General features: G+C 41.6%; 2 protein-coding genes across 4 annotated transcripts; both read right to left on the reverse strand.

Annotated features, from left to right (window-relative positions):
- Window positions 1-8208: 8208 nt before the first annotated feature.
- CPLX4 (complexin 4) lies at window positions 8209-27171 on the reverse strand. Its single transcript, XM_087717074.1, has 3 exons — window positions 26872-27171; window positions 22976-23063; window positions 8209-9095 (listed from the first exon to the last, which is right to left on the reverse strand). Exons 1-3 carry the CDS (start codon window positions 27036-27038, stop codon window positions 8868-8870), a joined length of 483 nt encoding a protein of 160 aa, XP_087573200.1. The 5' UTR covers window positions 27039-27171; the 3' UTR covers window positions 8209-8867.
- Window positions 27172-33034: 5863 nt separating this feature from the next.
- LMAN1 (lectin, mannose binding 1) lies at window positions 33035-60048 on the reverse strand. 3 transcript variants are annotated; one of them, XR_015696647.1, is made up of 14 exons: window positions 59767-60048; window positions 52840-52994; window positions 52410-52517; window positions 52220-52281; window positions 49197-49296; window positions 48096-48219; window positions 45911-45969; window positions 44573-44705; window positions 40524-40717; window positions 40337-40407; window positions 38281-38437; window positions 35898-36019; window positions 34478-34778; window positions 33035-33465 (listed from the first exon to the last, which is right to left on the reverse strand). XR_015696647.1 is itself a non-coding variant. In XM_087715374.1 (13 exons), exons 1-13 carry the CDS (start codon window positions 60008-60010, stop codon window positions 34742-34744), a joined length of 1563 nt encoding a protein of 520 aa, XP_087571500.1. In that variant the 5' UTR covers window positions 60011-60048; the 3' UTR covers window positions 33822-34741. The 3 variants fall into 3 exon arrangements, 2 of the variants coding, with proteins under 2 accessions (XP_087571500.1, XP_087571499.1); XM_087715374.1 differs by lacking the exon at window positions 33035-33465 and having other exon boundaries at window positions 33822-34778; window positions 40524-40714; XM_087715373.1 differs by lacking the exon at window positions 33035-33465 and having other exon boundaries at window positions 33822-34778.
- Between the last annotated feature and the right edge of the window lie 12041 nt (window positions 60049-72089).

Here is a 72089-nt window from a genome sequence, read left to right on the forward strand (position 1 = left end):
ACTGTAAGAAGAATGAAAATCCCCAATTGTGCAGCTGCTTTTTTGGCCAATGAGAGAGGAGCAGGTCCACATGATGGGATTCAATGAGCTAATTTAACTCTGAGCCCTGATCACACTTAAGTCTGTACTGGCATACCTACAGTAACACTGCAAACATGTTTGTCATGGGAAGTCTGTGTGCTTGGCATGTAAATGTGTGTGCTGAAGTTAGGGCTTCGTGGATTTGAGAATGCCATTATTTTTAGTAGAAGGGACATGGTGGCTCAGTGGCTAAGATTCTGAGCTTGTCAATCAGAAAGGTTGGCAGTTCAGTGGTTTGAATCCCTAGCGCCATATAACGGAGTGAGCTCCCATTACTTGTCCCAGCTTCTGCCAACCTAACTGTTCGAAAGCATGTAAAAATGCAAGTAGAAAAAATAGGGACCACCTTTGGTGGGAAGGTAACAGCGTTCCGTGCGCCTTTGGCGTTTATTCATGCTGGCCACATGACCATGGAGACGTCTTCGGACAGTGCTGGCTTTTCAGCTTTGCAACGGAGATGAGCACCGCCCCCTAGAGTTGGGAACGACTAGCACATATGTGCGAGGGGAACCTTTACCTTACCTTACTTTTACTATCGTATGTTCATTACTTAAGATCAGAGTTGGTTCTGTGAATTTCACTACAATATCATCAACAATATAATCAATCACTGACCTCGTGGAATAGAGATAATGAGATACGGAGCAACAAAATAGACCAGCTCTAACCTATCCTGGTTTCCAACCATTGTCTAGATAATTATATTTTGAACCTGTTAACTCCACTCGGTCTTTCAGTTTAGGGGAATCTTGTTAGTTACTTGTTTGATGATTTTGCTTATATTCCCCACTTTGACCTTTTAAACCACAAAAATGTTTATCCTATCTATGCTGACAAATTTAATTAGCTCATCTGAACCTCCACATGTTTTCATTCAGAGTTTCAAGATGTTCCTGTCACATTTTAATTCAAGGGTCAAGAGTTTGGGGCTGGTTTTATGCAGTGGTTTTTGCTCTGTAAAATAATGGAAAGATGTGCAACCAGTTAAGATGCTAAAGCAGTGCTTCCCAAACTTGGCCACTTTAAGACTTGTGGACTTCAACTCCCAGAATTCTCTAGCCAGCAGAACTCTGCTGGCTGGAGAATTCTGGGAGTTGAAGTCCACAAGTCTTAAAGTGGCCAAGTTTGGGAACCACTGATCTAGTCCAACCTCCGCTCAAACCGGAGATCTGCCTACACCATTTCTGACAGATGGCAGTCCAATCTCTTCTTGAAAGCCTCAAGTAATGAAGCTCCCACAACTTCCAAAGGCAACTTCTGTTCCATTGGTGGATTGTTATCACTGTCAGAAAGTTCTGCTGGCTGGAGAATTCTGGGAGTTGAAGTCCACAAGTCTTAAAGTGGCCAAGTTTGGGAACCACTGTGCTAAAGGCAAAGAAGAAGGTGAAACTATTGTGAGTTTTACAGATGTTTGAGTAGATTCATTTCTACGTTTATACTAAGGGAGACCTATGCTTTCTTGAATTAGCAGCTTGTTAACTTTTTTTATTTTGTTCAACTTATTTTCCAAAGCACAAGAAGGCAAAATAAGAAACAATGAATGGAAACTAATCAAGGAGAGAAGCAGCCTGGGATTAAAGAGAAACGTTCTAACAATGAGAACAATTAACCAGTGGAACAGCTTTGCCTTCAGAAGTTGTGGGTGCTTCATCACTGGAGATTTTTTAAGAAGAAACTGGACAGCCACTTATCTCAAATTGCATAGGGTCTTCTGCCTGGGCAGGGGGTTGGACTAGAAGATCTCCAAAGTCCCTTCCAGCTCTATTATGATAGATTGTTCATTAATTTGGATGCATTTATTTAAATGTAACTCTTCAAGGGTGGTACTTGAAAAATGACAACATTGCAAGATTCAATTTGAGTTGGTCATTCTGACAGTGAGAACAATCAACCAATGGAACAGAAGTTGCCCTGGAAGCTTTCAAGAGGAGACTGGACTGCCATTTGTCAGAAATGGTGTAGGGCCATGATGGCAAATCTATGACACGCATGCCACATGTGGCACACAGAGCCATATCTGCTGGCACATGAGCCAGCTGATTTTTGGCCTTCCAAAGGGCTGAGGGAGGCTGTTTTCACCCCCCCCCCCCAGGCTTCAGGAAAGCCTCCGGAGCCTGGGCAGGGCAAAAAACGGGTCCAACAGACAACCGGAAGATCGCAAACGATCCATTTCCAGCTTCTGGAAGGCCTTTGGGGGAGGCTCTTTTCACCCCCCCCCCCAGGCTTCAGGAAAGCCTCCGGAGCCTGGGCAGGGCAAAAAACGGGTCCAACAGACAACCGGAAGATCGCAAACGATCCATTTCCAGCTTCTGGAAGGCCTTTGGGGGAGGCTCTTTTCAGGAAAACCTCCGGAGCCCGGGGGGGGGGTGAAAACTCCCCACCCTGCACGTGTAAATGTGTGTGTGTGTGCGCACGTGCGTGCGTGCGTGCGTGTGTGCACATATGGATGGTGGGTGGGGAGCATTGCATTTTGGGTGTGGGCACGTGCCAGTGGTGACTTCAAAATTTTGTAGAACTTCTTCTGTAGTGTGGCCTGCTTTGTGAGAGTGGCTTGCCGGTCATGTGACCGGGTGGGAGTGGCTTGCTGGCCATGTGACTGGATGGGAGTGGCTTGGCAGTCATGTGACTGGGTGGGCATGGCCATCTTGTAAAATGTGGTGAAACTCACTTAACAACGCTCTTGCTTAGCAACCAAAATGTTGGCTCAGAAACTCTGGCATATGAAGCATGCAATTCTTAAAGCTGTCAAGTTAAAAGACTCTTGCACTCCTAACCCTTAGAAAAAAAAAACCCAGGGGTGTTCAAACTTGACAGCTTTAAGACTTGTGGACTTCAACTCCCAGAATTCCTCCTCTCACTCTTCATCTTGATGATGTGCGGACGGGTGGGGGGAGGGAGCTGGAACCGGTTCTAAACGGCACTGTAGTTTTGTGAACTGGCAGGAACACACCCCTGGCACATGCACACAATTTTGGCACACGTTTACAAAAAGGTTTGACATCACTGGTGTAGGGTTACTGCTTGATCAGGGGGTTGGATTAGATGACCTCCAAGGTCCCTTCCAACTCTGTTTTTCTGTTCTGAAGATGCTGAGACATCTTTTGGGCTCATATTAGAGCCCATCATCAGGGAACTTCTCCTGATGATGGGTTCCAGGAAAAGCCCAAAAGCTTGGAAGAATAAACTTTTGGTCCCAGTAACTAACTCAGATTGGATCCAGCAACATTATTCTGGAACACATATGTTTGCCTTCATTTGCAACCTCCAAGGTTCCTTCCAACTCTGGTATTCTAGTCTAGTCTAAATCTGTAGGGCTTTAACAAAGAGAGAAATTTCTTACTTACTGCATATATGTTTTTCTTTCTGTTTGTTTTGTATTCAAGAATAAAAGGCACTGAAGGAAACCAAACTAGCAAATTGGTCCATTCTGTTGGGCAATAAAAAGCGAAAGCAGTAAACAGGAATGTTCTGAACAGGGCGGTTGATTTGGGATTCCTCCCATGCAAAAGATCCCACCAACCATTTGATTGTCCTGGGAAAACTGTGTCCAGCATTACCATGAGGTGACTGCTGCAGTCCTTAAGAGATTAGGAGGGATTAGTCAATAATCAGAAATTCTTTTAGGCACCTTGGAAATTAACAGTTCTGCCTCTCAGTTGCGGGGATAATTATAGCAAGATGCAGCTTATAATAAACCAACTTGGCTTTCGGCCCTAGAAAAGCAAATGCAGGAAAGTACAGGTAGACCTCAAATTACAACGATTCGTTTAGTGACTGTTCAAAATTCCAATGTCGCTGAAAAAGTGACCTATGACCATTTTTCACGTGACCCTTGCAGCAATGGCGGGATTCAGAATTTCTACTAACAGTTCTGTGGGCGTGACAGGGGAAGGATACTGCAAAATCCCCATTCCCTCCCCACCCCACTAACCCAGGGGTGGGTTCCAGATACTTTTACTGCTGCTTCGCTCAGGGACGCATTTCATGTGTGTGTGTGCCCTTGTGATACGCGCTCAGTGTGCATGCACAGTAGTGAAAAAATGGCTCCCGCACATGCGCAGAAGCCAGAAACAAGATGGCGCAGCCATAGGCACCGCTGATAGAACCGGTTCGGATGCGTGGGCGGCCGAGTTACTACCTAGTTGGCCGAACCAGTCTGAACCAGTAAGAACCCACTTCTGCACTAACCTGTTTTCCAGCTCCGTTCTCCTATTCAAGGCAACAAAAGAAGATCAGGTGGGAGGCTGGGAGGCAGCGGGGGCGTGGCCAGCCTATTTGCCGGTCCTCCGAACTACTCAAAGTTTCCGCTACCGGTTCTCCAGAACCTGTCAAAACTGATTGAATACCACCTCTGCCTTGCAGCCTCCCTGTGATCATGGGATCAAATTTGGATGCTTGACAGCTGGTTCATATTTATGACATATGGTACTATGTTATATAATTATCTGTTATGTAATTATAACTATAGGAATGCTATTTTATTCTAAGACTAATAAGTTATATGGATGATAAATATGCAATACACCATAAGGCTATAAAGTTGAGACACCCCCCCCCCCCAATTGAGACCAAATGGATGAAATCCTGGGGCTGGAGAGAATGTTTATTCAAGATGGGAAAATAAATGGAATCAGTTTTCAAATGTGTAAATACTGATGGTTATATTCATTAGGGTCATCAAAACAGTTGTCATGTGAGCATGATCCCATGATGAAAGCTCCTTTTTTTTTACATCAGTTGCCCCTGCAACTCACATCAAGAGGGACAAGGATTCTACTACATGGCTACCATCACCAATAACTTTATTTTTTAAAACTCCTTTTCATTTCTGCTTGAGCAATGAAAGTTGTTTAACTTAAGTGAAAATGGCTGTGCATAGCAAGGGACTATCATTTCCCGTATTTATGTTGTCTTCCTTAATGTGTGCTTAATCCATCTTCCATCCAGTGTTTGAGTTAAATTAACATTTTTTTTAAAAAAAAAATACAATCACATAATGAAAATAGAAATGTAACTAATGATGTTTTAAAATACATCTACTCTGTAAGTACTGTATTTTTAGAGTATAGGACGCACCTTTTTTCCCCACAAAAAAGAGGGTGAAAATCTGGGTGCATCTTATACACTGAATACAGCTTTTTTGGCTTCCCAAAACCCCGCCCCCTTTGCAAAAATGGACCTTCAGAGGGTTTGGGAGGCCTGCAAAGTGCTCCTGGGGGCTGGGAAGGGCAAAAACAAGAGAAAAATAGGCCCATTTCCAAGCCTCCTAAAGGCTATGCATGCCCTTTTTTTGCACAAAAAATGGGCCCATTTTCGAGAAAAAGCATCATTCTTTGCTGCCCCTCCCCATCCAGCCTTCAGGAGCACTTTGCAGGCCTCTCAAACTCTCTGGATGCCCCGTTTTTCACAAAAAAATGAGGTGTGCAGAAGGTTTGGGAGGTCTGCAGAGTGCAAATATATATATATATATATATATATATTTTAATTTACCTCTTCACAATTTTGATGCGTCTTATACTCCGGTGCATCTTATACTCTGAAAAATATGGTAATAGCATTCATTCAAGTCTTTGTTTTATGGAGTGCTTTAAAAGAATGTGAAGAGAACAACAATTGAATTGCAGTCTTTAAAAGAATGTGAAGAGAACAACAATTGAATTGCAGTCTTTAAAAGAATGTGAAGAGAACAACAATTGAATTGTGACCAACCAAGGAACTCTGGGTAACCAACAGTTCGCATCGGTTTGGGCGAACCGGTTGTTAAATTGCACCACCACCACCTCCGGCACAAGTGAAGGAGGAGGAGCAGGGAGAAGAAAGAGGGAAAGCGGCCTTCTCCTTCCCTCGTGCTGGCTACTCCAATGCCCATTTCTCCATTGCAGCGCAGTAACCAGGATCCCCTTTGATAGCCTGGTGGGTGGCATAACTGAACAACTGGTTTGCCCAGGGTCAGGTTGGCCATCGCAGGAGGCTCATCTCGCATGTGTTGGAGGACAGGGATGGGCCACGCCTCCCACAACAGCCATCCTGACCTTGGGCGAACCGGTTGTTAAATTATTTGAATCACACCACTGATCTCATCCACTTAAGTATCATGAAGAAAGAAAGAAAGAAAGAAAGAAAGAAAGAAGGAAGGAAGGAAAGAAAGAAAGAAAGAAAGAAGGAAGGAAAGAAAGAAAGAAAGAAAGAAAGAAAGAAAGAAAAAAGAAAGGCAAACTGCTAGACTTTCCACCATTTTTACTGACTCATATAAGAAGAAGGAGGAGGAAGAGGAGGAGGAGGAGGAGGAGGAGAAAGAAAGAAAGAAAAGAAGAAGAAAGCAGAAGAAGAAGAAGAAGAAGAGGGAGGAGGAGGAGAAGAAGAAGAAGAAAGAAAGAAAGAAAGAAAGAAAGAAAGGCAAACTGCTAGACTTTCCACCATTTTTACTGACTCGTATAAGCCCCTGCAGATATTCTCAAAAGATTAAAACAGTGAATTGTTGCAACTCAGCCTGATTTGGAAGAGCCTTTACCTTTCCAGAAAACATTACATAACAAAGGTAAGCTTGATCCTAGCAGAGATCAGTGAGTCTAGGAAGGTGGCAAGGTTATATTCTACTAAATGAATGGCTGCATCCACCGAGTCTACTATTTTGTCACAGCACTCAAGATGTAGTTCAAAAGCCTAGTGATGCCCATCAGCCTAAAATGTTGCCTATTTTTCAACTTCTGGTGAGAGCTATGGAGAGCTGAGGTAGTAGGACAGTGCTTATGATGAAAACCTCAACTGGATGCTTGATCTGTACTGGAGAAAAAAATTCAGAGGAAGGAGAGATCATTGAGATAACCCATATGACTTTGGGCAGCTGCTCCTTGTGAGTAGATTACAGGAATCATTGTTTTGTGATTATAAGAGCCATGGTGACACAGTGGTTAGAATGTAGCATTGCAGGCTAATTCTGCCGACTGCTAGCAATTTGATCCTGACTGGTTCAAGGTTGACTCAGCCTCCCATCCTTCTGAGGTTGGTAAAATGAGGACCCAGATGGTTGGAGGCAATATGCTGATGTAAACTACTTAGAGAAAGTTGAAAAGCACTTCGAAGTGGTAGATAAGTCTAAGTACTATTGCTATTTGTGATCGGTTTATAAATTGAATGGCTGGGAGCTAAGGGACACCATCAAGCTCACAGTTGTAATGTAGCCTTTTAAAGACATAAACCTCAACCAAGTCCAATTTCTTAATCACTTTTTGAGTATTTCTTTTACTGAACAGGAAATATTAGGACCCTTCAGACTGGCAAATTCTTACTGCATACATTGGGTAGGTTGTTTTCTCCTTGGAGAAAGAGTTTTAAATATAATTTTAAAAGTTCTGAAAAATATTTTTATTAAATAGAAAAGGGGTGCTTAGAATATGGATTTTTTTAGAAAGTTAACTATGGATTAAGTTTAGATGGATTTGGAATTATAGTTTTGAGTTAAGTAGAAGAATTCCTCCGGTGGGAAATGGTGTTAGTTTGGGCTTGTTTTTAAAGAGGAAACATGATAATGTAACTTTGAGCGATTGACACTAGAGGGAGATAGAGGACAATAAACTCATCTCATTAAGAAAAAATGGAGCAAATGTTTTTGATGGAAGTTGCTGCATTTTGAGGTTCAAAATTGCTTGAAATGAGAGATAGAACCTGTGTCAATGAAGTTACAGAAAAAGAAGTCTAATATGTTGCATATTTTTATCATTTATAACATTTCCTCCCATTACTAAAACAGAATTTATATATGAATTTAATTTTTTCAAGTGCCCACTTGTGAAAGGGGTGTGTGTGTTTCCTTAACATGGATTAAAACAACAATATAAGCCATTTAAAATAATACAGAGACTGAGATCCTGAAGAAAAGGGGGAACACACAACAATTAATCTGTTAATGTATGGGTAGCAAAATTCTGTCCCAAAGAACATTCTACAGAATATATTACCAGGATGCTTGAAATAAAAATATGTATGCTTTTTTGTTTTTGTTTTTAAGGGATAAACAATTGTAGCAACAGCTGCAAATATGAATTACCTGGGAACGAACCCTATAAATTCAGGCATAAGGATCTTTAAAAAGTGTGAAGACAGTATACAATCAGATAATCAAGTTCATTAATAGAAGAAACAATGTTTTTATTACAGTACTTGTCAATATAGTAATTTTCACTGTCTATTCCCTCTTCATTTTAATTAAGTTCACTTTCACTGCTTTTAGTTCCTAGCTACAAATGGATGCATAGATACAGGATGCATAGATACACACAAAGCCACACACAGACATGCACACACATCTATAAATATGTGCGTCAGCAGAAACACACACAGACACAACACACCCCTCAGAAAAAAAACAGTTCTTGCATCTTATAAGTAAAATGCAAAAAAAAATTTTTGAGTGCTTGTAGAAGAATATTTTGTTCATTGTGATACTGGTTTAGCTGCATCAAAGTAACAAAAGTACTTTCTGGATTTGGTACTTCGACTGCTACATATTAGTGCAAAGTATTTGCAAATGGTACTAGACACCGTATAAGTATGTGAGCAAAGGGGATATAAAAAGGATAATAATGATCTACAAAATTGGAATCACCATCATGACTTCTCTCAATGGCCGTTTTTAATGTTATCTGGGAAAAACAAAACAAAACACCACTCCTCATAAAGAGGGAAGGTGTGATGAGTAAGCAGCACCACCAATTGTTGCTGTGGTCCCACTAACCGTCCACTTCTATGGACGTTTGTACCTATGTAGGTCTTGTGAAACGTCTTCACTACATTACAGAACATTTTTGTTCAGCCGACTGCTTAATATCAGTGAAAGTCGCCTGGACCTTCTCTTTGATAGCATCCACATCCATATTCTGGATGTTCTGAAGCTGTCCCAAAAGAGTATCTTTGTCTTCTTCTTCTTCTTGATCCTCTGCTACCATCTTCTGGAGGTCGTCGGGCAAGTCCACGTCATCTCCAGCCATCTGAATCTGATTATCATCTAATTCACTCTAACAAAAGGAAGCAAATAAAAATAAAAATCCATATATATGAAGGGGAAATTTCTTGCTCCATTGCTAACTACATTTAAAAAAAAATAGTGTTAAAAGTGTTAAAATTCTAAGAGAAGAAATAATAAGCTCTCTGTAGGTCAAAATAAGATATATGAGACTGGGCTAACAGTTCTTGAAGCAGAAATTATTTGCAAGCTTACTAAGGAGTTCTATTATGTTTTAACAGCCTTTGTGTTTTAATTAGCATGTGTAGAAATTAATAGTGAATGTGAATTTGTAGGGGAACCCTAAACTAGACTAGACTGGACTGGGCTGGACTAGACTAGTAACAGAGTAGAGTAGGGCAGGACAGGGTATGGTAGTAAAGTAGAATAAAATATGGATTAAAAATATAAGAATGAAGACGTGGCATGAAAAGGATAGTTAGAAGCTTGCTTAAAGGGACAGAGAGATGTCATCAGCCTCTAACCACAAGATGTTCTAGCCAACGTCCCTGTGTCAAAAGTCCAAACCACAAGGTTCAGATAAAGTTCGTTAATGACACGTAGTCCAAACCTGTAACAAAAGGAGAAGTAAGACCCCGTCTCCTTATAAGGCTTTCTCCTCAAGGTAACCAATAAGAAATGAGTTAAATGTTTCTGTGTTACACTCCTTTGAGAATGTATAACAACGCGTGCTTGGATAATGAAGGTTGTTCAGAACTTGCAATGCTAAGCCATGGGCTAGCTTTCTGAACCTGGCTGCCAAATAAACTTTTCCTGTATCCTGAGAAGTCTAAAGCCTGTTATTTTCTGCAACAGTAGGATAGGGTAGGGTAGGGTAGGGTAGAGTAGAGTAGAGTAGAGTAGAGTAGAATAGAATAGAATAGAATAGAATAGAATAGAATAGAATAGAAAGGTCTCTGAGTCTATTTGTTTTGGTATGCAGTGCTCTATAGTGATGTCCTCAGGGGAGGAATAGAAACAGTTTATGTCCAGGATGTGAGAGGTTTTGTAGAAATCTTTTCAATCCTCTTTCTCACCCATGTCATGCAGTATACAGGTCCTCAATGGAGGGCAGGCTGGTTGCAATAGTTTTTCCTTCAGTGCTAACTATTTGTTGAATTCTGTACCTGTCCCATTTGGTTGCTGTACCAAACCAGGCAGTAACAAGTAGTACAAATGACAGACTCAATAATTCCTCTGTAGAATTAACTGGAATTATGCATTTGTATCAAATTTGTATTTTACAATGCAAAGGCATTGTAAAATATTGAAGCTTAGTAATTGGTGTTTGTATTTTTCCAGATTCTGAAATGTGACGTTGCAAACAAGAAAATGTAGTAGAAAATGTGAAACAAAATGTATAAATTATTAGAATACTTTATAGAACATAGCAAGGATGTCAAACTCGTGGCCCATGGGCCGAATGCATCAAGCACTATCACACCCACCCTTGATTTAGCAAATAGGGGGAAAGTTGCAATACGTCACATGACAAAAATGTAATAACATGAGTTTGACACTCCTGGAATATAACATCGGAACATTTTAATAGACCGTTTGTGCGTTAATTGAGACTTTGAAATCATGTTTTATTTTAAGATTTCGTTGGCCTTCTTACTCTCCACAGTTCCCAGGCCTTGAAAGTAGCTTACTTTCAAGGAAGTGAGATAAGATGTATATTCTGAAACTACCTTCTCTGTAGATAAGGGGTATCCAACCTTGACAACTTTAAGACTTGTGAACTTCAACTCCCAGAATTCCCCAGCAGGAAGGACTAGCTGGAGAATTCTGGGAACTGAAGTCCACAGGTTTTTAAGTTGTCAAGGTTGGACACCCCTACTTTAGATAATGGTATTCTCGGAAAAGTTAGAGGCCTTGGTAAGGAAGGAAGTTCCATATATGAAATGATGCTGAGATGGGAAATTGCTGACTGTATAAGAGAGTGATAGTCTATAGGACAGTGATGGTGAATCTTTTCGGAAGGTTTCATGTCGAAAAGGGAGTGCCTGCGCTCATTTGGGACGTGACCCGGAAGAGGAGCTGCTCAGGGGCCATGCGCCCACTGGAAAATGCACTTCCGTTTTCCAATGGGACCATGCGTACCGGCCAGCTAGACTTCCGGTTACTGGCCAGCGTCCATGCTCATGCTGGAAAATGGAAGACTAGCTCTTCCAGGTTCAGGCACGGCTGCATGTGCAAAGTCCAGGTGATCATTGTGTGCACATGTGCACCCACAATCTGGAAGAGGAACAGGCGATGCCGTGCGTGCCAGGAGGCATGGCTCCGTGTGCCACTTTGGGTATGCGTGCCATAGATTCGCCATCATGGCTATAGGAAGTCCAATTGCAATGTATATAATCTGTGGTGGGTGGTGGGGGGTCTTTGTGACCATTCACCTAATAGCTTGTCATTGCCCTTGGGTGAAAATTAAAGAACTTAATTCATGCAACTGCCTGTTTTGCTGATCCCAGCTGAGAAACAAACTTGGTGAAGTTTTAAAATGCCAACACATTGGTGAACAAATATGCAAAAATATTTTACATAAGTAAAATATTTTGTTATATATATGTGTGTGTGTGCATGTGTGTGTTGCAATTGTGGAACAAATAAATAAAGGGTGACTAGTATAGATCTATTTCAAGCTATTTAGCTCTCATCAGCTAGCCATACCCTTACTGGGAATTGAACCTGGGCTGTATTACATATTAGGCAGTTATATTAGCCACTAAGCCACAGGCTCTCCTCCTTTATCTCATATATATATATATATATATATATATATATATATATATATATATATATATATATATATATATATATATATATATATATATATATATATATATATATATATATATATATATATATATGTAATGTTTTTATTTATTAGATATATTTATATGGCTGCCCATGTCATGAATGTAGAACAACATATTAGAACAATAAAAACAATATTAGCAAAGAATGAAAAACCAACAATGGTCATCAGAAACCAAGCCCAATAAAACAATTAAGAGGGACCTCTCAATGGGCAATCAAACCTCTTGTACAACAACACCCCCCCCCCAAAAAAAATCTGGGTTTTCAACACTTTACAAAAGACCTCCCCCCCGCCATGCTCCATTTTTGGCTTGGAAGGCTGTATCAATGTGGAAGCCAAAACTGGGCTCGCAAGTCCCCAAAATGCAATGCGCGTTCCTGCGTGCATGCACCCTGCTTCCTGTGCATGGGTCCTTCCCCCTGCACATAAGTGCATGTCCCCTGCATGCACCCTGCCCTGCGCATCAGATACCTCTGTGGCATGGGTGCCTTAGGATCTCCATTACGGTTCTATAACAATATAAAATGTGGGAATGAAAGGATTCCCTTAAAGTAATCAAGGTAACTTTCCGTTTTATTTGATCCACCTGCTCAGTTGGAACATATTTCTATACCATGTAAAGGATATTATTTTTTCATAAAAAGATAATAATTTTATTGAGTTGATCTCAACATCCTGAGATTAAGTGATATTCAAATGTAGTTTTTACCGGCAGCCAAAGATCTGACACAACCTGTTTGCCTTTGCAGTTATTTCAAAGGCGAAATTGCGAAAAATACCACAAACCTCCTAATGTAACCTCACTACCCCAATACAGGCAATCCTCAACTTACAACAATTAATTTAGTGACCATTCAAAGTTTCAATAGCACTGAAAAAAGTAACATGATCGTTTTCCATTATCATTTATGATCATGCACTATTGTACCATCCCCGTGGTCAGGTGATCAAAATTTAGTCACTTGGTAATGACTCATATTAATGACGGTTGCAATATGTCAGGGTCATATGAGCCCCTTTTGCAACCTTCTAACAAGCAAAGTCAATGGGGAAGGTAGATTCACTTAACAACCATGTTACTAACTTAACAACTGCAGTGATTCACAACCACTGTAGCAAGAAAGGTTGTAGAAAACATGACTTAACAAATGTATCACTTAGCAACAGAAATTTTGGGCTCAGTTGCGATTGTAAGTTGAGGACTACCTGTAATAATGTCACCAATGTGATTTAGATGGGAAGGGAAAAATGTCAAGATTCCAGCTTGGTCCAACTGGATCAGTCCGGAGGATGCCAATCTTGAAAGCCTACATCTTCTCATTACCTCCTTAGATGACCCATCTTTAGAGGGAAGTCATCTACAGAAATAATGACTGCATGTAGAACCTCATCTTTGGAGAGAAGGATGAGTTTGAAGAAGAGTCCAAAGAATCTCATTGTCATCATCATCTGACTGCAGGAGTCAGAAGAAAGAAAAAGCCAATGCAGTTATAGGTTGCATCAACAGAGGGATAGTATCAAGTTCATGTGAAGTATTAATACCACCATATACTGTCGTTGGGACCTGGAATACTGCATCCAGTTTTGGTCACTACAATGCAAAAAGATGCCCAGATTATAAAAGAGTGCTGAGAAGATCAACAAACATGATTAAAGGACTGGAGGCTAAAACATATGATGAACAGTTGCAGGAATTATATCCAATCTAACAAAGAGACGGATTAGGGGTGACAATAGTTGAGGAACCATCACAGAAAAGAGGGGGTCAACCTATTCTCCAAAACACCTGGAGGCAGGAGAAGAAGCAATGGGTGGAAATAATAAAGGAAAGAACTAACCTAGAACTAAGGAGAAATTTCCTGATAGAACAATTAATCAGTGGAATGACTTGCCTCCAGAAGTTGTGAATGCTCCAACACTGGAAATTCTGGAGCAGGGTGCATGGATTTACTCAAAATGGCAGTGACTCACTTAACAATCACACCTCTTAGCAAGAGAAACTCTGGTCTCAGTTGTGCTCATAAGTTGAGGACTATGTGTAGTTAAGGAGTTAGCCAAGCTATCCAACTCTTGAAGGGCATTGTACAGTGATCATGGCCTCTCCCTCCCTCCCTCCCTCCCTCCCTCCCTCCCTCCCTCTTTCTCTTCCTCATTCTCACTTTCTCTGATCTACTTTATTGAGGTCCAATTATACCTTCTTCTACTAATTATTTTAGTATAGAATTTAGGAATACAATCTCTAGCAATTAAAGCCATGTGACTAGTTGGGGATAACCATGACTTTTGGACAGAATCCTCTCATATTTCACCAGATGCAAAAGCTGCTCCATCATTAAAGCTGTTGCATCATTGTCCAGGCAGGTTCCCCACTCTGCAAAAAGTTGCAGTTGCTTTAAAGAGCTGCTACATTCCTGTTTTTTGCATGTCAAAGCATATTTTTTTCTGAATCGTTTTTGAAGCATGCACAGCTCAGTCGGATAGCAGATATAGAATAGAATAACAGAGTTGGAAGAGACCTGGGAGGTTTTCTAATCCAACCCCCATCAGATAAATGGTTATCCAACATCTTCTTAAAAACGTCCAGTGTTGGAGCATTCACAACTTCTGGAGGCAAGCTGTTCCATTGGTTAATTGTTCTATTTTTGTTCTATGTTTCCCACCTTTCCCAATCAAAGGGTGGAGGAAGCAATTTGATCAACATGGTAACCTTCCCTTAGGAACAAGCTACACAATTCATGGATGAAAACATCTTTCCAACGACAAATCTGTCCTGACAATCCCGTTAATAGGATTTAATGGGCTCATTAAGGACATGTTTTGCCATGTAAGCCTGCCCTTAATACCCTTAAGCATTACGTCTTGCACTTTTCAATGGCTTCATATTATGGACACGTAAGTATCTCTTAAAACATCTGTGCAAAATGTTTCACAGGCATTGTTGTAACCGCAGCACGCTGTCTCCGTTTTTATGAGTTAGCAAAATAGATTTATTATTATATTCTACCAGGAAATTCAAGATGGAATTATGGGAACAAATTTGTTTTATCTCCATGATAATTCCGAGAGGCTAGGTTAAGCTGAGGAACCTAACCTCAGGTATCCCCGGTTGAAGATCTACTCACTACAGGACAGAGGTGGGTTCCTATTGGTTCAGAACGGTTCAGCCGAATAGGTAGTAACTCGGCTGGACACGTGGCCATGCCGGTTCTATCCTGGGCACCTCCATATTTATTTTCTGTTCTGCACATGTGCAGAACAATCTTCATTGAATTTGAATTTGAATTTGAATTTACTTTATTTATATGCCGCCCTTTCCCCTGAGGGGACTCAGGGCGGCTCACAATTCAAGGGAATGGAACAAAACAAACAAAATTACAAAACATAAAGACCATACACAGCTAAAAAAACACAACAATCATACCATTCGGAGCGGGGCTGCAAGTCTTTAGCCCCAGGCCTGTCGGAACAGCCAGGTTTTAAGGGCTATGCGGAAGGCCTGGAGGGTGGTGAGGGTACGAATCTCCACGGGGAGTTCGTTCCAGAGGGTCGGAGCAGCCACAGAGAAGGCTCTCCTCCGGGTAGTCGCCAGTCGACACTGGCCGGCGGATGGAATTTGGAGGAGGCCTAGTCTATGGGATCTAATTGGTCTAATGGAGGTAATTGGCAGCAGGCGGTCTCTCAAGTACCCAGGTCCAGTACCATGAAGGGCTTTGTAGGTGACATTGAAAAAATGTATCCCCCCCCTTTTTTTAATGAGAATTTTGAAAAAAAAACTTTTACAAATATTTACTTCCCTCCCCCCCTCCCCCCCAACCCCCCCCAACCTCCCCCCCCGACTTCCCAGAACCAATACAGGGTATAAATCTTTAACAAAAACGTTCTAAAATAAACTTTAAAAAATTAATATCAATTTATCGATATTAATATTTTCCCCCTTTTTTAATGGTCTGTGTATGCCAGTCCCCGAGAGGTCCCAGAGATGGGCTGTTTGGGGGAAAACTGAGGCGTTTTTGCCTTCCCCCAGCCTCCAGAAGTAATCTTCAGGCTTCAGCAGAGCTGGGGGATGGGGAAAATGCCCCAATTTTCGCAAAAATGGGCCGTTTTTCATAAAAAAACAGTGGCGTTTCCCCCTTCCTCCAGCCCTGCTGAAGCCTGCAGAGTGTTCCTGGGGGCTGGGGAGGAGAAAAACATTTTTTCTTACTGGGTAGTTTGCAGACGCTCCCTTAGTTCTGGCGAGGCTGGAGGGCCCCCCCCCCATCCCCATCAAAACTTTTCACCACCCTTTCAGTGGGCGTGGCTTGATGAGTGGGTCATGTGACTGAGTGTGTGCGAGTGATGTCAACCCACTCAGTCACATGCCCCCCCCCATCTAGCCACACCCACCGAACCGTTAGTAAAAAAAATGTGAAATCCACCCCTGCTACAGGACAAAGGTGGTATTCTACTGGTTCTCCCCATTTCGAGTGAGCTGGTAGTGGCCGGGGTGGAAGCCTCCGCCCACCCACTCAGACATCATCACTCTGCACATGCGCAGAAGCACTGAGAGTAAAGATTACAGCATTTCATACCTGCTACAGGAAGTCCTCAATTTACAACAGTTTGTTTAGTGACTAAGAGCCACACAGTGGTTAGAATGAAGTACTGCAAGCTACCTCTGCTGACTGCTGGCTGACTGCAATTCGGCAGTTCCAATCTCACCAAGTTCAAGGTGAACTCTGCCTTCCATCCTTCCGAGGTGGGTAAAATGAGGAGCCAGATTGTTGGGGGCAATGTGCTGACTCTGTAAACCGCTTAGACTATTACCAGAAAAAAAGTTGTTGTAGTGGTTAAGGTGCTGGCTTAGAAACTAGGAGACTGTGAGTTCTAGGCCTGCTTTATGCACCAAGACCAGTTGGATGATCCAACTCAGCCCAATCCATCTTTGCAGGGTGATTGTTGAGGGGGAAATAGGAGACAGGAGTATTAGGTATGCTCACTGCCTTGAGTGTTATACACACACACACATCATATATCATATATGAGCTACAGTGGTGCAGTGGTTAGAATGCAGTACTGCAGGCTACTTCTGCTGCCTGCCGGCTGCCTGCAATTTGGCAGATCAAATCTCACCAGGCTGAAAGTTGACTCATCCTTCCAGCCTTCAGAGGTGTGTAAAATGAGGACCCAGGTTGTTGGGGGCAATATGCTGACTCTGTAAACTGCTTAGACCAGTGTTTCTCAATCTTGTCAACTTGAAGATGTCTGGACTTCAACTCCCAGAATTCCCCAGCCAGCAAATGCGGGGAATTCTGGGAGTTGAAGTCCAGACATCTTCAAGTTGACAAGGTTGAGAAACACTGGCTTAGACCATTATCAGAAGCCATTTGTTGTAGTGATTAAGCTGCTGGTTTAGGAGATTGTGAATTCTAGGCCTGCCTTATGCACGAAGACCAGTTGGATGCTCCAACTCAGCCCAATCCATCTTTCCAGGGTGGTTGTTGTGGGGAAAATAGGAGCAGAAGTGTTAGTGCTCACTGCCTTGAGTGTCACACAGACACACACACATATCATATATCATATATGAGCTACAGTGATGCAGTGGTTAGAGTGCGGTACTGCAGGCTACTACTGTTGCCTGCCAGCTGCCTGCAATTTGGCAGTTCGAATCCCACCAGGCTCAAGGTTGACTCAGCCTTCCATCCTTCCAAGGTGGGGAAAAGGAGGACCCAGATTGTTGGGGGAAATAGGCTGACCCTGTAAAACTGCTTAGAGAGGACTATAAAAACACTAGGAAATAGTATACAAGTCTAAGTACTCTTGCTATTTGGAGTTATCACACTGAAAAAAAGTGACTTTCAACCATTTTTCACCCCTAGGACCATTACAGCATCCCCATGGTCAAGTGATCAAAATTCATTCATTCATGACGGTTACAGTGTCCCAGGGTGCTGTGATCCCCTGTTGTGATCTTCTGATTAGCAAAGTCAATGGGGGAAGCCAGATTCAGTTCACAACTGTGTTACTTAGCCACTGTAGTGATTCACTTAACAACGGTGCCAAGAAAGGTTTTAAAATGGGGCAAAACTCACTTAACAAATGTCCCACTTAACAACAGACATTTTTGGACTCAATGGTGGTCATAACCTGAGGACTTCCCTTATTCATTATGCCCCTTTGTTCAAGCCAGACTGTTTGCGTCTTCCATTTAAATCATTCTCTCCTGATTCCTGCACTATTTATATTAAAGGACCTCTGGTTTTTTTTTCCTCTTGAGAAAAAAAAAAGCAACAACTTAATTTTCAAAGGCACCATAAGTGCTTTTAGCATGTAGATGATTCCAATAATATATGGAGCAGGTGAAATCCAGAAATTTTGAGTAGTTTGGAGAACCGGCAAATGCCACCTCTGACTGGCCCCAGAGTAGGGTGGGAATGGAGATTTTGCAGTATCCTTCCCCTGCCACGCCCACCAAGCCACGCCCACCAAGCCACACCCACAGAACCTGTAGTAAAAAAAAAATGAATTTCACCACTGATCTGGAGCTCTGAAAAATCATCTGCCAAATTCCCACAGAGGGAGAATCTCAATAGTTGTACCAATAACGTATCTGAAGGGCACAAGATTAATAAAGGACAGCCCAGGTCAGGTTCCCCCCCGCCCCCAATCTTAGCAACTTTAAGATGTATGGACTTCGATTCCCAGAATCCACATCCAAATTGGCTGGCTGAGGACTTCTGGGAATTGAAGTCCACACATTTTAGTTGCCAAAGTTAAGAAACACTAAGTCAAGTAGATCAGCAACTACAGGTGATCCTTGACGTATAAGAGTTCATTTAATAATTGTTCAAAGTTACAACAGCACTCAAAAAAGTGACTTATGACCAGTGGTGGGTTTCAACTTTTTTTAGAACCTCTTCTGTAGGTCTGGCCTGCTTTGTGGGAGTGGCTTGCCAGCCATGTGACCAGGTGGGAGTGGCTTGCCAGCCATGCGACTGGTGGGCGTGACCAACTTGTAAAATTTGGTGAAATTCACTTAACAACGCTCTTGCTTAGCAACCAAAATGTTGGCTCAGAAACTCTGGCATTTGAAGCACGCAAGTCTTAAAGCTGTCAAGTTACAAGACCCTTGCACCCCTAACCCTTTAGAAAAAAAACCCACAGGGGTGTTCAAACTTGACAGCTTTAAGACTTGTGGACTTCAACTCCCAGAATTCCTCCTCCAGTCATGTTGGCTCAGGAACTCTGGCATTGAAGTGTGCAAGTCTTAAAGCTGTCAAGTTACAAGACCCTTGCACCCCTAACCCTTTAGAAAAAAAAACCCAGGGGTGTTCAAACTTGACAGCTTTAAGACTTGTAGACTTCAACTCCCAGAATTCCTCCTCTCGCTCTTCATCTTGATGATGTGCGGACAGGCAGGGGGAGGGAGCTGGAACCGGTTCTAAACGGCACTGTAGATTTGTGGAACCTCTTCTATAGAAGAGGTTAGAACTGGCAGGAACCCACCCCTGCTTATGACCGTTTTATGCAGTTACAACCTTTGCACCATCTCCATGATCATGTGATCCAAATTCAGATGCTTGTGCAACTGGTTCATACTTATGACCACTGCAGTGTCCCGGGGTCATGTGATCTTTTTTTTTTGCAACTTTCCGACAAGCAAAGACTATGAGGGAGCCACATTCACTGAACAAGCAACTTACTAACTTATCAACTGCAGTGATTCACTTAACAAAGGTGGCAAGAAATGTTGTAAAATGGGGCAAAATTCACTCAACAAATTCTTGCTTAACAACATAAATTTTGGGCTCCATCATGATCGTAAGTCGAGGTTCGTAGACCACTGGTGGTCCATTAGAAAATTCTGGTGGTCTGCAGAAAAATTATTTGCACTAAATACTGTTTATCTTTTTTTAAAAAAAAATCATATTAATGGTCCGCGAGATTTAAAATTATGAATTTAGTGGCCCCTGAGGTCCGAAAGATTGGCGACCCCTGATCTGGACTATAACGTTAAGTGTCCACATATGCATACGTGTCTCTATGCCAAAAAGTTGCAAGAACTTGAATGAAGGACCTAAAAGGACATACATGTTAATTGCATGAATGTCATTTACAGATCAATAAAAAAGAACCTAAATTACAGTTGGGAGTGGTAAATAAACAAGGATAAGATGACTAGAGATAGGGAAGAAATAAGCTACCTTGCTCCTCAGACTTTAGCACTAGCAATAGCTCTTAGACTTATATACTGCTTCACAGTCCTCTCTAAACAGTTTACAGAGTCAGCATATTGCCCCCCCCCCAAAAAAATCTGCGTCCTCATTTTACCCACCTTGGAAGGATGGAATGCTGAGTCGACCTGGAGCCTGTGAGATTCGATCTGCCAAATTGCAGGCAGCCGGCAGTCAGCAGAAGTAGCCTGCAGTACTGCACTCTAACCACTGCGCCACCATGGCTCTTTAGATGGGCTTCCTTACAACTGCCCTTTTATACATGGTCTACAATCTTCTTGCTGTCTGTTCTCACAATGCAGTTCAATATTTGTCTAATCAGGTATAACTTCAGTGCAGTGGTGGGTTCCAGGCGGTCCTGTCCGGTCCGGGCATACCGGGAGCAGCTGGGAGCAGCAGCCACTGTACCGGAATTGTGTTTTGGTGGGGCCATCTGCCCATCTGTGTTCTTTACCTCTTTTTGAGGGAAACGGGCCAATTGCGCACGCGCACACAGCGTACGGCACCTGCGCGACCTTGCTGAGCAGCTGGGGCATCGCAGGGCAGTGGCATGTGCGTGCGCAGCGTGTGTGCCTGAGGTGGACATCTGGCCCCGTCGCAGCGTCCCAGTTGCGACGGGATCCGGAACCCACCACTGCTTCAGTGGCAATTCCTCTCAGATAAGAGTGTAACTTTTGTCCATTTGCAAATTTTATTTCTGTTACCTTAGAAATCTAAACTTTATTTCAGATCGTTTAAAAAGCAAAATAAAAAGCGGACGTTGCAAGACACACATTCAAAAAGACCGAACCAATTATTGTTCAAGTCAAACTGATAAGCAGATAAAAGACCATCAACAGAGGAGGCAACCAATACAGTATGCATTGACAACAGTTGCAGGATCTCAAGGGGTTGCGTGATAATCCAACTGCCATCTTCCCAACTAGCTTCTGAAAAGCAAAGTCAATAGGGGAAGCCACGGTTTGCTTCCTGACTGCCCGATTCACTTCACTGCAGTCATTCCCTTAACAACCATGGCAAAAAAGGGACATAACATCGGGCATGATTCATTTAACAACTGCTTTCCTTAGCAACCAATAATCTGATCCAGGGGTAGGTTCCTGCCAGTTCTAACCTCTTCTACAGAAGAGGTTCCACAAATCTACAGTGCTGTTTAGAACCGGTTCCAGCTCCCTCCCCCTCACCATCCGCACATCACCAAGATGAAGAGCGAGACGAGGAATTCTGGGAGTTGAAGTCCACAAGTCTTAAAGCCGTCAGGTTTGAACACCCCTGGGTTTTTTTTTCTAAAGGGTTAGGGGTGCAAGGGTCTTGTAACTTGACAGCTTTAAAACCTGCGTGCTTCAAATGCCAGAGTTTCTGAACCAACATTTTGGTTGCTAAGCAAGAGCGTTGTTAAGTGAGTTTCACCACATTTTACAAGTTGGCCATGCCCACCCAGTCACATGGCCAGCAAGCTACTCCCACCCGGTCACATGGCTGGCAAGCCACTCCCACAAAGCAGGCCACACCTACAGAAGAGGTTCTAAAAATTTTTTTAAACCCACCACTGATCTGATCCTAATTTTTGTTCTGAATTAAGGACTACCTGTATAAGTCAGGTTCTGAGCATAAATCATGCTTGGGAAGCTTAACTCTGGGTGCACAGGACACAATAAAATAAAACAATTTTTAGAAATCAAGTAGGCTTGCAAAATTTCAGGCAAGAATGCTGAAACTTCCTAAAGTCTCACTGGATTCTTAAGGGATATTGGTGGCCTTGCCTGAAATTCTAGCAAACTTGTGGGAACGCCTGATGATGACCCAAGTGTTCCCAATAACAGAAGCACCAGAGGAGACTATAACCACATGGGAATACCAAACCCAGGATGGAGAATTCAGTTTGCAACCAAAATCACCCTTTTTTTTTTCTTCACAACATTTGGGCTCTCGGCAACTGCCATGTATTTACAAAGGTTGAAGCATCCTGGGGTCACATGATTGCCATTTGCCACCTAGCCAGCTACCTTTTTTTTTAAAAAAAAAAATGACCCCATAATCCCTTACATGAGGGTGCAGTTGGGAAGTGTTTACTGTCTGGATGCCCTTCCTGTCACCAGTGCAGAGTTCACAGCAGATAATTACTCATTGTTCCCAGAGAGAGAAATATCTGCTACTACCTAGGATTGAACTCACAGCCTTCTGATTGTAAGGCGAAAGCGCCTTCTCTAGGCCACTGGACCACTCCTTCCCAGCTACCTTCCAACAATCAAAGTCAATGAGGAATGCCAGATCCAGTTAATGACCATGTGATTCACTTAACGACTGCAGCAAAAATGTTGTAAAATCAGGTACTCTGAGTCATTTAACAATTGTGGCAAATAAGAATGTGAAATTGGGCAACCTGCTGAACCACCACCTTGTTTACTAACAGAAATTCTGGTCCCAAATTGTGGTCATAAATCAAGGTCTACCTGTACATTGTTCTGACTAGACTTGTGGCTTTATTTCCATTTCTATCCCTATAGCATGGGTTTTTGCAATACAGATAAAATGCCATTTAAAGTCCTTCCTGAAAGGATATCTAACCTGAGTCTTGGCTGGCACATTCAGCATCTTACATATCATGTAAAAATGGGGGGGGGGGGGGTCATTGAGAAAGGACAGAAAAGAAAAATAGCAAAGCAGATACATCACTGTTTCTCAAGCATGGCAGCTTTGTGTTGTGTGGACTTCAACTCCCAGAATTGCTGGCTAGGGAATTCTGGGAGTTGAAGTCCACACATCTTAAAAGTTGCCAAGTTGGAGAACCACTGAGTGATATGAATGTTATATGTTCTCAAGATTGTAATAAACAGCATTTTTTTTTGACGGAGGTCTTGCCTTTGGAAGTCTGTATTTCTCTCGCAAGTGAACCCGCAAAACAGCTCGTCCAGCCTTCTTTTGTGCATAAGCTGCGTCTCTTTCCATCCTGAAGGCACAAATGGGAGGTTTCGTAAGAATCAACTGAGCCGGTCCAGCTAAACATCAGGCTGAGGGACGCTCTTAAGGAGCATCCGGAAGCAACTTCTGGATTCATGCATCTTATTAGAACAGGGGTGTCAAACGCGATTTAATTGAGGGCCTCATCAGGGTTGTGTTTGACCTGGTGGGAGGGGGGCAGAGGGCGTGGTGGGCATGGCCAGCCTGACGCCACTTGTGTCAGGGGGGTACCTTTGGTGGCCTGAGTGCTCTGCCAGTGAAAATGGACTCGGGAGCTCCGTTTTCAGCTGAGATGGCCTCCTCCAACCCTCTGTCAGTGAAAACGGAGCTTGGGGGGACCGCATACGGCCCTCATGAGCTCTGTTTTCAGCTGCAATGGCCTCCTGCAACCCTTTGCCAGTGAAAACGGAGCTTGTGGGGACCACGGGCAGCCCTTGTGAACTCTGTTTTTGGCTGAGACAGCCTCTTGCAACCCTCTGCCAGTGAAAATGGAGCTCGGGTCGGTTTTAGTGGTGCCCCATGGGCCAGATATAAGTATCCTGCAGGCTGGATTTGGCCCCTGGGCCTTGAGTTTGACACCCTTGTATTAGAAGGCCCATCAATACAAGAACCCTCAGAATCTGGATGTTTATTTATTTATATTGACTCCTGCCTTGTCAATGTGATTTTCAGTGGTTAACGATTAAAATATAACATAAATTGTATTTATCTAAATACTATTCCCAACCAACTGGCCCAAAGTACGGGTAGTCCTCGACTTACAACAGTTCATTTAGTGTCCATTCAAACTTATGAAACCAAATAGAGAGAAGGAAGACTGCAGTTCCTTCATATGATGGAAAGCAAGTTTACTTTCCATTGGTATGTCCCTTTGACCTGGGTTTATAGAGCCGAGGTGGCGCAGTGGGTAGAGTGCAGTACTGCAGGCTACTTCTGCTGACTGCCGGCTGCCTGCAAAATGGCAGATCAAATCTCACCGGCTCAGGGTTGACTCAGCCTTCCATCCTTCTGAGGTGGGTAAAATGAGGACCCAGACTGTGGGGGCGATATGCTGACTCTGTAAACCGCTTAGAGAGGGCTGAAAGCCCTATGAAGCGGTATATAAGTCTAACTGCTATTGCTATTGTTTAAAATGCTGTGGGTGAGATGTATGGAACCAGCTCCAATATTTATGGCTTTCTCATGTCTTTCAATGAGTTTCTGAACTGAAATGAACCATAATAACAAATCTATGGTTCTGAAAATCAGGCTCATGTCTTCTCTTATAGCTGCATTTTATCCGAGCCATTAGTTTTATGGCTAAATAATAGTTATAAGCAGGAGCCAATTTGGTCTAGTGGTTAAGGCATCAGGCTAGAACCTGGGAGACTGTGATTTCTAGTCTTGCCTTAGACACAAAGCCAGCTGAGTGACCTTGGGCCAGTCACTTTCTCTCAGCCCTAGGAAGAAGGCAACGGCAAACCACTTTGGAAAAGTGTTGCCAATATATAAATTTACAGCATTTCAATAGGTATAATTTGAAGGCTCCTTAAACCATATGCCCTTTGTATGTTTTTGAAGGGGATATTTTGATGGTCTTGCTATGGGTGGAACACTGACAATGTAGTTGTTACAGGGAACAAGGCTACTAGGGGTTTACTCCAGGCTATAGCAATAGCAATAGCAGTTAGACTTATATACCGCTTCATAGGGCTTTCAGCCCTCTCTAAGTGGTTTACAGAGTCAGCATATCGCCCCCACAGTCTGGGTCCTCATTTCACCCACCTCGGAAGGATGGAAGGCTGAGTCAACCTTGAGCCAGTGAGATTAGAACCGCTGAACTGCAGATAACAGTCAGCTGAAGTGGCCTGCGGTACTGCACCCTAACCACTGCGCCACCTCGGCTCTTGAACTCTATGATGACTCTATGAACTTGAGTCATCTCGCAACTGTTTATAGGTCATTTAATGTCTGAATAATTCAGTACGTTGAATTTTGTGACAAAGTTGATCGTTTAGAAAAAGTGGGGGAGAGAGCTGACTTTATAGCTCTTATTAAGCTCTCTAGGGGTCACCCACATACTGTATTAGCACTTTTCTCTCCTGTGTTCTAATAGTACCCCAATTTTTCTTTTGACAAATGGAAATATAACTTTATTTTGAATTCTACCTCATTCAAAAGCCATGACTGAAAGATATCTTGGGTAAATGTAATGTAGAAAGAGGTTTAGTTTAGGATAGCTAAAAAATAAGAGTCTGATAGTACTTTTTTAGACTGATCAATTTTATTTTAAAAAGGCATAAGCAAAATGTGCTAATCTGAAATGATGCTACTTGACTCTCTCACTTTCTGACCATTAAAATCAAATACCCATAGTAGAATCAAAGTAACTTCATTAAAGGTATTATTGAATGAATCCAGATCTTGAAAGATACAGATTTATTTTGCTTCCTGGACACATTTTTCATTTTCCCATGCAAGAAAGAGGATTCCCTTAAAATTTCCTGTGGCTCGAGGCCCATCTTGTGAACAGGACTACTACTAAATATAACCCTGGAGAGTCAAATTCCACAGAACATTAACCTCTCACCTCTAATCATCTTACAGTGTAGCTTTAGCTAAGCATTATGTAATTGATCATTAGTGAAATGATGTTCCAGAGATTTGAAATTCAATTATTTTTGTAGCTACAATAGTTAGTAGCGATATGTTTTCATTTTAATTCCTGTGGCTTTGCTGGTTGGGTACTAATACTATTATTACTACTAACAGTATAATACTAATATTGCACATTTCCTAAAAAAAACACTAATTGGTATTTAAAATGTTGATTTTGTAGGTAGTTTCCTATGTCATTATATAAACATCAGAGTAAAAATATTTGTTAAGAAAGAGCACAGCATTTTTAGACTGTAAGAGGTAGATGCTTATTATCTTTGCCATTTAGATTAGATTAGATTAAGAGTTGGAAGGGACCTTGTAGGTCATCTAGTCCAACCGCTCAGCCAAGCCGGAGACCATACGTCATTTCTGACAGGTGGCTGTCCAATCTCTTTCTGAAAGTTTCCAGTGATGAAGCTCCCACAACTCTCGAAGGCAAACTGTTCCATTGGTTGATTGTTCTCACAGTCAGAACATTTCTCCTTATTTCTAAGTTGAATCTCTCCTTGTTCAGTTTCCATCCCTTATTCCTTCTCTGGCCTTCAGGTGCTTTGTAAAATAGCTTGAACCCTTCCGCTCTGTGGAAGCCCCTCAAATATTGGAACACTGCTATCATGTCTCCCCTGGTCCTTCTCTTCACTAGACTAGCCATGCCCAGTTCTTGCTACCGTTCTTCATATGTTTTAGTCTTCAGTCCCCTAATCATCCTGGTTGCTCTTCTCTGCACTTTTGTTTCAAAATAGAGTAAATCTAACTTTATTGGATTTAACTATCTTACCCAAAACAACTTTTAAAAATTCCAACCAATGCAGGAAAAGAAAAATTCTGAAAAGTATTTGATTCAGATGAGCACTAAGGAAACCTATGAAATTCCATACCTAAACAAGCTTGTAACTGTGGTTACATTTAGGGAATGTCTTAAGTATTTCTCTTTCCCCAACCTGGAAATCTGGAAATAGAGAAACATTCAAAGGAAAGGGTCCCATTTACGTGGAGAAACCGTTATGAAAAATTAGAAATGCTTTTGGAGAATAAGTAATGGTACGGCCTTAACCCACACAGGCATTAAAACATCTACCTCCCTGGATCTCCGGTCTTGTGAATTTAAACAATCTAAATCAGTTTGCACACTGAAAACATAAGGAAGGTGTACTTACTTCTCCTCTATCACCTGCTTTTGATATTCCTCATATTCTTCCCTGGTCATTCCTGCTGCTGCAGCTGGATCAGCAGGGGCTGCATCCTCCGTCTTTTCTTCTCCCCCTCCAGAAAGCCCCAGATTTTTCACCTGGTTACTCAACATACTTTTCATCAGGAAAGCCATGTTCTCTCCTTTTTCTTTTCACCTTGCCAAGTGGGTGGGTGGGTGGGAAACAAACAAAGGCCACAAGGAAACCCACAGCCCGGAGGGAAAAAGAATGAACCAATCAACAAATGAAATTTCAACAGCCCCAAACAGCTCTTCTAGGGCATGGTATTAGAGAAAACTCTATGCCAGAAACAGTTCGTCAACTCTAATCTGGATTAAGGCGGTATACTCCTTAGCAGCCCTAGGCAGATGGTTCAGATTACCAATGGGGGTGGGGGAAGGAACATCATTAGATTTTGTATTTAATTTTTGTATTAATACCTTAAGCTAATTTTTATTCTTTTCAAGAGACGTGGAGGGGTGGGTGGGCCGGAGATGTGGGGAGAAAGAGATGAGAACTATAGAGATCTAATTTGTTTTTCCTTTGTTCACATACATTCAGGCATAAAATAAGCCACTCATGGCTCCATTGTTTGAATTCTAATAGCTGGATGTGGTTGATTATGTGAATTTTGTGGAGCAGGGCAACAATAAATCAGGTTAGAAAGATCAAAGAGATTTGAATGGTTGTGGAGGGAAAAGCAAGATCCTTCTTTAAATGAGAACCAATCCTTTTATTCATGGATATTTTATCCACTGGCATTCAATTCCTCCAGTATATTTTTCCCCCCCAGACTTTGATTGGTGATTATACATTTATGCTAGAACAACATTCTGTATCTCTCCACAGTTGTGGTCTGTAAAGATTTAGCACATTTTAGTGATTTGTTAACGACAGCTATGAATCTCTCCGGAGGTTTTACTGCTATACTATACTATACTGTAATACTATTATTCTCCAGGTCAAATCAAGAGCATTGTTTATCCTGTCAAACTCAAGTGGCTGAGTTCTTGAGACCTATTGATCTACAAGATAGCCAATCCTACTTTAACATACATGCCTGATGGCGAACCTATGGCACACATGCCAGATGTGGCACGCGGAGCCCTCTCTGTGGGCATGCGCACCATCATCAGATGCTCTTCTAGTTTCCGGTACATGCCTGTGCGCTAGTTAGTTGGCCTCCGCACGTACCGGAGCGCTGGAAACCTGAAGACCAGCTGGCCAGCCTGCATGCATGTGCCAGAAACTTAAAGACCAGCTGGCTGGCATGCGCATGCACACTGGGCAGCTGGTCTTTGGGTTTCTGGTGCTCCGGCGTTCTGGTTTGGGCACTCAGTGCGTAAAAGGTTTGCCATCACTGGCCTACACTGTCAAATGGGTGGGTGTGGTTTATTTAGCCTGGGCAAATCTTGTGCAAACCTCAAAGATTAGATGATGAAAACAATGGTTCATCTTCGGTAATCATGGCATAGAAACTGTTGGATACTTGTTCTAACTATAGTGTCAGCACTCCTCCATTGAAATAATTAGGAAAGAAAACCACAAGACTCCATTGATAGAAATCAAGTGTACTTTTACTAATTATAAATGATTAGAAGCGTAGCAAAGTGAAAGACTGATTATTTAGGCGCGAAAGCGATTGATATATAGAATAACCCATTCCCCACCCCTTGGCATCCCAGTTACAGTCCAATCATAATTCTCCTAAGTGTCAGGTGTGAGATCACTTCAGAAGGCATCACGAAGATGGAATGTCGGTGCCGTTGGCCTTGGCGGGAAAACTCCTTCGCATGCGCAGCAAGAGAGGCAGCAAACTCCAGGAGCCTCCTCCAGCACAATTAGTATTCCCCTCCCAAATACCATGCCCCCCTCCCCCGTTTCAATGGCAGCCGAAGCAGCAGCAACGCAGAGGCTGACATATAGTGGTTTCCACCAAGGTCCTCTGTTCCGGTGGGAACAGAGGTTTAATCCTATTGGTCGAAGAGTCTGACAGCTCCCTATAAAAGGGCTGCTGTCAGACTCAACCTTCGCTGGATTGTTCTCACTTGTTGCATTTAATAAAGAGCTGTTGTTACCGTTAAGCCTGTGTGTGTGCCTATCCATGACCCGATCTAACAGAAACAGAGCTAACTCAGATGGGTTCAAGGTAAGGCATCACAGGAGATGTGAGAGTGGCACAGGGATTTTTAATTTGCAGTTGGAACTAGAGAAATGAAACAGACTTCAATCAAATCAAAAGTTAATTGAAAGCAGGGCATGTACAGGACAAATATAGCATCAGAAAAGCTGGTGGCCACAACCTCTCTTAATTCAAACAGCACCATGGCCCAGAGAATAATGTACTATTAAATTTAATGTAAGTTAAGTATCTGAATTATTTTGATGTGGAGTTAGATGAGAACTCCTATGGGTCACCATTACAACAGGCCACACAGAAGAAGTTCACCCTTGACTGATCCTTTTCATGCACCTTTATAGCAAGCAATAGCAATAGCAATAGTTAGTCTTATATACCGCTTCATAGGGCTTTCAGCCCTCTCTAAGCGGTTTAGAGTCAGCATATTGCCCCCACAGTCTGGGTCCTCATTTCACCCACCTCAGAAGGATGGAAGGCTGAGTCAACCTTGAGCCGGTGAGATTTGAACCGCTGAACTGCAGATAACAGTCAGCTGAAGTGGCCTGCAGTACTGCACCCTAACCACTGCACCACCTCGGTACCTTGGTACCGAATTAAAACAAATCCACTCCTTAGCATAACAATTTGTTTATCAATAGGTCTTTTGTTTGGAAACAAGACTGAAGTAATCTCAGAGCAGCTCTGAGTCTGCCTTATTGGGCTGGATGTTTATGTGCTTAAAAAAGGAATCACCTCGCAAGCGCTACCAATACACACTGCATATTCTCACATTGAGCAAAAGTAGCCCACTTTTCTGGGCCAAAAAAATCGAGAACACCACATATGCACACCTGGCACCTCTACCCAATGCTGGCAGCCAATTACAAAATATACACTTATTGGATGTCACCAGTGGTGAAATTCAATTTTTTTTTACTACCAGTTCTTTGGGCGTGGCTTGGTAGGCATGATGTAGCTTCGGGGGCGTGGCTTGGTGGGCGTGACAGGGGAAGGATACTGCAAAATCTCCATTCCCACTCCACTCTGGGGCCAGCCAGTGTGACATTTGTGAACTACTCAAAATTTCTGCTATCGATTCTCTGAAATACTCCAAATTTCCGCTACCGGTTCTCCAGAACCTGTCAAAACCTGGATTTCACCCCTGGATATCACACTGATAAAATTGTCTCTTGCTAATTTTCTAGCCCCGGAGAGTTTCTAGTACCCCAGTTTACTTTTAGGGATACTTTGAGGTAAGGAAGGAAGAAGTGGGCATATTTCCAGGAAAAGCATTTGATGTAGCTATTCATATATTTCTACTTTCTACTAAAGATGGAATCCAGAAGCATTCTCTTTATTAAAGATGAAAGTTGGCACATTTGCAGCATATCAACTTCCCATTATTTTTAATGCCCCTCAGCTAGATATATCACGTGCCAGCAAATAAGCTTCATATGTAGAAACCTGCAGCCTGAAGAAATCAAATCCCCCATTCGGAAATTTTTCAGGATCTTGGTAGAATGTTATTATCTTCTCATTTGTAGGAAGGGGATTAAAAAATTAAACAAAGAATAATCTAAAGAGTAAGTTAACAGTCTTCCTTTCCATCATCAGTACATGCCACTGCGAAATTATAAAAATCACCAAAAGGTTTCCTAAGAATAACTTTAAATAAAATTCAATCAAATCAAACCTTGATTTATTTAGATGTTTTAATTTGGAAACAACGGAATAAGAGTTGGAAGGGACCTCAGAGGTCTTATAGTCCAACCCTCTGTTGAAGCAGGGGACCCTATGCCATTTCAGACAAATGTCCAATCTCTTCTTAGAAATCTCCGATGTTTAAGCACCCATAACCTCTGGAGGCAGTCTGCTGCACTGACTAATTATTGTAAATGTCAGGACATTTCTCCTCAGTTGATTCTCTCCTTGATTAGTTTCTGTCCATTGCTTCTCATTCTGCCCTTAGGTGCTTTGAATAGCTTGACTCCCTCTTCTTTGTGGCAACCCCTGAGAACACTGCTATCATATCTCCTCTAGTCCTTCTTCTCATTAAATTAGACATACCTAGTTCCTGCAACTATTCCATGTTTTAGCTTCTAGTCCTGTAATCATCTTTGTTGCTCTTCTCCGCACTCTTTCTAGTCTCTCAACATATTTTCAACACACAAACAGAGCAGTGCTCTCCAAAAACATACAAAAATTGGCAATTACATTTCCAAAGTTTCTTTCAAAAACTGCATCTCACCAGCAGATGAATTGTACTTCCAGTTAAAGAGAAATCTGCAATTATTGGCATTTGTGTGCATGCACATGGAGACCCTTTTGGGTTGTCCTGGCTCTTGGCAATGGCCTGAACTGGACAAGTCTTTGCAGTTCTCTTGGCAAGGTTTTTCAGAAGTGGTTTGCCATTGTCTCCTCCTTCCTAGTACTCAGGATGACTGGCACAAAATCACCCCACTAGCTGAGTACTCAAGGAAAGACTAGAACTCACAGCCTCTTGGTTTCTAGCCTGATGCCTTAATGTGGTGGCACGCCAGCAGAGCTGACAGCAGAGTTGGATAGTGAGGAGGTTGGGGAGGAACATGGGCCAGTCCTAGAGGCTGGGGAAGGCTTGGACAAGGGCTCTGTGTCGGAGACAGCAATGCAGCCAAGGCCATCTGGAAGTTCTCAGCTGCCTTCGGAGCTAGACAGCAGTGACAGACAGCAGAGGAACAGCTGGAGCCTGTTCCCAGCGGTGCATGCACAGAGCTGCCAGAAGAAAAAAACAGCTAAGAAATCAAGGTCAACTTGGGAGCAAAGCTACAGGTGGATGGTGAATGGACCCTCCCATAGGAAATAAAAGGGGAGCAAAAGGGGAGTGGGCTTTTGCAGGAAACAATTCGTTCATTTCAGGAGTGTGAAGATCTGTCCATGAATCTGAGAGATTCTGTGCCAATTCTTTCCTTGCACAGCACTGCATTTGGAAAATATTTACATGGCAGCTTTCCAAGCTAGATAAGGTCTGTGGTTCATAAATAAAGCTGTTATGATAAAGGATACAGTTAAATAAAGGAGGGATAATGATACAAAGGAAAATATATATATGTATGGGTACAACATAAGGAAACTGGATGTAAATTGTAAACGGTGATTTGGTAAGGATTGAAATTTTTTGTTACTAGATATTATGGACGTTTAGCTAGAATAGGCCATAAGGATTCAGTGTTATTGGAGGATTTTAGAAATAGCAAATGAAATGCCAGTATATGGTTATGTTTTAAATCTTGATATATTTTATGATGGACATTTAAACAATCGTAGTCAAATGAAAATGGAGGTATAATGATGGTAATATGTATAAATATCTGAGTTAAAATACTTGAATTAATATGAATTATGATGACTGTGGAAGAGATGCACGAAAGTTCTTTGTAACCAACTGATACATTTTCTACAGTATGTAAAAAAAGGAGGATTCTTTGTGTGGTTTGTTTTGAAAAAAAAAATTATTTTAAAAAAAGTAAGACTGCTTACCAGGTCTTCGCTGAATGTGAATGAGAGGAATTCAATATTTGTTTAATAAAAGGAGTTTTGTCGGGACCATGGATCAGCTTTGTGCTTTTTGGGGAAACATAGGTCAGAACACTTATCCACTAACCCCAAACTGCCTCTTTTCCATCATTATTCATGATGGGCCTGTAAAAGAATTTGATTGCCACCACCATTGAAACTACGGGCAAGTTATGAAATGTGCATTATATTCCTACCAAAATTCAAAATGAGATTAGAAATGTTTCATTGTATGTCACACGGAACTACAGATGTGTGAAAATGCAAGGTATGGAGTAAATACCTTTCACAATTATGTGCATTTCATGTGTTTGTTAGGAGAGGAGGGACCTTATATTGAAATCTATCCACTTGCTGTGGATCTAATTACTGTCGGGATATTAACTCCAGTCTTAACAATGCTTCGGAGTACAGCTTTACTGTATTTTACCCTCTGAACACAAGATACAATACCACCGATTGCTTCAATATTTTAATTCTCAGCCGGGTAGATTCACATTATGTCAAAAAGAAAATATAGATGTTTTATCTACAAGGTTTGCATCATGACCCAAGCATATTCCAAAGAAAAATAACGCAACAGAATCCACTTTTTTCTGCACAAAAGAAAGCAGTGTCTTCTTTAATGAAAACTCAAATCGCACAAACCCTTGATTTAGTAGGTCATTTTTACAACTATACATTTGGTTTTCATTTGTCCAAGGCACCTGTAAAAACATTTGCTGGTGTGAAACAGAATGGATCGTGGTCCTTTTGAGTGATTTGGGTTGAGAAAGTCTGCTTATTTGTCCTCAATTTTGAGTTGTAGGAAGGTGTTCTGCAGCTACATGTTTTTCAAAACTTGGTGGAAAACGTCCAGTTTATCAATCCTAACATAACGCTGCCGATATCTTTAAAGGGAAAGAATTGCATAGATTTGTTCTGTTTCTCAAAACTGCAAACAATGTCTTCAAAATATGTAATACTGGATACAGTGAGCATTGCTTGCCTTTTAATATTTTAAGTTCAAGAGGAATTTGAGCACTTGACGATATGGGAAAGCTCTATTCTATTAGAATTTCTACGCACGTAAAAAAAATGAAGTTTCAAGTCAAAATTATACAGGCAAAGATGCAGGGCAGAGTAAAATCACATTTGTCGTTCTCCCTTAAGGGGGATTACAGAATAAGTGGCTAAGACTTAAGAAGACGTGAGGATGAAGAACAATACCGGTTCAGCAAAAACAGGAGAAGAAGCCTGATTTAAAAAACAAAACAAAAATAACCAATGCCATCAGTGTCTATACACAATATTCCTGGCTTTGGAGAGAGGACCAAAGAAGAATACGATGCAAGTTCGGTTCGAATTTTAACGTTCAACGATAACCTTTTTGAAGATCGCGGCTGTCCCGTATTCCCCCAAGCCAGATGACTTTCAAGATCATGCAAGCTAGGATCTCTTCGTTGAAGAGGGATTAAAAAAACACTTTTACAAAAGTTATGATCGGTGTGAATACAATGAATACAAATAACTGTATCAAAACATGCTAAAAAGAGCTTCTTCCCGCCTACCTTTTGCTACCCAGAAAAACTGCACCGTTAAGGACTCAGCTGTTCTTACAACTTCCTCATTTCATAAGCCCTGCTTATCACTGTTTCCCCAAGTCTGTTTTTTTTAAAAACAAAGTTGAATTGGCAATCTCTAACTCTGCTCATCTAATGTCGCCCACAAAGTTACATATGTATTGCAACCTCTTATAGGTCTAAAGTGGGGTGCAGTTTCAGAACCCCAATGCCTGCTTGTCTGCCTTCCTTCCTCTCTGAGACACACAACAATTATTATACAGTCTTTCTGAATTCCATGATCTCCCCAAAACAGAATATAAAAATAAGTGTGAGAAATACTCCTGTGCCAAGACCTTACTTGGGATGTATTTTGACAATGAAGTAAAGGTATTATTTCCATCCAGCCATTTCTCCTGGATGCTCAAAGACAGAATTTATCTCTTTTTCTGCCTTGGAATCTGTCCATTTTTATAACATCGCAATCCATTATTCGGTGTAGTTGATTAAGTAAGAACTCAATAATTTAAAATATTGAAGCATTTTCAACACTAAAGGATCCCTTCCCTCTTCTCCAACTAGTGCAATGCTTTCCATGCACCTCTGGAATGCACAATAGAGGCCATCAAAAGAATTTCTTTGCTGCTGCTTCTTGCTGAGTCCTGCAGACGCAACAGAAAGATAAATCCATTAGCTCAACTGACTTCAGAAAGCTTTTTGTCTATCTCAATAAGTGATTCTTTCAGAACCAGGAATGCTCTGAAATTTAGAGGAGACAGGGCAGCCCCCACCGTAAGCTTCTGGGGCTGAAATTTAATCTGAAATAATTAAGCTCACTACAGTCTTCAAGATCTCCAAACCAACTTAAGGCTAACTACTGAAATAAGATTACCCATTACTTCAAATCACAGTGAAGTGACTGACAGAAGCCAAGCCATTTAGACCAATATTATTTCCCACGAAAAAAAAAAAGGTTTTTGCCCTCCCTGTCTCCCAGGAGCACTCTGCAGGCCTCCCAAACCCTCTGCATGCCCCATTTTTTGTGAAAAAGGGGCATGCAGAGAGTTTGAGAGGCCTGCAAAGGGCTCCTGGGAGACAGGGAGGGCAACAATGCGATGGGGGGGGTGTTGGGAGGCGACAAAAGGGCCCGTTGTTTGCAAAACCGGGTGTGCAGAGGATGTGGGAGGCCTGTAGAGTGCTCCTGGGGGCTGGGGAGGGCAAAAACAGCCCCGTTTTTGAGAAAAACAGGCCCACTTTTCCCTCATTTTTGCCCTCCTTAGCCCCCAGGAGCACTTTGTAGGCCTCCAAAACCCACTGCACATCCATATTTGCAAAAAACGGGATGCGTGGGGAGGGGTTTCGGGAGGCCAAAAATGCTGTATTCAGTGTATAAGACGCACCTAAATTTTCACCCTTTTGTGGGGGGGGGGGTGTGCATCTTATACTCCGAAAAATACGGTAGTTACATGTGACAGTGAGAATGTGAATTATAAGGATTTTTTTTAAAATACACTTTTGAAAATTCCTAGGCATTTATATAGCAAAGACTCCACAAACATAATGGCAAAAGTGCATTTGTGCCAAGGCACCAGCATCTTAAACCCACTAGTGCCAGGGATAAGCAGCATCTCCCTGTGTGTTCCTTACCATTTAATTTTATGTGCCTGGTACATTTTTAGGGCTTGCTTAGAACAAGCCCAAGTTCTTTTCTGAGCCAGTCACTCAGTTCTATTCCTCAAAGCTCCTCCCTGTTTGCAAGGTGTGTTCAAGTCGACACTCACCTGTACATGATGTAACTAATAAAGAGTAGCGTCTGGATTGCTACAAATATAAAGAAGTGGGTTGTGGATAAACATGATGGAAACGGTGGCAACTCTGGACATTTGGGTTTCTCATTTGATGGCTGAAAAACAAACAATAAACTGAGCTTTTCAACAAGCCAAATCTATGCGTGTACTCAAAATAGTTTTGATTGACATGATCCTCAATCAAATTAAAACATATGAAGAACGGTTACAGGATTTGGACATGGCTAGTCTAGAGAAAAGAAGGATTTTTTTTGGGGGGGGGGGGCGGCGGCACATGAGATAGCATATTTGAAAGGCTACCACAAAGAGGAAGGGATCAATTTATTTTCCAAAGCACCAGAAGGCAAGACAAAAAACAAAAAACAAACCAAAACATTGGATGGAAACTAATCAAGGACAGAAGCAACCTGGAATTAAGGAGAAACTTCCTAACAAGTAAGGACAATTAACCAGTGGAACAGCTTTGCCTCCAGAAGTTGTGGATGCTTCATCACTGGAGGTTTTTAAGAAGAGACTAGACAGTCACTTCTCTGAAATGGTATACGGTCTCCTGCTTGAGCAGAGGGCTGGACTAGAAGACCTCCAAGGTCCCTTCCAGTTCTATTTTGATTGATTGATGTGCATGCATGCTTTAAAAAAAATGTTTGTGTGTTTAAAACCACTATATTGTATTTTTATTTTTATTCCTTTATTATTGTTATAAACAACTCAAAGTGACAAACCTACCTAATATTTCTTCCTATTTCCCACATGACAACCTTGTGAGGTGGTTTGGATTGAGAGTGGTTTGCCCAAAGTTATCCAGCTGGTTTTCATGCCTAAATCGGGACTAGAACTCACAGGCTCCTAGTTTCTAGCCTGGTGCTTTAATCTTAAAACCAAACTGGTTTAGATTATGCACTGTGAACTATACACTAGTCTAGGAGTAAGCAACCTGCGGCTCTGGAGCCGCATGTGGCTCTTTCATCCCTCTCTGTCGCCGGTCGGCTCCACAATTGATAATCCTTTCTGTTAGGACTGATAGAGGAAAAAGGATACCGTGCTAGGAGGAAACTCTATGGTGGGGGAATCAGACTTCTGGTCGGCTCCAGAATTGAACAGGGGGCTTCCGGTTAGGAACTTTGTGGCTCTTTGAGTGTTTAAGGTTGCCGACCCCTGCCCTCGTCCAAACTACAGTGCAGATTCCCAGCTGCCCCTTCTCTAGTATTACTGCTGCTGCGCAATATGGCTGCCTTCCCCTTTGCCAAGAAAGGCTATTTATGGAGAATTTGTTTTATCAGTGTTTGGTCCCATCCTAAAAGGCCAGGAAAGGACAGCTATAAGGAGATGCAACAGCAGATGATGGATCTCAGCCCTTGCCCTGTTAATGTATGCGTGATTCTGTCACTGGCCCAAAATCACTAAAAATGCCAATTCGTCAAGTCGTAGACATGCTTCTCATTAGATCAAAAGGATTTAGTAGATTTACCACAGAAAACCAATTAAAAAAAGCTCTGACGTTGTTTTGATAGCTGTTTTTTTTTTCAGGCCAAGGGGTTTCTGAGTGACACCATCAAGACTACATTCCAAGAAACGCTTAAGGCTGGAATAAAGCCTACATTTCATTTAGCTTTAATTTAAAATAATTAAATACTGAGCTGAGTACTCCCTTCTAGTAGTTTATGAAGTATAAGTTAACTTCCAGTTCAGGTAGTCCTCATTTAATGACACTAACTGGGATGGCAACTCCATCACAGAAGTGATGTGGCCACTAGGCAAAATCCCATGAGGCGGCTCAGCTTAGCAGTGGCAGTTCCAGCAATCCCAACGGGTGTCGCTGAGTGAAGCCAAAGAGGTTATAAAGCAAGGATCAACCTGGTTCCAAACCATTCTTGGAAGGAACTACCTTCATTTCAACTGCTCCGTCCATCTACTTCTCACTATCTCGGTTGCTTTGGCTGCCCGCTTACCCACAGCTACCAGCTCTGCCCACCTCTTCCCATCACCACTGTGTGCCCGCTGCACTCTGCCATTTTTGCAATTAAACGGGGGCAGGGTAAGAGCCAAGGTGGCGCAGTGGTTAAATGCAGCACTGCAGGCTACTGCTAGATCAGCAGGTCAGCGGTTCAAATCTCACCGGATCAGGGTTGACTCAGCCTTCCATCCTTCCGAGGTGGGTAAAATGAGGACCCAGATTGTTGGGGGCAATATGTTGACTCTCTGTAAACCGCTTAGAGAGGCCTGAAAGGCCTATGAAGCGGTATATAAGTCTACTGCTATTGCTATTTCCAGTCTCAGCTATCATGTTGACTTTTGGGTACCCCTCTCCTCCCTCCCTCCCCCGAAAAACCCCTAGGACACAAACAGCAATAGATACCATGTTCCTCTGGACTAAATGCTCAATATCCCTCTTTACAACATGGAGATGTTCCTTAATGTCGTTGAAATGCTGTGTGGTTTCGTAGATCCCACCAGAGGAAGCTGGGTGGTGCTGAATGCCAGTGACCAGACGCAGAGTTTCTCCCATGGAATTTCTGGAAAGAGAGTCAAGAATGCTCACATCAGAGAGGCCCTTTAATGCACCTGAACTTTCTGTGGACTCTATGGAAATTTATTTTTCTTAAAAAAACATGGGGAAAAATCACTTGAACAAAATTGCATTGATGTGTAGGTGTAAATATGTAATTTTTTAAAATCTCAGACATAGTTTAAAAGTCCCAGTGAGTTTGTGAGAAAAGACATACACTGGAAAAATTAATAACAATTTCAGCTATACCTAGCTTTTCATAACCTAAATTATTATTGTGGCCCAGCGATGTGCTAGTTGCTTTCCTGGCTTTAGCTACATCCCTGGGCTTGTCATTTATTTTCTCCCAAAAAAGCAAATGATCAAGTTAAAAAAAAAAAATTAACGGTGGGCTCCCCATTTTCCTCCTGTTTACCAAAAAACCTCCCGTTCGCCTCCCCCAAAAGAGGGAAAAAGCAGCTGGCCATGGAGCTGCTGGTTTTGGGGAAGCAGCCCAACAAGCAGAAGTGCTGCGCCCAGAAAGAGGAGGGCAAAAGTGTTATTTGCGCTGCCCCAACAGGGCAGCGGGTTGCAACCAGATAATTTCCTTCCTGCTGCACCGCCATTCGTGCTGACCACGCCCACCCCCCTGGACTTATTTTCTGGGTATGGGTAATATTAGGTCCACCCCAAAAAAATTAGGGTTGGGCTTATTATTGAGGTGGGTCATATTTTCAGAGAAATACGGTATGTTATATAACTTTATTTACCGATGCACTGCAACAAGGAACTCAAATGCATTTGCTACGTCGGTAACATTAAGAGTCCTTTAAAAAAACGGTTCCACCACAAAACCGCGATGCCCTTATCCGCGCCGACATAAGTGCGGAGGCAAATCCGCGGCGTCCGAAGCGCTAATAAAAAAACGACCCTATCGCCGTGACAACAGCGCGGTGACAGAAGGGCGTTCTACATGCTTCGTTCTTTGCCTCCAAAGGTAGCCCTCCTCCTCCAGCTGACAGCGGCAGCGGGCACGGGGCAAAGCGGGCTGCCCAGCAGCAGCAGCCCGCGGGAAGGGTCCAGCACAGCCGCGGGGGGCATCAGGAAGCGGAGGAGGACGCGGCAGCGGCGGCGGCTGAGGCTCTCCCGGGCCGGCGAAGCGGGCTTGCCTGGCGGAGGCAGGCTGCCCTCTTCTTCCTCAACATCATCTCCTTGGACGGGCGGCCTCCGCCGCCGGCGCCTCCCCCGGAGGAAGAGGCAGGGCGGGCGGCAGCGGCGGCTGAGGCTCTCCCGGGGCCGGCGAAGCGGGCTTGCCCGGTGGCGGCGGCCGCCCATCCAAGGAGATGTTGTTGAGGAAGAAGAGGGCGGCCTGCCTCTGCCGGGCAAGCCCGCTTCGCCGGCCCCGGGAGAGCCTCAGCCGCTGCCGCGTCCTCCTCCGCCGCCAGCGTCGGCGGCCCTGCTCGGCCCCCCCGCGGGCTTCCTGCTGCCCTCCGCGGCTGAGCTGGATCCTTCCCGCGGGCTGCTGCTGCTGGGCAGCCTGCTTTGCCCCGTGCCTGCTGCCGCTGTCAGCTGGAGGAGGAGGGCTACCTTTGGAAGCAAAGAACGAAGCATGTAGAACGCCCTTCTGTCACCGCGCTGTTGTCCCCGCGGTGATGACGCGCGATGATGACGTCGCGACTTTAGTGACGCGATTTAATCTCCGCTATTTTGCGTAGCGCGGTTTTGTCGTGCCACGAAAAAAACAAACAAGCCTGTATATGATAGGCCATCTAGGAATAAACAGAGAATGTGGAATTTCAGTGAGCAAAAAAGAAAGGGAACTACTTATTGGTTGTATTTCACACCTCAACAACCATCTTATATAATAATGTAAAACCCTTGTTGGACATAAGCTGGTATGTTATGTCTTTCACACATGAATCCTTACTTCATTTCTCCAACTTGTCTCAGAACCTCTTCTTGAGTTTTTACGATATTGCCAAGTTCTAATTGGGAAGCCTGTAATTTTAAAAAAAGAAAAGAAAAAAGAAACAGAATAGAACTGTTAGTGAAAAGGAGAAAACTGTCAAAATACAGATGTATAACATATGTAAATATATGCACCAACAATATACCTGTCCTTCATGGCTAGGGACATTTAACCCTCTTTTGGAAATCTCTTCTGTTACCGCAGAGACGTATCTTCTCTGTTCATCCAGAATCATGTCTAATTGCTTGTTGAGCTGTTTTATTTCCAAGTGAATTCGATTTTGGCCTTCGAAGATCTGTCTCAGCTCACGATCACTTACCGTCTCAAAGATATCATCTACTTTAAAACAAAACCACACAAGTCGGAAATTCTGGCGGGTCAAATGATTCCAACGTAACTTCATTTAAACATATACTTAACCACTTGCTGTATTTTGATGTGAATTTAACTAGGGCGTTTTCAGTAAGACACACAAGTCAGAGGGAAGCCCAACAACAGTTGTCTCCTTGTGATGTTTCATTAATAGCATTGCGCCTATGTACATTTGTGCCTGAAATAAATTCCATTTATGAGTCAGTGAAGTTAACAACACCTGGGTCCAAGTGAACAGATGAAGAATTTCAATTTCAAAGGAGAGATAGGTTTGCAGTGGGTATGTTGTGCCTTTAAATGGATTCTACTATACTGCCGTAAAATGGCTTCTACTGTGCAGAGCAGTGGAGTTGCTTCACAGTACTCCACAAGGGGGTTCCCTCTGGTAAGGGGAAAATCCAACATTAGAAATTACGTTTGGGAGGAGCTGACACGATATGCGATCTTGGAGCTCCAAGATCGCAGTTGGTATTTCTGCCGCTGGACGGTCCTTTTGGACCTAAACCATCCCGTAGAGACGGTGATAGAGAAGAGTACGTCCTGCTGATCTCAGGGACACCACAAAATCCCTGATTGATCCAGGAGAAGCTCTTATTTCCGACGACAGAAGCTGCTGAAGTTGGGACAGCTCCGGAATGGAAAGGAAGCGGAAAGAGAAAGTGTGTCAAATTGGTGGGGAAATTTTATTATTAGAAAACAGACTACCCCTCACCCTCAAAAAATAAAGCTAAATTAAAATTGAAGACAGAAGAGAGCAGGCGGAGAAATTAAGCCACATTAAACTTAGTGTGTTATCTTTTTTATTTTTATTTTTATGGATGGATTTTTTGCAAATGGTTCCTATTTTTTAAACTGAATGGATTAGTTTTTCTTTTTCTATTTTTTATTCTTTTTTATACCTATGGATTAAAAGTTTTCTTTTTTTTACAATGCTCGATTGGATTGTTTTTTCTCTCCATTTAAATTTTTTTTTCCTATAAATTTCAGAACATAAGAAGATATAAAGAGGAATACAAAGAGGGCTGTAACAACAGAAGGAAAAGAAGTAACACTGCCACTTAGAGGCTGGAGGCTTGGAAACATTATTTTTTCTTTCTTTTCTTTGATCATTTGACACTTCAAGGCTTTTCAGCTTGTTTACTGAGAGTGATAATAGGAAGAACACAGGTTGTTTACACAGGTGTTCTTTGGGAGTTTTATCAGCAGTTGGATTAGAGGGAAGACAAAGCCTTGACTTGAAAGATTATAATGAACTTTCTTGAAATCTAACAAAAAGCCTTGAATGCTATAGTGGCAGTGTTTACAAGTTGGAAGAATGGCGCAATAGGAAAAAGAAATTTTAACATTGCAAATGATTATGTTTGAAATTCAAAAATTATTAGTAGTAACAGAGAAAATTGAGAAGAGATTGGAGAATATAGAACACAAAACAGAAAAATGTGATGGAAAAATTGAGGATGCTTATCAAATGAAGAAAGTGGAAGACAGAGTTCTAAAAATTGAAGAAAAAAATGATCAAAGAGATAAGAAAAATGTGGATACTGACAGCAAACTGAGCGTGGTTGGAATTGGCAAGAGCGGAATATGGAAAGGGGAGATAGAAGGACTGGAACTCTACTTCAGATTTCAAAGTATAGAAGAAGAAATGAGAGAAAAATTGATGGAGGTGAGGAGAGAAATCTTGAGATAAGCACCAGTGATAACCAAAGATAAGCTGATGGAAGGAGCAGATGGAAGGTTTTGAGTTTTCATAAGATACGAAATGAACAACAACTTGCGAAGAGAAGTCCATACAAAACTTACCAAGAAAGTAATCAGAATATTGATGCTACAAATGGCAAGAGACATAAGACTGCACTATTACTGGAAAGATACAGGCTGATGTAATGAAAGCGTATAATAAAAATTAAGTTAAACTTAATTAAATTTAGAGTATTATGTATTAAATGAAGTGATAATAGTTATAGTTAAATAAATGATGAATAATAACAATGCATATATACTGTATATATTAGTTTGATAATATGAAATTTTATATAAACTACAAATGGAGACTATGAGAGGAGGTTTAAAAGCTTTAATAATAAATATAACCAATTTTTATTTAGAATATGTTATACAGATGTAATGTTATTGGATGATTTTAGGAGGATTTAATGGAATGCCATTATATAGTTTTACTTTAAATTTAGAATATTTCTCATAAAAACAATCATAGTCAAATGAAGGTTGAGGTACAATAATCGTAATATATATAAATATATTTGATTTAAAAATATGCTATTTGATATGAATTGTAAGTGATGACTATGGAAGGGATGCATAGAAATTTTATAACCAACTGATACACTTTCTATAATTTGTAATGGAAGGTGGTTTTAATGTTTTTTTTGTTCTGTCCGTTTGTGCTTGTTTAAAAAATAAAAAATTTTAAAAAAAGAAATTAAGTTTGGTCTGGATATTTTCCCCCTATAAATAAATACCCAGGCAACAGTGGGTTATTGGCTAGTCAAAATATAAAATACAAAACATACAAAGAAAAATAAAGGTAATGAAAATAAAGAAGGAAAAAGAGAAGAGAAAAAGTGCAGGGCAGAGGGGGGAAAAGTGTTGACTTCCGACTCCTTTTGGTACCGTATAATATGGTAGTAACCTGAGACCTCAACTTTTTACTTTTGTATAATAATGTACACAAGCCATTTTTATAAAACATCAAACCTATCTAATCGGCAAAACCCAAAGTTTCATTTTTTTCCCCACCACAGGCACAAAGTCCACAAGTGGTTTCCAAAGGGAATCTGATGGAATGATTGATAGCAGAAAGCAACTTCAGTCTCGTCTCATCTTTTAAACCAGTTTTACAAAAATTGTATTACCAAAACAGGAGATAAAGTTGCAAAATGACAAAGGTAAACTCGTAATATTTGCAGGTTTGAAGGCTGCACTAATTTTGCTTGGCATGTTAAAAGCCACAACCCAGAAATGAGCAAAGCCAAAATCCATCTTCAGAAGGGAGTTCAGAAGGATTTTAAAGGAATGAAACAAGACTCCTAAGGTTTTTGCAAACTTTAAGGCACCTATTACATTTCTTAAACCTCCTTCCTCTCCAACCCCACACCTTTCCAAACCCCCAAAACAAAAACTAAGCAAAAAAGGAGCGTTTTGGTTTTCTTCACACTTGCGGAGGGGTTTTGGAAACATCTAAACTATGTTTTGGGGCGGTGTGCAGTTTCCCTGCTGCATAGTGTACCTATATGCTAAAGGAACTGGTGTGTATAGCAGACAGAATGCATTGCAAAGCAAAGATCATTTCTTCATTTTTCATTCTGGATTCCCCCGTGAAAATTGTAGAACTACAGAATCCTCTAGTCCAGGGGTGTCAAACCCCATGGGCCGGATTGCTTTGATCTGGCTCACGGGACCACCTTGGAAACAGGGAGCGACTGGCCCGCGGTGCCTGTGCCAGCACGGCCCATCCTAGCTCTATTTCATTTGGCAGGTGGTTGCAGGCCATCACAGCCAGAAATGGGAGCCCGGGAGCCTGTTTTCGCTGGCAGAACGCTTGGGCCACCACAGGCGCCGACATAAGTGATGTTGAACTGTCTCCCCCTCCCCCCCCCACTGTCTGAGGTCAAACACAGCCCTGATGCGGCCCTCAATGAAATAGAGTTTGACACTCCTGCTCTAGTCATTCTCACATGGACTGTCTAGGAAAGAATCCTGTCTGCCTGTTAACAGACCGGAAAGAATGCCCGTTGAGAAACGCTATTCTTTCAATGAAGACTTGGCTTTCTACATCGAGTCCATCCCTTGTCCACTTACCTGGCTGGCCCTGCGTGTCCGGATGCTCTTTCTTAAAGTCCTCTTTCCTTTTGTCCAACTCTTGCTGGAAATGCTGAAACTCTTCTTGATATTTCTCTTTGTCCTTTTCAGCAATCTCTGCATCTGGTGGAGGCTATGAAATCAATTCTGAGTAAAAAAGCATCCTAAAATTTGACAAGCACTATTGGCATCAGGCACTCTTGAGTTAACGTTTTGGGGTGCCCAAGGAACAGTGCGAAGAAGCTGAACTTGCTCATATGAAACACCTGTTTGCCTTTATGTAAAGGGAACTATGGGGGCTGTATTCCCTGATTTTTACCTCTTATTTCCTGCCAGACTTTATCCTCACTTGTGAGATGAGAAAAGTCTGAAGCACGGTGTTTGTTTTACCCTGGCTATTCCAGAATCTTCTGAATCAAGCCTCTAAATCCATGAGAAGTGTACAGAATCTTTGAGTTACATCCATAATGGAGGTCTGTAGAGATTCTCAGTCCTACAGGTCATGGCCAACCCAGGACTTTCTGGGTTTTCTTCTTCTTTGAAGATGTTTCGCTTTAACCTCTCTAAAAGGATGCAAATGACCAGCTGTTTCAAGGAATATCAGTCCTTCCATTCCTCACCATCCTGTCAGAGCTGAAGAAGCTTCTTGGATGAGAAGGGAAGCGTCTTCAAAGAAAAAACCAGAAAGTCCAGTTGCCTCTTGAAAAAAGCACCTTTGGGACAACCATGACTTGGATGACCGAGAACCTCCTTAGAGGGGATGATGACTGTTAGAACTTTTGATCTGGGTCATAATTCCTTTCTCCCCTCCCCCCGGTAGGGCCATCAGAATTTCAAGCGGTTGCTTGAAATTGTAAGTCCAAGACTACCAGTCTGTGCACAGAAAAGGCTGCTTTAAGTGCCAAGAAAAAGCAGGGCCAGCAAGAAAGATGAAAAAAGGAGGAGTCTGGGTGAATGAAATGTCATTCTCCTCCTTCTGGGAACATAATTATGTGACGAGAACTGCCTGACTATGGCTAAAACACTCCTAGTCCTTTCATTTTTGACCTCTCCAATCTTCCATGTTTTCCTGGCATAATTAACAATGATGGAAAGACCACAAACATATAGTACAAGTCTATAATTCCATCACAAATCTATAATTAGCCTGTGTTTTTTTAAATAAAAGGTTATCTTTCCCAAAAAGGAAAGACGCCCTACTCAAAGATTCAACTTAGTTGATCTGCAACCTAGCTGCAAATTACTGTTTTATTGGGAATGCACGCTCTGCATATTCTTAAGACTTAATTCTCTCCAAAGTGAGCATGCAGAACAAATATATAATCCAAAGACACCTACCGTCATTTTTCCAGGCTCCGTCAATTGAAATGTCAGGAATGACAAGACATCATGATCATCTAGATTTAAAAAAAAATTCAGAAATGTGTCAAAAAGAATTCGTCTACATTATCTTAACTCAGTAGAATGATGTAAAAAATCAAAAAAGACATCTCATTTCGCACATTATCTGGCTGGGAGCACAAAGGCCAACATTAGGAACGCTGAGTACATGAATGTTTGTCTATGGCCAAGATTGGCAACACACTTTCATTAACTGTGGACTAATGAGATGGGATCCACATCAAACAACAGCAAGTAATCATGAATGGACTTTTACTCCTCATTCTAGCAAGCTATGCTTTGCTAATCATGTGGGAGGAAATTTGTGTCGATAGACAGACAGACAGACAGACAGACAGACAAATGTCTAAACCAGATGTGCATATTTATCACATATTGACAAAAAGCAGAAGGTAAGGAAGCAAAGGAGTTTCCTACAATTTTAGGTTTCAGTAAATGATTTGGAAGACTTTGTAAAATAATTAAAAAAATTGCTGAATCACAAGGGCAAATTCTAGTTCTCTGCAGACTTAAAGGTGAATTTCAAATATTGGTCATCCAAAACATCTTATGGTCTGGAATTTAGTCATGACATTTTCTTTTCATTTGAGGAGTTAAGTCAAATACTTTCTTAACCTTGACCCTCTTAAGATGTCTGGACTTCAGCTCCCAGAATTCCTCAGCCAGCATTAATGGCTGGGGAATTCTGAGACTTTCAGACATCTTAAAATGGACTAAAAGTTGGGAGACATTGCCTTCCTTATTGTACCAGAGCATAGCTGGGTTCCAAGCAGTGGTGGGTTGCAGGCGGTACGCCCCGGTACGGGCGTACCGGTGCCTGCTGGAGCACTGGACACGGTTCCGGTACGGTGCTCCGGAGGGCGCATCCACCCGCCCGACTCCTCACATGTATTTGAGCTCTTTGGGGGTTCCGCGCATGGCACCTGCGTGACGCTCCACCAAGCAGCTGGAGCCTCAGAGGCTTGTGGAGGCGTCACAAGAGGTAAAGATGCATGCATGTGCTACGCGCGTTCATGTGGTGGACGCCGGGCCCCGGAACCCACCACTGGTTCCAAGGTATTACTGCTGCTTTGAGCTTACATTCCTCTAAACTGTAGTCCTCTCCTACAAGATCCATGGAATAATGAGCTGGACAGATTTCAAAGCAGACCGAGAGATTAATGGACATGAAAAGAAACATGAATTCTTTTTCTGAGAATATCCAGTCCTTTGAACACACCTTCAATTTAGATTAGGGCGTGGCCAGTGGTGTGTTCCGGATCCCGTTCCAACTGGTACATTTGGAACTGACCCGGCGGCGTCCACATGGACGCGCACATCACACATGCATGCGTCTTAGCACCTCTGTGACGCTCCAGCTGCTCAGCGGAGCGTCGTGCAGGGGCTGTGTATGCCACGCGCGTGCGCAGAAGCACCGAAGACTTAAAAGACTGGTAAGGAGCTCGGGCGGGCAGGTGGGCCCTCTGGAGCACCGGAACGGTATCCGGTGCTCTGGGCAGACTCCAGTACGCCCGTACTGGGACATACCGCCTTCAACCAACCACTGGGTGAAAAGGACACACCTGTCATCTTCCACCTGGTGTAAACAAGTGCCAAGAGGACAATTTCTTGACCCCATACACTCAGTCTACTTAATTTTTCTGCTGCTACCAGTGGTGGTTTCGGATCCTGTTGTAACCGGTACAGTGCAATGGGGTAGGGTGTCCACATCAACGCATGCAGCATGCATGCAGCACGGGCATGCGTACTTACCGCCCATGATGCTCCAGCTGTTTGGCGATGCACCGCACAGGTGCCGTATGCTCCATATGTGTGCGCGGAAGCCTCAAACAGCTTAAATACAGGTAAGGAGTGGGGGGGGACGGACACTCCGCAGCACCGTACCGGAATGGTACCTGGTACTACCGGCAGACACCGGTGCGCCTGAACCGGAGCGTACCGGTCGTAACCCACCACTGGCTGCTACCCAAAAAGATGACCATCTTTGTGTCAGCTTCAGCTTTTTTAAAAACAGATATTAAGTCTGCAGGCATTTTGACTCAATATCTATCTATCCCAACAAGATAACTCATTTCTTGGGCAAAATCATCAGGGGAGAGGTAACTTGAATGGTAAAAGTCACCTGCGAGGCCACCCGTTGCTGCGGAGATGCCAAAGTAACCTTGAGTAGGCAGCACCATGTTTTCAACTCTGGCACAAAACTCGTAGTCCTCTTTGTCTGGAGTAAAGCCATTGTTTATTAAGACCTTGGAAGAAAAAGAGACAGAGACGAATCCATTTGATGTAGAATTAGGCCAATGGTCTACTACATGGCTGTCCAATCTTTTGACTTGCCTAGGCTGCACAGAGCGAAGAGGAATTGTCTTGGATGGCATATAAAATCTATAATAGTTAATGTATATAAATATAAAGAGCCGTGGGGATACAGTGGTTAGACTACAGGACTGACTGCCAGCAGTTTGGCAGTTCGATTCTCACAGGCTCAAGGTTGACTCAGCCTTCCGTGGGTAAAATGAGGAGCCAGATTGTTAGGGGCAATAGGCTGACTGTGTAAACCGCTTAGAGAGGGCTATAAAGCACTGGTAAGGTAGTATATAAGTCCAAGTGTTATTGCTATTGCTAAATCACATAATAATGTTAAAAGTTTACAATCGCGTGGGGCCGCCTCACTAGCTACCCAGGGCTGCATTCAGCCCATGGAACTGCAGGACTGGTTTACGAACTGAAGAAGCATTTTGGATGAGAAGTGAAACGTTTTCAAGGAAAAAACCCAAGAAAGTCCAGTTGCCTTTTGGAAAAGCACCTTTGGGACAAACATGACCTAAATAATTAAGAATCTCTATAGACCCTGGTCTACCTAGTAAATCTGTATGCAACTAAGGCTTTTCCCACCAGTCCTGTGACCTAAATCATTTGATAGGAATACTAAATTATGTCAGACAGCTTTTTTTCAATTATCATCCTCAGCCAGTATGTTGTTTTAAAGTACATAAAAAAATCTCTTTTGTCCTCCAAGATAAAACAGTCTGTTTCTGGGTCGCAAGCTTTGCGTCCAGGGACGGAGAAAGATCTGAAAGATCTTATCGACTTGTGATACATGATGACTGCCAGATTTCTCTTCCCACCCCCAAAATATACTTTTAACTCCCGAGTTCCGATTATTCAAAAACCACATCATTAAATATGCATACAGGGAAGTAGAACGAGAGCTGAAGTTACTTACAGAGAGTATCTTCTGATAGTAAACAACTTTTGCACGGACAGGATAAGGCTTGTTACGAAAATCTCTTTGGCATGATGCCAACGCTTGGGTGGACCCATCGCTTTAAAAGAGAAACCTCTTATCAATACAAACTTAGTCAGGATAAGCCACAGATGAAAACGAAAACCCATCTACATGACATATGGTCCATCTGAATAATACAAAAATAGAAGCCGTCTATAAGTAGTCCTTGACTTACGACCAGAATGGGGACCAGAATTCCCCCTTTGCCTTTTCGCCATGGTTTTTAAAGTGAATCCCTGTGGTGGTTCACGGAATCAGTGGTCGTTAAGTGAATCTGGTTTTCCCCATTGACTTTTGGGAACCTGCTGGTCACATATGGTGATCACATGACTCTGGGACATCGCAACCATTGTAAAAACAGGCCAGTTTTCAAGCACCTGAGTTTTGATCATGAGACTTTAAGGATGCTTCGATGGGCATAAAGTGAGGACCGGTCCTAAGTAAATTTTCGCAGGTGGGGGTTTTTTTTGGTTGTTAACTTTGAATGGTCACTTAGTAAATGGTTGTAAATTGAGGACTACTTGTATTCAATGAATAAAAAACTACAATCTCATCTCACCAAACAACACCTTAAACCATGACATAATGTATAATGTCTAAACCTGGATTAAGAGGAAGTCTGGTTATTATACAATACAATAGCAGAGTTGGAAGGGACCTTGGAGGTCTTCTAGTCCAACCCCCTGCAGGCAGGAAACCCTATACCGTTTCAGACAAATGGCTATCCAACATCTTCTTAAAGACTTCCAGTGTTGGGGCATTCACAACTTCTGGAGGCAAGCTATTCCACTGATTAATTGTTCTAACTGTCAGGAAATTTCTTCTCAGTTCTAAGTTGCTTCTCTCCTTGATTAGTTTCCACCCATTGCTTCTTGTTCTGCCCTCAGATGCTTTGGAGAATAGCTTGACTTCCTCTTCTTTGTGGCAACCCCTGAGATATTGGAAGACTGCTATCATGTCACCCCTAGTCCTTCTTTCTATTAAACTAGACATACCCAGTTCCTGCAACCGTTCTTCATATGTTTTAGTCTCCAGTCCCCTAATCATCTTTGTTGCATATTGTTTATTGTGGCATGCATTAGCACACATTCGTCATTAAGATGTCAGTTTTGAAACTGGAATGGATGTGGTAAGGCTCATGAAACAAATAAACAAACCTGGGAACAATGGATAAATCTTCTCAAAAGACCACTACTCCCAGAATTAACACTGGGTATGTCCTTAGTTGGACTGGCATTTCATGGTGAGGAAAGCAAAAGACTGGCATCATGGGCACACAAGATGAGAAGTTGGTGAAGTATGAGCTGAGGAGATGAATCGTAGGGAATAGAGTGGCAAAGAGGAATTGAGCCAAAATTTTAAGGAGTTTGATGGGAAGGATAAGGAAGTGGGATGGAATTTCACTTTAGAGAGAAGTGACAAAAACGATCTAAGCTGCTCTAGCAATTGAACTTGCACCACTTGGACTGGGGACCAAGAAATGAATTTCAAGGTAATTCAACTGCTCATGCTTTGGTCACCTTATGAGTGGACTACTGCAATCTGCTCTACATGGAGCTGCCCTTGAAAACCACTGAGAAGCAGTAACTGGTCTAGAATGTAGAGACAACAGGCAATTAATTGTGGACATTCACATCATGGAACATCTTTGCTTTGCAAGCTATACTGGTTCCCAGTAGATTTCCAGTTAACCAGAACTGCTACTTATCACCAGTATAGGGACTGGAAATCTAAGCAACGCTCTCTCTTCCTGCCCATCCTGTATGATCTGGCACAGTTAGTATACACCAGATTCCATCAGTTAATCAGTCCTGTGATGGGACCTAGGAAGTAAACTTTATCTTTGTAGCATCTCCCCTCCAGAACAGCCTTCTCCCTGAGATCTGTCTGGCCCCCCACACTGACCATGTTTGAAAAAGCCCTTAAAACAACAGAATGAAAGAGTTGGCCTTGGAGGTCTTCTAGTCCAGCCCCCTGCTCAGGCAGGAGACCCTATACCAGGGGTGTCCAAACTTTTTGCAAGGAGGGCCACATTTGGTGAAGTGAAAATGTGTGGGGCCGACCGTTCAGCCTGACATTCTTTGAACCATTAATATTCAATGCAAATGAACTATTTTATGAAAGACTAAACAAATAACTCTAGCGGAGCGAAGAGGCTACAGGCTGCTCAAAATTTGAAAACAGGCTGCAATTGGGCCCCCGGGGCTGGACTTTGGACATGCCTGCCCAATATCATTTCAAACAAATGGTTGTCCAATCTCTTCTTAAAAACCTCCAGGGTTGGAGCACCCACAACTCCTGGAGGCACTATTTAATTGTTCTGTCAGGAAATTTTGCCTTGGTTCTAGATTGCTTCTCTCCTTGATTAGTTTCCACTTATTGCTTCTTGTCCTGCCCTCAGGTGCTTTGGAGAATAGCTTGACTCTCTTTTCTTTGTGGCAACCCCTGAGATATTGGAACACTGCTATCATGTCTCCCCCAGTCCTTCTTTCTATTAAACTAGACATACCCAGTTCCTGCAACCATTCTTCATGTTTTAGTCTCCAGGCCCCTAATCATCTTTGTCGCTCTTCTCTGCACTCTTTCTAGAATGCAGGCGACCTCCTGTGCTATGTTGTTTTTAGAATGTATTGTTTTTAGAATGGTCTTCCTTGTTCCACTCACCTGTACGTTTCTACTTGCACTTTTTAAAATAATGGCTTTATTACTGTACACCACTGAGAGCTGTCATGGAGGTGAGAAGTTCATAACTTAAGAAAAAAGATAAACGAAGCAGTACTAATAGTTACGGTTCTGTGCACTCTACTTTATAACTTTCAAATTTTTCCAATACTTGGAACCCAAGTTATTTGTTCTATCCACTCAGCAAAAAATTAATAAATAGACAAAACAAACAAACACACACACACACACACCCCTCTTCTGGAAAACCAAGATAGATCAGATCAAATTCAACCTACTTTTGATGGTCATAATGGAGTTTGCCATTATTGCCGACAACAATCACCGCAGGGTTGTTTTTCTGAGAGAGAAGGAAATAAAAAGCAGCATAAAGATGGGAGAAGATATGAAGACTTAAAAATCAAGTAGGTCCACAGAAATTATTTGAAGTTCAACCCACAGCATAAACCTCAATGTCCTCTCACTCACCTTTGCATCGTTGTCAAAGGAGTCAAAGAAGATGCCAACACCATTCCAATTATCTGCTGCACCAAAAACTTGGCCATCCAATCCTTGTCCTTCAGTATACCAGATTGCCTGTTCAGACACATGGAAATCTAAGCAAATTGTAGGCCCTCCAATTCATGCAACCACCATGTTTCCTGACCCCATTCTTATCTTGTTTCATGTTGGAGGCACCAGTTAAGGCGCTTCTGGGAAGGATTCTTGAAAGGATTATTAGTGGGTGATATCACTATTGCCCACTACCAGGAACCTGTGGGGGCTCCTTTCATGCCCCCATCAAGGAGCTGGAGCAAATGACAAGAGCTCAGCCCGCCACGCAGCAGCACTTGGGTCTCGAACGCGGGCTTGCTAACCTCCAACCCAGCGTTTGCAAACTGCAGCTGGTATGACATACCAATCCATCAGCTCCTACTCGCCCTCTTCCAGTCACTCGGAAGGTCACTTCAATTTCCCAATATTCAAATATGGATTTGTTTTTTGTCCATACGGATCCTCTTTGGCTTTTCAACGAAGGAGTTATTCTGATCTGATCAGCACTGGGGATAGCATCTAAAAAGGAAGGTCACCATTTTTAGTGGTATGTTAAAAACCATACTTGTTAAAAGAACTCCAAAATATTTGTACATTAGATTTTTTTAATCCTGTCTTTATTGTTTTTTTATAGCTAACTCAGGGGTTGGCAACCTTAAACACTCAAAGAGCCACCACAGTCCTAACCAGAAGCCCCCTGTTTAATTCTGGAGCCGACCGGAAATCTGGTTCCCCCACCATAGAGTCTCCTCCTAGCGCAGCATCCTTTTTCCTCTACCTGTCCTAACCGAAAGCCCTATCAATTGTGGAGCGGACTAGCGACAGGGAGCCGCAGCAGAGGGATGAAAGAGCCGCATGCAGCTCAAGCCGCAGGCTGCTGACCCCTGTACTAACTCAAGGAAACAACGTACTTAAATATTCCTCTCCTATTTTGTCCACAACAACCTTGTGAAATAAGTGGGGCTGAAAGACTCACTTAACAACTGCATCACTTTGTGATAGAATTTCAATCCCACCTGTGGCCATAATTCAAGGATTACTTGTTACCATTGACCACAATGAACAAGGCTAGTCATCAGGAATACAAAAGCACTCAAGATTTTAAAATCTGAACTTTAAAAGCTCAGAATAGCTATTTTCCAACCCACTTCCCAGGTTTCAAATTTACAAGAAATTTCTAAACTGGGGAGTGCTTTGGGAACTTGAGTTAGCTTTGCAAATTGTAAGACTGTAGCTTCGGCCCACTTTAGTCCTGAGACACATTTGTAGATCTGGGATGTGGAGACCAAACAGTTTGTGGACATTATAGAGTTAGATCTGGCGTGAATCGGGCACATCCAAGCAAGAACAATGTTGCATTAAACAGCAGTGCCATTGTGCCATATCAGAGAGCCAGCACTTTGCTTGGGAACATCCAGGTTCGCAGCCCTATTGGACCCTGGACCGCAGTGAGTGATTCTCGGTTACTTGCTTCTCTCTGACTCATCCAAATTAAAAAGCAAAATGAAATAAATAAGACTATAGAGGAATAAATGAGTCTGTCATCTGCACCTCTATAACTGACTGGTTTGGTTCTGCAACCCAACAAGACAGACACAGACTTCAGAGGATAATTAGAACTGCAGAAAAAACAATTGCTACCAACCTGCCTTCCATCGAGGACCTGTACACTGCACGAATCAAAAAGAGGGCTGTGAAAATATTTACAGACTCCTCGCATCCTGGACATCAATTGTTTCAACTTCTACCCTCAAAATGACACTATAGAGCACTGCACACCAAGACAACTAGACACAAGGAGCTTTTTTCCCCCTGAATGCCATCACTCTGCTAAACAAAAGATTCCCTCAACACTGTCAAACTATTTACTAAGTCTGCATTACTATTACTATAAGTCTTCTCATCGTTCCTATCACCCATCTCCTCCCACTTATGAATGTATGACTGTAACTTTGTTGCTTGTATCCTTATGATTTATATTGACGTGACCCGTCAAAACCGCGTTCCACAAAAGCGCGGTCGACGAAATCGCGTATGTAACGTCATCACAGCGCAACGAAAAAGATCGAAAAATTGAAATAAAAATTAAATTACAGCAAGCCGATTCACATAAAGGTAAGCGTTAGGTTAAGGGTTAGGTTAAGGTTAGGTTTAGAGCGTTAGCGTTACGTTTAGCGTTAGGTTAAGGGTTAGCGTTAGGTTTTTCGTTAGGTTAAGGGTTAGGTTTAGGGTTAGGTTAAGGGTTAGGTTTAGGGTTAGGTTTGGGGGGGTTAGGGTAAGGTTTTCGCTTTATTTTTACATTTTTCTATCTTTTTCGTCGCGCTGTGATGACGTCACATACGCACTTTCGTCGACCGCGATTTTGTCGTCCGCGGTTTTGTGGTGGAACCTATATTGTTTCCTAGTATGATTTGATTGCTTATTTTACCCTATGGCTATTATTAAGGGTTGTACCTTATGATTCGTTGCGAATATATCTTGTCTTTTTATGTACACTGAGAGCATATGCACCAAAGACAAATCCCTTGTGTGTTCAATCACACTTGGCCAATAATGAATTCTATTCTATTCTGTTCTATTCAGCTCTTACAAAGGCAGATACTGTATTCAGAATCACCAAGATGAAAGGAATTTAGGACCTAATCCAAAGAAACTCCTAATCTTATCACAGTGGGGAAAAACACACACGCTGTGCTATTCCCAAGCTAAGCTACTGTACATAGTCTAGAAGAGTAGCCCCCAACCTTTGGGACACTGGGGACCAGTTTGGTGGAGATACGTTTTTCCGCGGAACGGGGTGTGCATGGTTTCATGTGCTGCCTGCATCCCCCGGATGGGGCTTTGCTTGTTTGCACAGCCCAGTTCCTGGCATGTTGCGGTCTTGTGCTGGTCCATGGACCAGGGATTGGGGATCCCTGTTCTAGAAAACAAGATTTCAAAGGATCAATTTTCATAAATGAAAGGCAGGTTGTCTGTAGATCACAATATGGATTTTATATTACATTTTGCAGGTTGCAGTAAACACATACCAAATCTTGCTCTTCAATCCCAATACTATATTCTAGGAGGTGTTAGGAAACATGATAATTGTTTAAAACAAATTGTTTTAAAGATTAACACAGCACTTTCTTAGCTGTTCTTCAGTTCTAACTTAAAAGGCTATTACGTTAAATGCTAGTTTTTGTCCAATTGGCGTTAATTCGCTTTGTATTTCAAGTGTTGATTTAATCAGTAACAAAAAGTCAACGTTACTTAAAAAAGAAGAAGTAAAGCCTAGAGTCAGTTGTCCACCAAAAACAGAGTTCAAAAGTAATAACCATTTTTAAGATAAACAATTTATTATAAACCAGAATAGATAAACAACTGAAAAGTGTGTCTATGTACCAGGAATGGGTGTTCTGTTCATATGTAAAGCGGGACAAGGCTGTCTCACATTCTAGAGATCAGGGGTGTCCAGCCTTGGGAACTGTGAATTTCAACTCTTTGAATTCTGGAAATTGAAGTCCACAAGTCTTAAAGTTGCCAAAGACACCCCTGCTGTAGATAGTAACGAATCACCATATAGCCAGAGTTTATACTGTCAATTCCAAAATTTGACTCAGCTACTCAAGAACATGAAATGGAACGGCAAATGATCAAGAAATGATTGACAGACAAAAAAACTAAAGACATCAGCTTAGTTTTTACATATTGTATGAACATAAAGATATTCAGTCACACTTTTTATACTTGACATATATGAACAAGCCACTCTGCAAAATCTGATCTTTAACTTCCAATCTAGACAGGATAAAGAAGAAACGAAAGCATGTTATTATGCTAAAGTTGCTGTATCCAATGGAGCACATTTGCCGTCAGTTCACATGAATCCTAGCCATATGGCAGAATATAAATTATCATCCTGTAGTCACAAGTCAACACGAACACAAACAAAAGGCACTTCTAGCTATAAAGAGTAAAGGCAGAAGGCTATTGTTTCAAATTTAGCCATCTTATGTAATAGAGTAATTCCAAAATAGAGCAGAAAAAAAATGAATTTAATTCCCTGAAGGAACCAGGGATCCAGAGATCTCTTATTGAAACACCTTCACACTCAATGCCATATCATATGGTTGATTTCCTATAATGAAAGATGATTATTAGTCATCTGCCTTAGAAAACAGCAGAATTCCCTATGGAAACAGTAAATAGCTGAAATAGGGTTACTCTTCCAGCAGGCCCTGAAAACCTAAATCTTTTACAAATTATAATTTAAGCACATCATAATCTTTAACAATAAAGTATGATGGTATCTGTGCCGATACATTATGCCAAAAAGGCAAAAGTGCCAAGAATGCCATCACCTGCTATAATGGAAAAACTGTTAACAAAAGAGCTGGGAGACTTCTCAGCTATGACAGATGTAGAAGTTTGGTTTCAATGATTGAATTAATTTAGTTTCTCAAGAAGGAGAGGCACAACTTTTAGATTTTTCAATGACAATGTTAAATAAATATGGAATAGAAAGACCAGAGGGAGGGGGGCTACTTGCAGGGTTTGAGAGTAAGGAAAAGAGTATCTTTGTCAGTATAGGAGACAAAATTCTCATTCCACTCATCTAACATGAGACTTTATGGAATCTGCAGCAAGAGACTATATATATATATAATTTATTGCTACATATAATATGGTGAGTATATGATCACTTGGAACAGTAATTAAAATCTCATTATATCATATGTTGCAAAAATTGTTATTTTTTAAAAATACAGCAATGTTTTTCAAAAGGTGTGTGGATTTCCCTAGCCAGGGAAACTCTGAGAGTTGACGTCCATACATTTTAAAGTAGCCAAGTATGAAAAACACTGGTATACAGTAATATGCATCTGAGTTTAATTTGAATATGAGTACATTTACATCATGGCATCCAGCCCTCTCAATTCCAAATAGATGGGGAAGAAATGGAGGTAGTGACAGATTTTATTTTCCTGGGCTCCAAGATCACCACAGATGGGGACTGCAGCCAATAAATTAAAAGATGCTTGCTCCTGGGGAGGAAAGCTATAGCAAATCTAGACAGCATACACAAAAGCAGACACATCACCCTACCAACAAAAGTGTGTATAGTCAAGGCTATGGTTTTCCCAGTTGCAATGTATGGCTGTGAAATTTGGACCATAAGGAAGGCTGAGCGCCAAAGAATTGAGGCCTTTGAACTATGAAGCTGGAGAAAACTCCTGCAAGTCCCTTGGACTGTAAGGTGATCAAACCGGTCAGTCCTAGAGGAGATCAACCCTGACTGCTCTTTAGATGGCTGGATCCTGAAGATGAAATTCAAATACTTTGGCCACCTAATGAGAAAGAAAGACTCACTGGAGAAGAGCCTAATGCTGGGAAAGACTGAGGGCAAAAGAAGGGGACGGCAGAGAATGAGGTGGCTGGGTGAAGTCACCGAAGCAGTAGGTGTGAGTTTAAATGGACTCCAGAGGACGGTCGAGGATAGGAAGACCTGGAGGAATGTTGTCTATGGGGTCACAATGGGTTGGATATGATTTCGCAACTAACAAGAACATATTTGCCCAGGAACTTTTTAATATTTTGTGTCCTACTTACCCTGGTTTGTATTAGGTTGCTCCAAAACATTGGTAATGTGGACTAATGCTTATCTACTCAGAGCATCAAATTTATTATTTATACATTGCCTTCATTATTTTTATAAACAACTCAGGGTGACAAAGATTCCTAATACTCCTCCCTACTCCTATTGTCACCAGAACAACAACTCTGAGTATTCAGTTGGGTTGAGAGAGAGTGGCTGGTCCAAAGTCACCCAGTTCACTTTCATGCCTAAAGTGGGACTAGCACTCACAGTCTCTTGGGTGATAGACCAGCACTTTAACTACTACAGCAAACTGATTTTCTTTTCCAGATATTCTCATCAAGCAGAGCTAAATACCTATGGAGATTTTCATTCATCCAGCTCATGGTTGTCCCAATTGCCTCTTGAAAAAGCACCTTTGGGACTCATCAAGCAGAGGAACATTTGGCTTTTGCCAGGCAAAGAAATTCTGGATCAAGTAATCACTTTTCTTATTCTATCCTCAAAGGCAAAGAATTAGGGTTTTAGAAGATGAATCAGTGCAGGAGAAGGCAATATGTCTGAGCTAATGGTCCAAGAGTGATTAATGGGGCTTCCTCCCGTTAAGAAACATAAATCATATCTGGATCACAGGATTCTTCGCACTATTTATCCCTGAAGGGCAAGTTGTGAAAGAATACTTTATAATTCTTTAAACCCAAACAGATAACTTCGTAACTTTGGGCCAATCACTCTCTCTCTCTCTCTCTCTTCCCAACCCACCTCTGGGATTGAGAAACAAAAATGTCTATTCCTTCTTTACACCCATTTGTATTAAAGAAAGATGAGGCAACAGCTCACAAAGGCTGGATGTTACCTTTAGAGATAAGATGGTGATGCAAGAAAGAATCGATTTTTTTTTCATTCCCCTAAACCGTTCTTTTCTGCCCGGAATTCACACCGTATGTCGGACATTCAAGAGAAGAGTCCTCTTCTGCTTGCAACAGAATATCTTATGCAACCAGGCATGACATTTTGGGCTTGGACAACCTGGAACTACGCCGATTAAGGTCAAGCATAGTACATAAAATTGTCTGCTACAAATTGTCCTACCTGTCATTGACTACTTCAGCTTCAACTGCAATAATACATGGGCAAACAATAGGTACAAACTCAAGGTTAACAGCTCCAAACTCGATTGCAGAAACTAGGACTTCAGCAACAGAATAGTCAATGCCTGGAATGCAATACCCGACTCTGTTGTTACATCCTCAAACCCTCACAGCTTCAACCTTAAACTGTCTAGCGTGGATCTCACCCCATTCCTAAGAGGTCTGTAAGGGGGTGTGCAAAAGGGCACCAGGGTGCCTAACGTCCCTGCCCTCCTGTCCCCATTCATTCGTACCCATTTCATGTATTCCTAATCATGTTTATACTTATACCTGTTATCTCGTACATGTTTGACAAACTAAATAAATAAAAAATAAATAAATGTTCCTATTAAGACTACAGAGAAATCGCTTCCCTGATTTATAAGCCAACCAAGAGCCCCGGATAAGCTAAGATGAGCCGCCAACCCAAGCCAGCTGCACTCTGCGTATGCCCAGAGGCCCCTGCCTTCCCGAGCTGCACTCCAAGGCTAATCGCTTGATCCTTCAGAATAGATTCCCAAGCCGATCGCAAGGTCAAAAGAAGACCCGTTTCCCCCCCTTGGGGAATGAGAGGGCTACTTACTGCCCGTGTGCACCCAGAAGGGCACAGATCCGTCCGGCTGCACCAAGTGCGGACCCTTGAAGCTGTACTTGTATTCGAACCGCCGGTGAGGCACCGCCGCCCCGGAAGCGCCGCCGCTTTCCGCCTGGCCTGTGGCGTCTGCCGGGGAGAGGAAGAGGCTGCTCAGGCACAGACACACGGCGACCAAGAGCTTCTTCGCGGCCACCGCCGCCGAACCATCCTTCCGAGCCCTGAGCGCCACCATCTTGGACTCTGCTGCATGGAACCCGGCTTAGCCAACAGGGCGCTAGCTGATTGGTCCGGCCACCAGGAGGGCGGTGCCTCCCGCGGCCAAAGGGCAAGGCGTACGGTACTTTGCTCATAGAGGGCGTGACGTCCTCGGCCACGCCTTTCAGGCCCCGCCCTGAAAGCGAAGCAAGTGGGAGGAAGAGCGGTTTTTTCGGATTTGGCTGTTAACAGTCGCTCGGTGCTTTTTTCGCATTGGGGGAAAAACACGTTTCCTTGAACATTAATTTATAAGGATTCACTAGTTTAAAGCAATGCTGCTTTAATGGGGACGGTTGATCGGCAAAGGAGAAATACAACGGGGCCGGCTTGCTTCTCTCTTATTATTAAGTTATTTAATTTACTTAATATATTTTTATTTATTTATTTCATCCATCAATGAATTAGATAACAGATATAAGTATAAACATGATTAGGAATACATGAAATGAATAGGAATGCAAGGGAAAATTAACTCTTTAACTGGCTGGGTCCCATCATCCCCTGCCAGAAGCATAGTGTGAGTCAGGGAGTGATGGCAGTTGTAGTCCTTGGCCTCTGAAAAGCGGTTGGTTCAGGTGGGAAGTCTAAGCCTGTCAGGAAAAAAAGAGGAAAGGTAGCCTGAGTACAGGTGTGTCCTTGACTTACGACCACAAGTGAGCCCAAAATTTTCTGTGGCTAAGCGGGACGGTTGCTGAGTGAATTTTGCCCCACTTTACGACCTTTCTTGCCACAGTGGTTAAGTGAATCACTGCAGTTGGTAAGTTGGTGACACGGTTGTTCAGTGAATCTGGCTTCCCTATTGACTTTGCTTGCAAAAAGTACATGATCCCTGGACACTGCAAGCATCATAAATATGAATCAGTTGCCAAGCATCTGAATTTTGATCACGTGACAGCAGGCTGCAACGGTCGTAAGTGAAAAGCAGTCATGTCACTTTTTCAGTGCCATTGCATCTTCGAACGATCACTAAATGTTGCAAATTGAGGACTATCTGTATATGTGTAACTCAGTTTATCATTTTAAAATCTGTATTAGGGATATTGAAAGTAATGAAAGGGCTTACTAGAAGTGTAAGTGAAAAAATCCAAACATAAAGCAAAGGCTTGGGTGCTATCCTAGATTCCTTGCATTTTAGAAGAAAAAAAAGTAACGTTCTTTTTCCATGTAGGTTTGGTTGTCTGGTTTTTTTTGGAGGTAATGTGATAGATTTGCGCGATTTGTGTTGCTTCATTAAATGAGGATTATGTTAATGTTTATAAAAGCTTTGTAGCTGAGTGGGTTTCCACTGGGAATTTTTCACTGATGAATAGTCTCTTTTAAATCAGGGTGATGACTTCATGAACCAATTCACTTGGGTTTTTTTGTCCCAAAACAGAAATGTTTTGTCATTTGGAAAGATATTTCTCCAATGTTCTAGTTTATCTAAATCTTGGGATTTCTTCTTCAAAGTCCAGTTTTTCATTTCCATAGATTGTCACAGAGAATGGCATGATTCTGATTTTTGTAAATACTATAGACACATGCTGGCATCTTTATCATAGTTTTCCTTGCTATTTTGAGCTGTAGTGGTGCAGTGGTTAGAATGCAGTACTGCAGTCTGATTGACAGCTGCCTGCAATTTGGCAGTTCAAATCTCACCAGGCTCAAGGTTGACTCAGCCTTGCATCTTCTAAGGTTGGTAAAATGAGGACTCAGATTGGTGGGGGCAATAGGCTGAGTCGGTAAACTGCCCAGAGAGGGCTGTAGAGCACTGTGAAGTGATATATAAGTGCTATTGCTATTTTACCATGTGCCAATCTGTGATGTTTTTCATGATTGCTGGTTCCTAAAAAGCAAAAGCAATCCGTCATTCATTACCTTCACTGTCAATTCTACCTAGCCTGCTGTCATTCGATAAATCTTTAACAGTCTCATTTTTAAGTATGCTCCTTGGCTTTCATTATTAGAGCTTGCAGATCATTTGCATGTTTATTCTCAGCTATCAGAATATTATCACCAGGATAGTGCAAGTAATCAATTATTTCTTGCTCTGATTTTAAAACCGTACTTCCTTCCAATCCATTGAGGTTTCCTTAACATATATTCAGTGTACAAGTTGAATAAATAAGGGGAGAGGATACAACATGTTTCACTGTGTTCTGTCTAGACTGTGGCTTCCTGTTCTGTGTATAGGCTTCACATGAGAACAGCAAGATGTTCTGCGATTTCAATTTTCCTTAGGACACTCCAAAACTTGTCCTGATTGGCACCACCAAAGGCTTTTCTATAAAGAATGAAATATATGTTGACTATTTTTTGGTATACTTTGGCTTTCTCAATTATCCAGCATGCATCAGCAATAATGTCTCATGTTCCTTGGCCTGTTCTAAAACTGGCTTGAACATCTGGCGTTTCTCTCTCCATGTAGGGCTCTAAATCTGCATTGGATGAGCATTATTTTCTTAGCCCATGAAATTAAGTATATTGTATGACAGCTTGCGCAGTCAGTTTAGTCCTCTGGTAATGGTATGTACATTCATCTCTCCCAATCTATGGCTCACTGGGACATTCTTTATATTTGCTGGGATAGCTTGGTTAGAACAAATATTTATTTTCTGTTGCTTGCCATATATCTGTAGATACGCTTCAAATTCCCTTGGTTGAGTTGTTAAGTTGTCCAGGGTCTGGTGGCTGTTAAATAAATCCATCAATTTCTATAGCCTTTCAACTTTGCAATGATCGAGGACACTGATCTAATTTCAACTTCTAATACTAGATGTTCTTGTAAGTAGGGAATATTTTCTAAAGTGTCTTAATTTTTATAACTCTACTGTGCGGAGTTATAGTATATTTCTATATAGGGTATTCTTTAAATCATTTATTACCTTTCCATTGATCCTGTAGCATATCAATTCAAGATTAGAAGCTTCTTCTGAGTTTTAAGAGGTCTATGAAAACTTTCCTTATTATTCTGTATCTATTTTCACAGATGTTCATTGGGAGCGTGGCATGACAAAACCGCGCTCGACTAAGCCGCGCCGATTAAACCGCGTCGCTGATGTCATCAACAGGGCGACAACAGCGGGAGCAGAGAAAGAAGGGCGCTTTAAATAGCGCTTTGAAAGCAAGCCAATTCAACTTAAGGTAAGGGTTAGCTTTAGGGTTAGGTTTAGGGTTAGGGTTAGGTTTAGGATTAGGTTAAGGGTTAGGTTTAGGGTTAGGTTAAGGGTTAGGATTAGGTTAAGGGTTAGGTTTAGGATTAGGTTTAGGGGGGTTAGGTTTAGGTTTAGGTGTTAATTTTAGGTTTAGCGTTTACAGCGTGCTTCTGTCTCCGCGCTATTGTCGCCTTGTTGATGACATCAGCTACGCGGTTTCGTCGAGCGCGCTTTAGTCGAACGTGGTTTTGTGGTGGAACCTATTGTAATACTGCTTCTATCTCTTCAAATAGCTCCCCGAAATCTTTTATTAAGTTGCACTCTTCAATCAATCGATGAAACTGAGATAACTATCATATTAAAGAATTGTCTGTGAAATCTGATATTGTTTGGTCATTGATTGCATCTTTCCTGACTTACTTTGTTTTTCAAGTCCCAATTAGTAAATAGTAGATTTCCTGACTAAAAGTGCCCAATTTTGATTCATTTCACTTTGATAATGGCGAAGAAATCAATGTGTGGTCAATGTTATTTCAGCTTGAACTGCGTTGAGCATAACTTTATGCTTATGTTCCTTTTTTATTTTTATTTATTTTTTGCTCTTTCAAATTCAGTCTTTACTCCTGGTGATTGCCTGAAGTCTCTTGCAGTTTTTTTTTCAGAAGTGGTTTGCTATTGCCTCATTTATGAACAGCTTGCCTTCAGAAGTTGTAGGTGCTTCATCACTAGAGGTTTTTTTAAAAAAAGACTGGACAGCAGCGGTGGGCTGCTCCCCATTCAGACCACTTTGGGTGAACCGGTAGTTCCGACCACCGTCTGGGCCTGACCACCTGCCCCAACGCTATGTCTCACTGTCTGGCTCGCTCTGACTTCCCTCGCAGCCCCGCTGATTTCTAGCCCGCTCTACTCCCCGTGACTGCCCGAGAAGCATGAAATCTCCATGTTTTCGAAGCTGCGCACAAGCTCACATTTTCAGTTCAGTAGGCAAACTGGTTGTTAACTTATGTGAAGCCCACTTGTACTGGACAGCCACCTATCTAAAATGATGTGGGTCTCCTGCTTGAGCAAGAGGTTGGACTAGAAGACCTCCAAGGCCCCTTCCAGCTCTATTCTGATTCATTCCTAGAATTAAGAGCGAGGAAGTGGCCCAAGGTCAGCTAGCTGGCCTTGTGGCCAAGGTAGAAGTAGAGCTCACCTTTTCCAGCATTAGAGCTTCTCCACAGAGCGACAGTAGGTCTTGGTGTCTGAAATAAGAATCTTTGAACCCGGTCATTGCAGCCTTTCTCAGCTGGGGTTCCACTAACACCCAGAGTTCCATAAGAGGTCAATAGCGGTTCCCCAAGATTGAAAAAAATAAATAGCCCTGTTTAACGCTATTGCTATAATTCACATTGACGGGAATTTTTACCTGTCATGATTCAGTTGCTGTTAGGTGATATGGCAAGTTTGACACCTGTGACTTAGACACTTTCCTAGTGGATTATTCTGTTTATTTATACACTACATATTTTGCCTGAAAAAAATAAAGAACAATTTTGGTACATGCGGAGAGACAAAAGGATGGAGCAAAAAGACTGTGACGCCTCAGAAAAATATTATGCAAGCTTTAGGATGTGCTAGAATCATAGACTTGGAAAAAGCCAAATAGACCATTAAGCCTATCCCATTGTTCGATATGATAATCCAAATTAAAACATACCAGGCTGATGGCAGTCAAGCCTCTACTTGAATACATCCACCAAACAGCAATCCAACATCAAGCAGTTGATTCTGTGACTGAAATGCTCTTACTGGCAGAATTTTTTAAAAACAAAATTCTGGTGTAGGGTTTCCTGCCTAAGCAGGAGGTTGGACTAGAAGACCTCCAAGGTCCCTTCCAACTCTGTTATTCTGTTTTCTGTTTAATAACATCACAAACCAATAAATTTAGCAACAGATCAAAACCCAGACAAAAGATCATTTTTCCCCTCCATCTTTTTTCTATTTTTCCTATGAATTCATTAAATCCATTAATATTTTTAGCATTTTTAATTTTATATCTTACAATATTGCTTCCTTGGAGGACAGCCGATTGCAAAAACTTGCATTAAGTTTGAAATAGGATTACCATTTCTATTCTTGATGCCTTTGTTCATTGTACCCAACCATGGCATAAACATACCTTGGCAACTTTTTTTTTTTGGCCAAGCCTTCATAATGTTATTTTTATGTAAACTCCAATTCACCCGAAATAGTTGTAAAGGCCAAGGGAGATTACTCTACCTTGGCACAAAATAAGGAAGAAACGTTACATAAGCAAAGAAAGGCGAAACACCCTTAAGACCTAGGAGACAGGATAATATTTGGCAGAATCTTTGGCATACTGTTCCCTAGTGTAAGTATAAGAAGGTGGGGTTAGGGACATTTAATCTTCAGGCTTGATTCAGAACTCCAGAACCTGCAGTTTTCAAAGTGATTTACTGTGAAAGACACTTTCATTTTTCTACCTTGTTCTCATGTTGTTTGAAAATGTCCTTGGCATTTCTCTTCATGATATACGTATTTCAGTTTAATTTATTATTGCAGATGAAAATGTTAGGATTCAGTAAACTGTTCAATTAAGTATCTTTCCATGATTCTGATGCCTCCCTAGCTGTCCATATTTCCAAATCTGAAAAATCTATTTGGAAGGGTTCTGTCATGATTCTTCACCCCCCGCCCCCCAATTTCATTGAATTGTTGATGCCAGAAAGATCACTGGAGAAAGAAGTATTTTACTGTGTAAAAATACAGTGTTCACACATATTCCATGGTATCTTATAATTAAATAAGGGCCACAGCATCAAATTCAGAGGTGAGTTCCTACCGGTTCGGCCCAATTCAAATGAGTAGATAATAACTTGGCCTGCCACACCCCTGAATCAGTTCTATTGGTGGCGGCGCCATCTTGATTTTCGTTTCTGAGCATGCACAGAAATCTTCATTGCAAAAATATAATTTCCCCCCTTTTCTAACGTGTGTATGCGCAGACCTTTTTAGGTGCAAATGTGCACGCGTGAAACGAGCGTGCACGTGCAAAGGAACCGGCAGTAATGCCGGCAGGAACCCTCCCCTGATCTAATTCCATTCATAACATTTAACTATTATGGAATAATTTGCCCTCATATATTGTATAAAGGCCATTACTTTCAAATGTTAAATTTGGGAGTCTGTCCCTGTTTCATTGTGTCATTATGGTTCATATTGTTTTTGTTCTGTTTATTTTTTATTTTTGTTGCCCACTGCTCAGTTATTTGTCATAGAAATATGGTAAATAAACAATTGATTCTCTTACTGGAAATTTTTTTCCCCAAAGGACGTTTTAACCTCAAATGGAAGAAAAGGGATGCAGATTTCCTCTCCCCCTCTATTGCTTGGTATTCATTTCATTTCATTTTTTATACTTCCTTTTAAAATTGGTTATTGCACATCTTCCAGGAGACTTGTTTATTCAAAGTGTAGAAGAGGTACTGTTTAAAAAGGTTTGTAAGTATTTTGACCTAGCTGTGGTCCACCTATCTATAAATTATTTTTCTTTGGCATGCTAGAAGTGTGACTACAAAAGAAACAACCTTTTTCATTTACAGCAGTGTCAGAACTTCCTCTCTCCCAAAAGCTTTTTTAAAAAGAAGAATATGTGATTATTTTCCAGGCTGACGTAGGCATATTTATCAGCATGTGAGAGACATGATGCGTACCAGATTTCTCAAAGAGTAACGTGGCTTCTTCACCAACTTGTATTTCAACTGTACTGTTTTGCTTTGCAGGTTCCTTTCAATCCCTCCATCCCTTTCTCTAAACTACTTTATGCAGGAACTTTTGTGTAAATGCCATCCTGAATCTCCAATCTATTCATAGAGGAAAAGGTCCCTTGATTTCAGTGAGATGTTAATTGCTGGAGACCAACAGTCAATGAATCCTATGTGTAATCAATCCATCCAACGTTTACTTGGTTGATTTGTTCAGGCAGATGAATTCAAGGGCTGGGGAAAAAAAAACCCCAGAGAAGTAAACTGAGTGACAGACACAAACTCAAGGGTACAGTTTCTTGTTGGAAAGTTTGTCTTTGCTCTAAAAGAGACGCCTTCAGGGATCATGTACTTTGAATCCCCTACAAATTTTGTGTCATTTTAGGTTGACCAACTCTGGAAGAACATATTAACCTCCTCTTGTGATTTTTAGCAAACCATTCTAATTTAGCAAGTAATTAAGGGTCACATGTAGGATAAAGAGTTGGATAATCTTGGATTATGCACAGGAAGCTTTGTTTCCAAGGTAACCTCAGCGGAGGGGGGGGTATTAATGCCGAGGTCGGTCAGTTAATGAACTGGGAATAGTGAGTACTACAAAACATGTTAGAAACAGGCGGAAATAATAATTGCATGACCATTAAACAATTTGATAATGGAAAACAAAGACTGCTGCTACAAACACCACCCCCCCACCCAAAAAAAAACCCTCAACTGTCCACAAAAGATTTCAGTCCAAGGGGAGAGATCTGCTGAGATAGGTCAAGGGAAACTGAAAACAGACAGAAGAAAAGAGTTAATGTTTTGCAATCAAGTTTCTTCATTCTTTGTGCCCCGATTTCACAATCTATGGCGATTGAGGGAAGAAATGGATTTAGGTTAACTATTGTCTCTGACCAAAAATCCTCCCATTTTTGTCCAGAAATGTTGGACAATAATTGTTTAAAGAAAGGCCGCTTGCTTTAGGTAATTTTAAGCAAGGTGATCAGGGTTTTCGAGAGTAGCTGTGCTAGGGCTATTGAAGCAACATTGGTTATATATCGTAACAGTTCAATTATGATAATCCTTAGGGAATATTTTACAAAATGGATTCTAATCCATGTTATCTTATATCAAAATAAATGTATTAGACTTAATAGGTCCTAAGACAATGCCGCTTTCATTGGTTGACCTGAGAACCAGTTTATCTAGTTCTCAATGGGACTGATTGCCTCCAGAGGTTGTGGGTATTCCATCACCGGAGGCTTTTAAGAAGAGACTGGAGAGTCTTTTGTCTAGAATGGTATAAGATCTCCTGCTTGAGCAAGTTGTTGGACTAGAAGACCTCCAAGGTCCCTTCCGACACTTGTTATTTTGTAATGAAAACATTCTGATAACTAACAAATGTAATAACAAGAGAAAATGTGGAATGATTGAACAATGATAGACTGTAACCTGATGTGTGTATTATTATTAGAAATACATAAGTTGATTGAATGTAATAATTATGATTTTTTAAAAACAAAATAATGTTTTCATTGATTTGATAAATGGTTTCTATATTATACCACAATTTAAACATTTTAAAGATGCCTTGTGGATAGTAAGGAATAATCTTTGATTCTGCCTATAGAAAAGTAGTATGATAGGAGCAAAGAGATATAAGGCAATATTCATGCATACAGAAACCAGTAGTAGGCTCCCTCAGTTATAAGTTTAGCCCTCCCTGAGTTTTTTTGCCTCTGCTATTGATTGTGTAAACTATCCCTCAGACCTAATTTTTGTATTTATTAGTTAGCAGTACGCAAACAATTTTTCAGCTTTTTAGCTGAAGATTCTAACTTGACTGGCTTGTGTATACTGTATAGGCATGTGTTTGTTTAACAGGTTTTTCTTATTTGTAAAAACTTCAAGAAGTCAGATGTTCAGAAGAGACAATTTAAGTGTTGGTTTGGCAAGCTGATTTATTCTACAACTATATTTTGTCATAACTAATTTAGAACGTACACTAATATTTTAGGTTTTTTAAAAAGTATTCTGAAAAATAGTGTGAAAATATAAGACTGGTATTTTGCCAATGTTGTGAAGTGTAATTTTTTTAAAAGATGAAAAACATACTCTATTTTATAAGCAAGAATATTCTGCTTATTTGCAATGTAAAAGCTTTGATTTTTTTTTTCCTCTTAAAAATTGGTGGATTGGGTTTATGATTCTTCCTGCCAGTTTTGCATAAAGTTCTCAAACAGAGCTCTACCTGAAAGCCTGGTCTATCACAGCTCCGAAAATACTTTGTGCTACATTGTGATGCAAATTCTGCTTCTTTTGTACTTGTATTGTAACATCACAGGCAAGTCTCTAAGCAGTGAAGCTTGTGCTGTGAGGTCATGGCACACATTGAATTGTTTATAGAAAAACTTAGCTTGCTGTGGACCCTCCTGCAGTGACAATGTTTTGACCTGGATTAACTGCTTTTCTTTTACTTATCCTTATGTCAATTCAATGTTTCTTAAAGGAAAATATTATCTCCTTTTCCTTGAGAAAGGACAACTGGACTAGGAAAGGCTGCCATCAAAAAGCTGAACCAGGCTAGTTCACTTTGATTCTAAATGCAGGGTATTCTAGAAGAAAAATATGTTGCCTTCAACTCCATCTAGGATTACTTACATCACACCTTGAAGAATAATACATTCTTTCTTCCTTTCCCAACTTTCCAGATATGGTGAATCTCAACCTTTTGCGAGGGAAAGCTGAGAAAGGCCATAATGAGGGAGCAATCAACCCATTCATCCTTTCTTCATATCCTCCATTTGTTTTGGGAGAAATAATCACATTTGAACTGCGGGAACTTTAACTTGAAAGTCAACACAGCCCAGCATCCAATGAAAACCCTGAAAAGACAAGAAACATTTTCTCTGTCCATCGTACTATATAACTCATAGCCTCTCTGCATTCTTAGGATCAGGCAACAGTCCCAAGTAGCAGCCCTATAAAAGATGATATAGAAAAGATTTTTTTAAAAAACTTCAGCCACTGGTCCCATTAGTGACTTCCTTCATCTAAAATTAATTGAATCATATTGGAAGTTCCTTCACAAGTTCACACATAATAAAAAAAACCATAATACGACCATGTAATTGGACATTTAAGAACAAAATCTGCACTAGAATAATTCCATAACAATTTATTTTAAGATTGTCATATAGTTCCAGCTTCTAAATTATGTCTTCCATAATTAGTTTATATTACCTACCATAGTTTAGCAGAGGCCACGTTGTTTTAAAGCATAACTGATTTGAACATTGAACAATTAAATAATTAAAGCTGTAAGGCCATGTGAGGCAAGAGCTTAACTAACTGCTAGAACAAGTTCTTAGTCCAGGTTTCACAAAGCATTAGCAGAGAACACGATGCTTTTGAAGTGTGGTGCAAAAAAAAAGTTACATAAAGTAAGTATTTCTTTAAATGTATTCTGCTTATGCAGTTCTTTGAAGGATTTTTGCTGCCAAAAGTAGGGACACAGAGTAAGAAGTGAACAGGTTTTGTATGCTGGAGAGTTAAAATCTGAAAATGTCTTCCGCATTTTGCTATCAGTACTGTCTGTCTCACCTCATGAAATTAAGGGAAAGATTCATATTAGTTATTTCATATATAAAAGGCATCTAATATTTTCTATGTTCCACAAACAATGTGGCTGGGCAGAACAAACAGTGATCAAAACAGAAGAGCCTTCCCCTGCCTGTGAGTGAAGTACCAATAAATGAGAATATTGTAGTTCGGGATTGAAAGGAGGGGTCTCTGAGTTTGGTTGATTTCTTGCAGATATTTCTTTACCCAAGCTAGGTATAACATCATCAAGTGCTCCATCATCAACAGCACTGATGATGTTGTCGAGTTTAGGTAATGAAACGTCTGCAAGAAAACAAGCTCAGAAAACAGAGGAGCTTTCATATGGATGAAGTTCATTCGCTCTATCTTTCTGCTCAAACATTCTTCAAGGGGTAGGAGATATACCCTTCCAATAATCCTTAGTCTTTGGGGCCATGGCAAAGACCAGAGTGTAGTTCTCTTCAGCAACAGCTCAACTGGTTTATGCAGAGAAAACAACCCTTCATACTGTTGAAAGAAATGTCCTTTTGGGTTCGGCTCCAAGTGGGGAAAAAAACACTGGAAACATGGAGGCTGCTTGGAAAGATGGTTTATTGGTGGGCAGGACCACATGGCTTGAGTCCTGAACAGAAAGGGGGGGGGTGTCACATGCTTCAATGTTGGTGGGGAAGGAAGAGAAGCTGAGTCCCTGGTTTTATCCCCCTCTGGCCTTTGATCTTGAGCTTGTATTCTGATTGGTTGTCAGACTCCCATGGGGCCCCATGCAGGGGCAACTCTCTAGGCTGCGTTTTGAATCCAGGTTTGGCTGAGTTCTCAGATGCCATGTGGCGAGTTGGGTAAAGGGCCAATATTATCATGCCTTAATCCCATCCCCCTGGAGCTGAAGGGGAGAACTCTTTATTATGTAAAGTGGACTAGTTTGGCCTTCTTAATGGCCCATTGACAAAGTGGGGATGGGCAGGACGCTACAGGGAGCTATTCTGTCTTTTAAAACAGGTTTCTTCCTTTTTACATCCAGAGAAATATTCTGCCTTTTCAATATTTCCTAGGATATTTCATTTTTCTGGGAGAGGGCTGGGTGATAACTTCCTACAATACCATCTCAGCTGGTCATGCATTTGGAGAGTGCTGGGAATTGCAAACCACAGGTTGTTCAGACCTAGGCTATAGCATATTCTTTGATTTAAAAAAAAAACCATGGGAAACCACGTAGATGTGTTTTAAATACATAACACACCCATATATTTAGTCTTAGTCATTAGTTCTCATTATCAATACTTGGTAAATGTTAATACTGAATGGTATACAGTAGTGGTTCGAATTTTATTCCAACCAAATGCTTTCGAACATGGGATGTTCATATACACAACCATGAGAACATGAGCAGGGATGCATTACTCATGACACACCACTTCGTATCACTTGCAAATTTTGATATTAGGATTTTGGGGCTATCCAATGGAACTGAATGGTTAGGATAGAAAAATGAATCATTTACCTCCCCACATGCATGGTTAAATTAAGGAATTTCCTGCTTCATATTAGCTGTTTTGTTACACCTAACTTTGAA

The sequence above is a fragment of the Thamnophis sirtalis genome, unplaced genomic scaffold (genome assembly GCF_051295495.1).
Source record: "Thamnophis sirtalis isolate CommonGarterSnake01/CBP01778 unplaced genomic scaffold, rThaSir2_p1.2 scaffold_5, whole genome shotgun sequence".
NCBI lineage: Eukaryota > Metazoa > Chordata > Lepidosauria > Squamata > Natricidae > Thamnophis > Thamnophis sirtalis.

Bases quoted from the DNA above. Each gene is read 5' to 3' on its own strand.
- CPLX4 (XM_087717074.1), bottom strand. From the start codon at position 27,038: ATGGCTTTCCTGATGAAAAGTATGTTGAGTAACCAGGTGAAAAATCTG. The intron at 23,064-26,871 runs GTAAGTACACCT...TTGTGCCTTCAG, and splicing joins AAGCAGGTGATAGAGGAGAA to GATGGAAAGAGACGCAGCTT. The intron at 9,096-22,975 runs GCAAGACCTCCG...TCCTTTTGTTAG, and splicing joins AGAAATACAGACTTCCAAAG to AGTGAATTAGATGATAATCA.
- LMAN1 (XM_087715373.1), bottom strand. From the start codon at position 60,010: ATGGTGGCGCTCAGGGCTCGGAAGGATGGTTCGGCGGCGGTGGCCGCG. The intron at 44,706-45,910 runs GTAGGTGTCTTT...TTGATTTCATAG, and splicing joins CGGAGCCTGGAAAAATGACG to CCTCCACCAGATGCAGAGAT. The intron at 38,438-40,336 runs GTAAGGATTCAT...CTCTCTTTCCAG, and splicing joins AGACAAGTTGGAGAAATGAA to AAATTCCATGGGAGAAACTC.